General features: G+C 38.4%; 4 protein-coding genes and 1 pseudogene across 11 annotated transcripts; 3 read left to right on the top strand and 2 right to left on the bottom strand.

Annotated features, from left to right (window-relative positions):
- Positions 1-3544: 3544 nt before the first annotated feature.
- LOC126589448 (protein DA1-related 1-like) lies at positions 3545-8826 on the top strand. 7 transcript variants are annotated; one of them, XM_050254775.1, is made up of 12 exons: positions 3545-3818; positions 4761-4897; positions 5128-5211; positions 5550-5883; positions 6465-6585; positions 6734-6817; positions 6927-7046; positions 7161-7373; positions 7473-7535; positions 7629-7747; positions 7836-7894; positions 7986-8826. In XM_050254775.1, exons 2-12 carry the CDS (start codon positions 4795-4797, stop codon positions 8324-8326), a joined length of 1641 nt encoding a protein of 546 aa, XP_050110732.1. In that variant the 5' UTR covers positions 3545-3818; positions 4761-4794; the 3' UTR covers positions 8327-8826. The 7 variants fall into 7 exon arrangements, with proteins under 7 accessions (XP_050110732.1, XP_050110724.1, XP_050110736.1 ...); XM_050254767.1 differs by having other exon boundaries at positions 4755-4897; XM_050254779.1 differs by having other exon boundaries at positions 3546-3818; positions 4755-4896; positions 5142-5211.
- Positions 8827-15212: 6386 nt separating this feature from the next.
- Positions 15213-17363, top strand: LOC126589438 (serine/threonine receptor-like kinase NFP). Its single transcript, XM_050254727.1, has one exon. The coding sequence runs from the start codon at positions 15316-15318 to the stop codon at positions 17176-17178; it is 1863 nt and encodes a 620-aa protein (XP_050110684.1). The 5' UTR covers positions 15213-15315; the 3' UTR covers positions 17179-17363.
- A 2817-nt stretch (positions 17364-20180) lies between these two features.
- LOC126601281 (protein LYK5-like) lies at positions 20181-34188 on the bottom strand (annotated as a pseudogene).
- Positions 34189-35760: 1572 nt separating this feature from the next.
- On the bottom strand, positions 35761-38188 carry LOC126589405 (lysM domain receptor-like kinase 4). The gene has a single exon (XM_050254693.1). The coding sequence runs from the start codon at positions 38065-38067 to the stop codon at positions 36079-36081; it is 1989 nt and encodes a 662-aa protein (XP_050110650.1). The 5' UTR covers positions 38068-38188; the 3' UTR covers positions 35761-36078.
- Positions 38189-63280: 25092 nt separating this feature from the next.
- LOC126589419 (probable vacuolar amino acid transporter YPQ1) lies at positions 63281-67293 on the top strand. Of its 2 annotated transcripts, none has more exons than XM_050254716.1 (12): positions 63281-63657; positions 63824-63866; positions 64112-64138; positions 64657-64719; positions 64851-64957; positions 65064-65238; positions 65479-65580; positions 65750-65845; positions 66063-66083; positions 66181-66239; positions 66331-66421; positions 66772-67293. In XM_050254716.1, the coding sequence occupies exons 1-12, from the start codon at positions 63434-63436 to the stop codon at positions 66856-66858; spliced, it is 1095 nt and encodes a 364-aa protein (XP_050110673.1). In that variant the 5' UTR covers positions 63281-63433; the 3' UTR covers positions 66859-67293. The 2 variants fall into 2 exon arrangements, with proteins under 2 accessions (XP_050110673.1, XP_050110670.1); XM_050254713.1 differs by having other exon boundaries at positions 63285-63657; positions 64621-64719.
- The last annotated feature ends 4796 nt before the right edge of the window (positions 67294-72089 follow it).

Genomic DNA, 72089 nt, shown 5'->3' with positions numbered 1-72089 from the left:
ATGCTTAGCAATGACATTGTACCACGTTCTGTTGATGAATGTCGACATAAAACGGATTGGTCAAACTGGAAACAAGTAATCTAGGTTGAACTCGATTCGCTCGCGAAACATAAGGTGTTTGGGCCTGTAGCTTCTACTCCACCACATGTGAAACCGATAGGCTACAAATGGGTTTTCGTGAAGAAGCGTAATGAGAATAATGAAATAGTGCGATACAAAGCACGCCTCATAGCACAAGGCTTCTCTCAACGCCCTGGAATTAATTATAAGGATACATTTTCCCCCATAATGGACGTCATAACGTTCCACTACCTTATCAGTTTGGTAGTTTCCGAAAAACTAAATATGCAACTTATGGACGTGGCAATCGTGTATCTCTATGGGGATCTAGATATGGAAATGTACATGAAAGTTCCAGAAGGACTTCCATTGACTGGTTCAAATAGTTCTAGACCACGAAACACTCTCTCGATTAGATTGAGTATATCACTTTACGAATTGAAGCAATTTCAGCGGATGTGTTATAATCGTCTGAATGAATATTTGACATTTAGGGTTATGTGAACAACGAACTATGCCCATGCATGTTCATTAAGAAGCCACATTCTGGATTTGTAATTGTTGCAGTTTATGTCGACGACATGAACCTTATTGGAACTCCCGTAGAGCTTGAGGAAATTACCGTTCACTTGAAATCGGAATTTGAGATGAAAGATATCGGGAAAACTAGATATTGTCTCGGCTTGGAGATTGAGCATTGTTCAGATGAAATTCTAGTACATCAATCAAACTACACCCAAAAGGTGTTGCGACATTTTAATGAGGATAAAGCGAAGCCTTCGAGTACTTTTATGGTCGTTTGGACTCTAGATGCTAAATGAGATCCCTTCCATCCAAATGAGGATGATGAAGAGATTTTGGAGCCTGAAGTTCCATACCTAAGTGCAATTGGTGTTTTATTGTACTTGACTCAATGCACTAGATCCGACATCTTCGTCGTTGTTAATCTTTTGGCTAGATATAGCAATACGCCTACACGCAGACATTGGAATGGTGTTAAAGATATTTTCCACTACCTCAAGGGTATGGCGGATTTAGGCTTGTTCTACACCCATGAATCCTTGAGAAGAGCCGCCGCCCCCTTGGTTCTCGGGTTAATTCTTGCCTCGTTGGTTACGCATGCTGGTTATATATCTAACCCACATAGGTCACGTTCCCAAACGGGTTATGTCTTTTCCATTGGAGACACTGCTATATCTTGGAGGTTTACCAAGTAAACGCTAGTTGCGACTTCTTTGAACCATGCTGAGATTCTCGTCTTACATGAAGCATCGTGTGTGTGCTTTTGATTTAAAGTAATTATGGAACATATTCGAAGCACTAGTGGTCTTATTTTCGTCGTTGACCTTCCTACGATGATCTTTGAAGACAATGCAACATGTATCAAGCAGTTAAAGAAATGATACATCAAGAGAGACAACACCAAGCATATAGCGCCGAAGTTCTTTTATTCTCACCAGCAACAACAACATCAGAACATTGAAGTTAAGCAAATCCGTTCCTAAGGCCGATCTCTTCACCAAGTCATTGCCCAAGTCTACTTTTCAGAAGCTCATCCAAGGAATCAGTATGCGTAAATTATTTGAGTTGAATTACTTGTAGTTCTCTTATTTGAAAGTTATGTCTTTGATGAGGCACCCAACCTGGGATGATCATATTCCGTCGAGTTCACTACTTTCGTCATGTTTGACATTTGTTTTAGACATTATGCATACTTCTCACTTTTCTTCTTAGTCTATGGGTTTTCCTCATGCCTCGGGTTTTACCATAGCAAGGTTGTGTGAGTTTTACTACCAATGCATACTTACTTTCTTATATTTGAGACTCACATTCACCCGTTGTGCCGACGACTTCATCAACTGTTCTACCTCATCTGCTGAAGATCTGAAGCGATGTTTTGTTTAAGTATTTACACACTCAAGGGGGGAGTGTTGCAGTCCTATTGGATTAGAAATATGATTGTGTAAATCCTAGTGTATCTAGGACTATTTTGTATATTCCCTTTAGTAGTTTAATTCCTATTAGAGATGTAATCCTATTAGGGTAAGGACTCTACCTATCCTACTACTATAAATAAGGGCATAAGGGGGTGATACAACACACACCTCAGAATTACATATCTCTCTTCTCTATCTGTTACCTCCGGCCCTCTCCTTCTCTGTCATTTATACAGTTCAGTCAAATAGGCCTACGACAATATAATTTTTTTCCAATACATCGACATTCTTTTTAAGGAGATATTCTAATGTAATATATGGGATTTGGTTCACAACAAATCAATTATAACTAGGTATTGCAATGAAAAAAGTAATATTAAACATCATTAATCTTGTGATTCGAATATAAGACCTAATGTAGACATGCGACATGAAATATGACATGAAATATAACGATAATAATGGCTGCGTACTATCAGGTAAGCTTGGCTCTGAAGTCTAGAGCCGCCTCACTTTCAGTTGGAACCAAATGGGAGGACCAAACATCACCTTCTTGACTCTTTGTCAGCCAGAAAAAGATATAATGGGGGGTTTTTGACATTTAGTGGAGTGTGGTGGAGAATTGATAAAGGACCCACTAGGGAGAAGAAAAAACTGCAAGAAAAGCACAAACCTTTAGAAATTTGGACTCTCAAGATTTGAATACTCGTATCATTTATTCTTTAAAAATTTGGTTTATTCCTTGCAGGGCTTTTATTATTTTTCCCATATTATGGCCTCTTCCTTGATACTATTGAAAGGGAGTTTTAACGAAAAACATGCGATACTATTTATTTTAACGAAAACCCACATTTTTACACTAAAAAGTCAATCATGGTACTATTCACTTTACCCTTTATTTTGTCTTTATCATTATAACTCAAAGTTTTAAGCCATTTTCATTAGTTTTCCTTTGAATTAAACGGTTTATCTAAAGGAAATGTTGGTGTGGATAGCTTTACTAACATAGGTTTGTCTTCTCCTATTTTGGTTTGGCATGATTTGCCTCCATCGGTGGTTCATGTTGCTTCCGCTTTACAAATTAATGCGCATTCCGGAATGATGTATTATTTTTTCTTTCTGGGTTTTGGCTTTGTCCTCCGCTTGCTTATTTTTTTATTGCTCTTTTTTATTTACTAAAACTATGTAAATAGGGGACATAGGGCCGTTCTATAAAAAAATTAGCCATTTCTAATCGCTTTGAATGGAAATGAAGTAGCTTACTTTGTAGTTGATTACTAAATTTCGGGGTTTTGGTTCTTTCTAACCATGTTATGGTGGTTTAGAGAATAAGGCAACTAGGATAGACTAATGATCAAACCCTAATCTTTTACTATCCTTAAATAAATAAAGTAAAAAAAAAAAATAGCTTGGTTCTTTTTAACCATGTTATGGTGGTTTAGCGAATAAGGCAACTATGATAGACTAATGATCAAACCCTAAATCTTTTACTATCCTTAAATAAATAAAGTAAAGAAAAAAAAAGGCTTGTCTTTTGTTTGGTGGGGTTTGAAAAAAGGCAGATTATAATACCTTGATGATGATCGGAGCTCTCCAACTATTTGCAATTTTATATTATTAATTTATGCCCTTTTGGAATTTTGCGCAGGATTCAAGCAGCATCCTTTATCTTTACTAAAATGGTTGTGACTTTGTTCAAAGAAAGGCTGGGGGATTTGCAGGGGTGAAAAGCTGTGGTTGGTAGTGTGGGGAATTGGTAACTTTATCTTATCTGGGATTCATCAGATTCGACTGTTTTTGCAGAATCTTAATCTGTGTCAGGTAGTTTTACTGGGACTTCTGCTTTGTTACTTTTTCTTCAGTGAATTTGAATGCTCCACCTGCTTTAATTTGGTTTCTTTATTTTGATGTGGGTGGGTGGATGGAACGTGTTCTCTTATAAATATGGGGTTTGATGATATTGGATTATGGATTGCTGCATGCTACTGGAATTTTGGGAAAAGGAGACCTTCTTGGGGTACTTTCAGTCTGGGGTGGATTGAGCTTATTGCTATTAATTCTTGATTCTGTATAGGTTAAATTCTTTCAATTGGATTGAGGTTATTGGAACTGGGTGTGAATTTCACAGAGCAAAATTCCGTTCGTAGTCATTTCAATATTATATGAATCTGTTGAATGGTTATCTGGTTGCTCCTCTATGCTGTAATGAACTTGTTGAGTGTGTATAATAGTTAGCTAGAATTTCTCTCTCTCTCTCTCTCATTTTTTCCCAGTTTTTGCGTTTTCTCTTAGTTATGATTTCGTTGCTTATCTGCTCTTGGTTCATATGCATGTTCTGTGAACTGTTACCCCTCTAAATCTGGAAATTGTTCCCAGATTGAGACTTATTCATTGTATGGTGTTCGTAGATATTCTCGGATCTCACTTTTGCAGTGTCTTGCTTTGCGAATGCTATTGTGTTATCTTTGTTAGAGACGACCATTTTTAGTCCTATTTCTTCGCTTTAATAGAACAGTAATGTTATATTTGATTTCTCAGTCTGTATCGTACCAGTCATTCATGACATGCATTAATGCTTTCGTTTGATGTTCGTTCAAACTGTGTAGTGATTATAAGATAATGCTATATATAGTAATAGCTAGCACAATTTAACATGTGTGCCACTGAATATCTTCTATTTTTGCATTTTGGTTTTTATTTTGCTGTCTATTTAATGCTCCACTTTCTATGTGCCTAAATGAAAGACTTTTGGTGCAGGAACAGTTTGGCAGCCCAGGGGCGGGTAAGATTTCTCGTTATGGGTTGGCTGACTAAGATTCTGAAAGGTTCTAGCTATAAAGGGCATTCTCATAGGAAATTTAGAGAGGATAGAACATGGGACGAGCCTCGTAATTCAGTGGTAATTACTCTTTTGACTAATATAAACAGAATTTTCATTGTTCCTGCACATTTATTGTTGCGGTGGACTAGTTTTATGCTCATAGTAGGTATATTGATATCTACCCATCACAAAGTTAATTTACAGAAATTACCATGATAGTCCAAATTCTGAAGGTTCCTCATACTGATGCTAACTTTATTGTACGATGTTTAGTTTATGTTGTACGATGCTTAACTTTATGTTGTCGGGAACTTGGAATGCAGGAAGAAGACATAGATGTTGCTATTGCAATGTCCCTTTCGGAACTAGATCAAAAAGGGAAAAGTGTAATCGGTAAGTTTCACCAACATGCAAAAACTAATTGACAACTTCATATGCTGCATAAGTACGAGAGTTTCCTCAGCGGATGCAATAGACTAACTGAATAACTTGGAATTCCCCCACTTTTCGTACAAGGATTAGTAGCTACTAGTGCTAGACATGAGCAATCAAGCAATATGCTGTAGGTGTGCAAATCTTCATGAAATCAATAATGAATTGTGACATTTTCCATCAAGCATAGAGTGTGACTTCTACATAACTCCACTAAAGGGCATACTCATAAAACTTGGTTGTTATCTTCTGTTTGATTGTTAAGTTACTTATAATCCATTACCCTACTTATTTTTCAGAAGATGATTCTCAATCAGAGGATGACGAACAACCTTATAAAGTTGAATCAGACGATGATGAACGATCAGCCAAAGTTGAATCAGATGATGATGAACGATCTGCCAAAGTTGAATCAGATGATGATGCACAATCTGCCAAAGTTCAGTCGGACGATGATGAAAAACCTGCCAATTTTGACTACGAGGAAGATGAACAAAGTGCTAAACTTCAATTGGAGGAAGATGAACAACTTGCAAAGGCTATTCAAGAAAGTTTGAACGTGGGTTCTCCTCCTCGACATGATAATGGCAATATATTTCATCCTTTTTCATTCTTCACGCCAGCTGGGAACAGGTGCATGCAGACACTTTGCTATCTCTTGAATCTAGTCTAGTCAATCAAGTACTGTTTTATGCCAATTTCTGTTATCTATAGGTTCGTAATAACTTTGAATATGAATAGACTTTGTTTGCTGGTAAACATTTAAAAATATTGTGAAACAATACAGAGGTAAAGAGAAGGGAATTGAAGTTTGAATTGCCTATATGGGAGCTTAGACTGGCTCTGTAGCTCACATGCTCAGTTAAATATATTAGCCACCTGATGCATTTTCTACCTGTGTAGTAAGAATTGATACAAAAGATACAAAATCAAATTATTAAACTGTAACTTGTTGGAGCATGAGATAAATAGGTTGATATAAATTTATCCTTTGGTATACACGTGTTTCTTCCATAACAAGAGAGGAGCGTAAGTATTTTTCTGGAGTTGTTTTACTGTAATATTACGAATCAGAGATCCAAGATATCAATATGATCTTTATGTATGAATTCACGTAGTGTAGTTACATAAAATGAAGCCACTTGAGAATTGACTCTTCATTTCATGTAATTTTATATCTGTATTCCGAAGGTTGTTAAAATTGTTGTTTGTAGGATATGTGCTGGCTGCAAATCAGGAATTGGCCATGGGCGATATTTGAGTTGCATGGGTACTGTTTGGCATCCAGAATGTTTCCGTTGCCGTGCTTGCAATCTTCCAATTACTGATTATGAGGTCAGAATCTGGTTCTTGTTCAGTAAGAATTTTCTTTGGAATTGGCTGACAAAATACTTGAATTCCCAGCTGAATTATTTAAATTGGAAATATGAATTGTATATAGCTATATATATAATTAAATTTTTGGATCTCCTATCCATGACAGTATTCGATGTCTGGGAATCACCCTTACCACAAATCCTGCTATAAGGAGAAGCATCACCCAAAATGCGATGTTTGCAAGAGTTTCGTAAGTTTCTCTTCTTTTTAGTTCTTTAATGATATTGTATTTCCATGCCCTTTTAAAATTATTTATCTTTATAATTTTCTGTTTTTTCTTTGTTGGTTCTTTCATACAGATCCCAACAAATTCAGCTGGGCTTATTGAGTATAGAGCACATCCTTTCTGGCTACAAAAGTACTGTCCTGCTCATGAGCGCGATGGGACTCCTCGGTGTTGTAGCTGTGAAAGAATGGAGGTGAGTTCGTGAAAACACAACTCGTCCTCTTTGCAACCAAACAATAAATCCTGAAGGAATTGAAAAGGATATAAGACATTATTATTGGTAATGATATGCCTTCTAACCTTGCAGGCACGGGACACAAGATATTTGTTACTTGACGATGGTCGGAAGCTATGTCTGGAGTGTCTAGACTCAGCAATTATGGATACTCATGAATGCCAACCCCTTTACCTTGAGATACAAGACTTTTACGAAGGTTTAAACATGAAAGTGAAGCAGCAAGTTCCAATGCTCTTGGTCGAGAGGCAAGCTCTAAACGAGGCTATGGAGGGAGAAAAGAATGTAATCCTGATGCACTAGAGCTTCATACTTTGGAAAAAAATGTGCCTTTCCATTTCTTCAATCTAAAAGTTTGGTTGAAATTTTCCTTTACGTTGGCAGGGTCATCATCACATGCCGGAGACTAGAGGACTCTGCTTGTCAGAAGAGCAGACTGTCACTACTGTAGGAATTTGTTTCCCTCAGCTTTGGCAATTACATTTCTTAAGCTAACAGTTCATTGATAGAGTTCTCTGTATCTCTCTTACTATATTGCAGATTTTACGGAGGCCAAGGATTGGAGCTGGCTACCGGCTGATAGACATGGTTACTGAGCCTCATAGGCTGATTCGTCGCTGTGAAGTAACAGCAATTCTTGTACTGTATGGCCTTCCTAGGTAATATTTCTCTTGATTCCTCTTTATCCATGGTCATTAAGCATGCTGCTAATTGTGTACATACGACCTAAAACTTCTATGAACGCAGGTTGTTGACAGGGTCAATTCTCGCTCATGAGATGATGCATGCATGGCTGAGGCTTAACGGTGCGTGCCTGTCCTGCACTCCATATTCTGTTTTTGACATTTGCAACGTTTCCTTTTGGTCGGTTGGATTTACTGATAGGTTGTTGCGCAGGCTATCCGAACCTGAGCCCAGAGGTAGAAGAAGGTATCTGCCAAGTGTTAGCACACATGTGGCTGGATGCTGAGACATATTCTACACCGGGTAGTGATATTGCCTCATCATCATCCTCTTCTTCCTCTTCCTCGTCATCCTCTTCTAGTTCGGCATCATCTAAGAAGGGTAAACGGTCTGACTTTGAGAAGAAACTCGGGGAATTTTTCAAACACCAAATTGAGTCGGATTCATCAACAGCTTACGGAGAAGGATTCAGGATAGGTAACCAAGCAGTGCTCAAGTATGGTCTGAGGAGGACCCTCGACCATATTAGATTGGTCGGAAATTTTCCCGAGTGACTTTTAGAGTTGATACAAAAGAGTTCTTACCACATAAATCCGTACCTCGGCCTTGCCCATAACTATATAGGATGTAGATCATAAGAGATAGAGATAAGCAAAGAAAATGCTCGTTTCTGTGTGGATTGCTGTCATCTCAGAACAGTTTGGGGAACATATTTAGAAATTATACTACCACATTTAACCCTTCAAATCTGTTTAGAAGAAATTGTAACTAAAAGACAGATGGCAATTACGACGGGATTGCTCTCAGAGGCATTTTATCCATGGATATCAAGCTTGACCATCCTTCTGGTTTTCCTTGTACTTGTTTTGTATAAACTCGGGGAGTTTCCCTCTAGGTGTAGTGTGTCCACTACTGTATTTGAGGTGAGGTTTCGAGTTTGAATCTCTCACCGCCAATATCTATTGATAAAAATAAAAGGTTAAAATAGAACTCTATACGGTGTAATTTGTTGGCTTGAATATGATATGAATGGTTGAAAGAAGTTTGTTTGGCATCTTACATGCTCATTACCTTCATTACCTTTTACGTACACAAAAGTATCTCATTATCACACTCTGATTTATGCGCAGATAACGACTTCTTACATGCAGTCATGTTTTTTTCATTTCATAACATTCTAAATTAAGGAAAATGATCACATACCATTTTTATTCTCTCACACACTCAACTTGAATCATGTCAGTTGTTCCATTTGATTTATGCAATCCAAAAATATAGAGGAGTGTGTGAGAAACTAAAGATACATGTGCTCGGAGAAACGTGGGATGAGTATAGAGTTAGCTCGGATAAACGTGTGTGCACCGAGTCATATAACATTGTGATGCGTATTTTTGCCCAAATGAGGAAAGATTCGGAGGCGGGGAGGGATTTTAGTATGATGATTGAAGAAGGGGCAGTCCCGAATAGTTGGACTTAGACAGTGATAATTGAGAGTTCTGGCGTATATACCTTTATTTATACCTTATTTATCTTCCCTAAGTGGATTACCTTGAGTCGCACATACATTGAATCAGGTTAAGACTATGTAACTAGTCAATGATGACTTTCCATGGATTCGCCTATATAAGCCATAGCTAAGGTTGCAAAAATAAGAGCTTGAATACCGAGTCAGACTCAATAGAGATCAATCATTTTTTTTGTCGTTAAGGTGGAGAACTGAACCAAGAATTCTTTTTTTTTATTTTTTTTTTATCATCAATCGAATCACTGTTCGAGACCCAGAATTCTATTTTATCATTAATCCAATCACTGCGTGATTGGTTTCCTAAGATCGCTTCTGGCTTTAGGCTTTTTACTAGTTAGTCCCGATAAAGCCCCCAAATGACGGATTTTTTTGAAACGAGGCCCTCTGTAACGTGACATAAAGACTCCTTATTTTTTATGAAATTTCATAAAACAAAATTAAAACTATACTAATTTATGATAAATTAATCGAAGTTTACTGAAGTATTGTATTACAAAGAATAATTAGAGGAATTATATCAATATACCTTATTGTATATAAATAATTGTACTATATAAATATAAAGAATTTTGTATTTTTTTGGGAAGTCTGCAATGGAGGTGTTTAATGTGCTTCCTTTGATGAGGGCGAATCGAACTTTAAACCAGTTTTCAGTTTTGGTAGAGGCATGTGTTGGTGTCGAACAGTTTGACGAGGTTAAGAATTTACTTGATGAAATTCGGGTTGATGGGATATTGCCGGGTCACGATATGCTTTTGTCTTTGGAACGGATTCAAAAAGCAGGGTTTGTACATGAGACTGATGAGTTTCTAAGAGAAATGCTGCCCAATGAGGGGACCAAGAGCATATCAATAATAAGCGGTGATGATGATGAGGATATTGGTGATGATGTTAGCTTCGAATGTGCTTGAAGAGATGATTATGTCTGGGATTGTTCCCGATATCCAGACATTTTCAGGGTTGATACATCATTTTGCACTAAACGCGGACATCAAAACTGTGCAGAAATTCTTCACAATGGTTAGGCAGAGTGGAGTCCAGCCAGATGTTTATATGTTTAAAGTCCTGATCCAAGCATATTGCAAATGTGGGAGAGCAGCTCTTGGATTACGGAAGAGAGTTGTGAGGAAGTAAGCAACATTCTTCCTCTCATGTTGCCGGGTCGCATATGGACGCTGAGCTCTGCAGATCTTACGAAAGTTTTTTCTATTTACTCCAGTAGTTTCTCATCTGCTGGCGAATAGAGTTTTTTTTTTTTTAAATGAATTATGTAAAACCAACGATTTACTTTGTAGCCGAATACTTGAAATCGTATAATCTTGAAGTTAAGGGCAGTCCTATAACATACTAGACGTTTTTGCTTGTATTGTTATGTGCCGGTATTTTTCCCCTTTACAATGTGTTGTTATCTTTTATTTCGCTTGATGTCACTATCGAACAAACGTTGTTATTTTAAATTGTCTGATTATTTTCTTCCATTGAAAACGTTGGCACAACTATTTTTGTTTATACCATACTTAGGACATATGTATTTAGATCTCGTACAAATACTCGAAGGATTTAAATGTAATTATGTAATAAAGGAAGAGGCAAATGTGTAATAAGTGAGGAGCCCTTATTCTATAAAAGGACCCATCACCCTCACAATTAGGTGAGGCCAATTCTTAGGCCCTCTCTCCCTCACTCCCCTCACCTCTCAGATAAATACAATATCAGTGTGGACGTAGCCCAAACTTTGGGGTGAACTACGATACATCTTGTGTTATTTACATTTCTTGCAGATTCACGATCGGATTTACGTTGTCCCAAGACCTCTGGTTTTGTGCATCAACATTTGGCGCCGTCTGTGGGAATCGATACAAAAAGTTGTGTCGGTTCTTTTTCATTTTTTCACCTTCACCGTGAATCTGCAAAATCACAAAAAACCCAAAAACAGAAAAGATCCAAATCTCACACTCCTCACAAGCCCACAGGGAAGATAAAGTCGTTGCTTTTTGGGTTTTGGGTTCGAATTCAGAAAACCCAACGACAACAAGAAAGAAGAGAAAAGAGGAGGAGAGAGAGACAATAGCAATGGCTCCAAATTCGACACCCTCTGTGACTTTTGTCTCTTCTCACAGACAGTCACCACTTTCTCTTTGCTCTAGAGAGAGAGAGAGAGAGAGAGAGAGAGAGAGAGAGAGAGAGCGGAGGAGAGAGAAAGAGAGTGGAAGAGAGAGAAACACCCGTAATTCGTAAAGAGAGAAAAATTCTGATTTCTTGTTAAATAATTGACCAGTTCTGTGATATCGAAAGGAGGATGAGCTTCGATGCCTTGTCGCTCTGCAATTTAGTCTCTGCGAGACGATACCTAAATATAATCAGAGTCGATGGTTGCTCTCCCTCTCGGCAAGCTCACTATCCTTGTAGGCGCAGGCATTCTCTGTTCAGTTCTTGCAAAAGAATGACGTGTATCTGATGTTGTCTTTGGTGCTTCCAAGGAATAATGGCGACAGTGCTAGTGAAGCCACCGCTACACAACTTCCATTCACATTCTTAAAACGGGGGACTAAGAACATCACTGCCAACAACCACAGCCGCTACCGCCGATCCGCCTCTGACCCAGACCCCAAATCAGACCGTTACAACCACGTCGAGTCCTCCCGCGCCAATCGGAGTCTCAGTCATCGTGAGATCGGAATCTGCAGAAACCCAGTTCAAGCCTACTCCAGAAGCTATGGAATTTGAGGCTCAGAATATCAGTCACGTGGGTTTGTCTTCTCTGACAAATGGTGTTAAACACCTGAAGCAGCTTGTCTTAGCATATGGTCCTGCAGTCACCACTGACTTGGGAAAATGCCTACTTAATTATTCGAGGTTGAAATCGATTAGATTAGATGGTTGTTTGGTCACCTGTTCTGCGGCAAAAGCCATCGGAAGTTGGTGTGCCTCACTGATCGAGCTGAGCTTAAGTAAGTGCTCAGGAGTGACAGATGAGTAAGTTGGTGTGCCTCAGCTGCTGCGCCGTCGAGATGATGCACATCAGAGCCGCTTGCTACGATTTGGACCGATTCGGCATCATTTTCCGGCCCAGTCCTCGCCACAGAGCAGAAAGCCCTACCTCATGAATGATGCACACATGGTTCAAACTTTCCGGCCCTAGCAAAGCACCATGTAAAGGGAGAGATTTTGCATTTACAAGACTTTGCTTTGCGAGAGCACATGGGAAACAAAAACAAAAGCAACAAAGATGCAGAGGAAAGGAAAAAGCAATCAAGTGAGCTGCGGGAAATAAAAGCAAAAGCAAGGAATAAAAAGAGAAAGGAAATGATTATACTTTTGCTTTTGTCGACCACCAAAGCAGAAGATGCCATCAACTTTTGAAAAAGAAAACTTTCATCATGCATGTTCCCACTCTTCACAGACGACACCAAGATGTTAAAGTGAAAAGAAAAGGCAAAGGAGAAAGCAAGAGTAAGGAATAAACACCCCACCAGAATGATGTGATTTACTTTTTTGACAGATGTATGATGTAATTTATTTTTCTTATCTCTTAGAGACATCTGTATAAATCTCATCAGAGGGTAATAATACCAAAAAAAAAAAGGCAAAGCCCAAAGTAAATGGGCTGGAATGTTGTGTGGAAGGCGAATGCCCATAAGCCCAAAATAACACCAACCAGGTGACCAAAAGTACGCCTAGTACTACAAAAAAAATTATTCGGCACCCCGCCTCTATTATTACCAACCAGGTGATAAAAAATACGTCCAGTGCTACAAAAATTATTCTGCAGCCTACCGCTATTACCACCAACTAGATGATCAAAAGTACGTCCAGTGCTACAAAAATTATTCGGCAACCTACCGCCATTACCACCAACCAGGTGATCAAAAGTACGTCCAGTACTTCAAAATCATACATGAGCATCACTCATGTCAATCATACATAAACATTCATGAGCATCACTCATGTTAATCACACATAAACATTCATGACCATCATTCATATCAACATTCATGAGCATCACTCATGTTAACACTCATGAGCATCACTCATGTCAACATCCATAAGCATCACTCATGTTAATCAACATAAACATTCATGAGCATCACTTATGTCAATATAGCTTCAAAAGCTTCATTTACAGAGCTCTAACTTCAAAAGCTTTATTTACAAAAGCTCTACCTTCAAAAGCTACATTTACAGAGCTCCAGCTTCAAAAGCTTCATTTATAAAAGCTCTAGCTTCAAAAGCTTCGTTTACAAAAGCTCTAGCTTCAAAAGCTTCATTTACAGAGCTCTAGCTTCAAAAAGCTTCATTTACAAAAGCTTTAGCTTCAAAAGCTTCATTTACAGAGCTCCAGTTTCAAAGCTTCACTTGCAAAGCTTCACCTACAAAGCTTTAATGCAGGGTATACAAATACCGCCTTCGAACAAATCGCCACTTCAGCCCATACATGGATTCAATTTGAAGTCTCCAGCCAACAGACTCTATTGACTGAAGACTTGGGGGACTACACTATACACCATATATTGTGCCTCAACTGGTCCTTATAAAAAATACTTGGGGGACTCTAGCCCATCACTTATGTACTGAGGAGCGAGCCCTTATTCTATAAAAGGGACTCCCTCACTTTCATTAGAGAGCACCTATTATTCATGTACTGAGGAGCAAACCCTTATCCTATAAAAGGGACTCCCTCACCATCATTAGAGAGCATCGCCGCCTACTGAGCAACCGCCTCGCCGCGAGCATCAACTCTAGCCCATCATTTATGTATTGAGGAGCAAGCCCTTATTCTATAAAAGGGACTCCATCACCTTCAACGCCACAAACCGAGCCAACCAAGGCAACATAAGCCACGAGCCGAGCAACCTCGCAGCATGTGCTACTTCTAGTTGAGCATCATTTCAGATTAAGCACCACCTCATATCGAGCATCAGTTCAAGACAACATCTAGTTACTTCGGCCCACACATGGACTGAATTTCAAATCTCCAGCCAAAAGACTCTCTTGACTGAAGACTTAGGGGACTACTGTTTATACCATACTTAGGGCCTCCGTATTTAGATCTCGTACAAATACTCGGGGGACTTAAATATAATTATGTAATAAAGGAAGGGGCAAATGTGTAATAAGTGAGGAGCCCTTATTCTATAAAAGGACTCCTCACCCTCACAATTAGGGGAGGCCAATTCCTAGGCCCTCTCACCCTCTCTCCCTCACTCCCCTCACCTCTCAGATAAATACAATATCATTGTGGACGTAACCCAAACCTTGGGGTGAACCACGATACATCTTGTGTTATTTACATTTATTGCAGATTCATGGTCGGATTTACGTTGTTCTAAGAACTCCGGTTTTGTGCATCAACAATTTTCATTCAACTACCGCGGGCGGCCGCCCTTTGAGTTTGTTAATGTATCTCTCTAGCAGCAGCCGCTCAGCATCTAATCTGTGGTTATGAACTTATGGTTGTGTCGGGAATCAATTGACATCGAAACCCTTTTGATTGAAAATAATCATCTGTCTCTAGTGATTGTCTCAACACAACGGCATGATTGCCATCGCGTTGGTTATTTCCAACAGGCCAACAAATAATAAGCAATCATCTATCACGTCGCATTCGATATCATGATCTCATCCATGGTTCCTGTAGCTGACTTTGTATACAGAAATGGTCAGATTAAGAGACAACTTGCCGTCCAGAGTGTGTTGCTTGTTTTAAACTAATCTGCTTTATTTGAATACTTCATTGCAGAAAGGAATTTTGAAGTATTTAAATCTATTTTCTGTCCGAATGCACAATAATTGTATAATTGTATATTAGTTTATATAAAATCAAACGATTAAGACTCGTTCAATTTGAAGCTAGAGAGATAGTCACCTGAATATTTATATGAATTATATGTTTTTAATTTCGATTGAAAGCTCTCTCTGCAAGCCTTCCAGCTTTTTTTTCGACTTTTAGCACGATCACGTAAGCAAATGTTGCATTAACTAGTTGAGAAGCCTGCAGAATTTTAGCAGGTCGTAACAATGGCCATCTCCTTCCTCTGCTCCAAACCTCTCTGTATTCTTCTGCTACTCCTCTTCTTCACTGCCCGAATTTTAGCTCAATCAACGCCATCCAACTCGAGCACAAGTTTCTCGTGCTCTGTAGATGCACCTCCTTCGTGTGACACGTACGTGTCCTACTTCGCCCGGCCTCAGTTTATGAGCCTGGAAAATATATCTCATCTATTCGGGGTCAGTCCCTTGTCGATTGCCAAGGCGAGTAATCTAGTTTCTGAGCACATCAGATTGATTGCAGGCCAACTCTTACTAGTTCCAATCAGCTGCGGTTGCTCTGGAAACAGTTACTTTTCTAACATCACATATGAGATCAAGAGCGGAGATAGCTTCTACTTAGTTTCAATCAATTCATTTGAGAATCTCACCGATTGGCATGAAGTGCTAAATATGAACCCAACTCTGGATCCGAGCCTCTTGCAGATTGGCCAGAAAGTCATCTTTCCTCTGTTCTGTAAGTGCCCCTCGAAGATGTATACGGAAAATGGAATCAAGTATCACATCACATACATATGGCAACCCAACGATGACATCAGTCGTGTGAGTTCCAGGTTCAATGTGTCAACACTTGACATCTCATCTGCAAATAACCTCCACAACGATAGCGCCGCAGTGGAACTTCCGGTGGTGATCCCCGTGTCAAGGTTGCCTGCTCTAGTTCAACCAAAACCCCCTCAAGGAAGAAACATATTCAAGCAGCGGTGGTGGCTTATTCTCATCATAATCTTGGGAGGTGTTCTATTAGTTTCTTCACTTTTGGCCATTTTTGCGGTGTATACTCGTCACCAACATAAGGTGAAGAAGGCTTTGGACGGTCCTGGTTCATCTCTGGAGAGCGCTGAATGGTTCAAAATGAAAGAAGGGAAAATTGATGAGAATTTTGACCTGAAGTTTATACAAGATAAGCTTCTTCCGGGAGTTTCAAGCTATCTTGGAAAGCCAATCATGTACGAGGTCAAAACGATTATGGAAGCAACCATGAATCTTAACGAGCACTGCAGAATTGGAGGGTCGGTATACAGAGCCATAGTTGACGGACAAGTCTTGGCTGTAAAGAACACTAAAGAAGATGTCACGGAGGAGCTAAATATTCTGCAGAAGGTAAATCATGCAAATTTGGTGAAGCTTATGGGAGTCTCATCTGAAACAGACGGGAGTCGCTTCTTGGTTTACGAATATGCTGCAAATGGATCACTTGATAAGTGGTTGTACTCCAAATCTTCGGCCACTTCAAGTTCTGCGGAGCTGCTCACGTGGAATCAGAGACTAAGTATAGCTCTAGATATCGCCAATGGCCTGCAATACATGCACGAACACACGCAGCGAAGCATTGTTCACATGGATATCAGGACGAGTAACATACTTCTCGACTCCAAATTCAAGGCCAAGATAGCAAATTTCTCCATGGCTAGAGCAGCTGCAAACGATGTCACCCCCAAAGTAGATGTTTTCGCTTTTGGGGTTGTACTTTTGGCCTTGCTTTCCGGAAAGAAAGGCATGGAAGCAAAAGAAAATGGAGAGGCTATCATGTTGTGGAAGGATGTTAGGTGGGTTTTGGAAGCCGAAGAGGAAAAAGTGGAGAGGTTGAGAAAATGGATGGATCCAAATTTGGAGAACTTCTATCCGATTGATGGGGCTTTGAGCTTGACAGCCTTGGCAAGGGCCTGCACACAGGAGAAGCCATCAACCAGACCAAGCATGGGAGAAGTTGTGTTCAACCTCTCTGTACTTACTCATTCGTCTTCTCAGTCGACATTGGAAAGGTCTTGGACTTCGGCGTTAGAAGCAGAAGAAGTTCTTGAAACTATCAGTCCAATCGCTGCTCGTTGATTCAGGGAGGAAGCCGGAAGCTTTAGCCCAATTAGACCTGTATTTACATGTTCATAATCATGTACTGAGAAAATGATGTACAATTCCTTTAAGTTCTGAATTTTCAGCTAATTTAGAGTTTGCTTGATGATGGAATTGAGTGTAAAGTTTTCGACTAATTTAAAGTTTGCCTGATCATGAAGGAATCTGAATCTGTAATTTTCTTGCTATATGATCATATTGTAGAAACCGTTCCCCTTCCGTTGGGGATCCTTACAACAAACAACAACAACAAAGCCTTTTCCCACTAAGTGGGGTCGGCTATATGAATCCTAGAACGCCATTGCGCTCGGTTTTGTGTCATGTCCTCCGTTAGATCCAAGTACTCAAGTCTTTTCTTAGGGTCTCTTCCAAAGTTTTCCTAGGTCTTCCTTTACCCCTTCGGCCCTGAACCTCTGTCCCGTAGTCACATTTTCGAACCGGAGCGTCAGGAGGCCTTCTTTGCACATGTCCAAACCACCGGAACCGATTTTCTCTCATATTTCCTTTAATTTTGGCTACTCCTACTTTACCTCGGATATCCTCATTCCCAATCTTATCCTTTCTCGTGTGCCCACACATCCCACGAAGCATCCTCATCTCCGCTACACCCATTTTGTGTACGTGTTGATGCTTCACCGCCCAACATTCTGTGCCATACAACATCGCTGGCCTTATTGCAGTCCTATAAAATTTTCCCTTGAGCTTCAGTGGCCTACGACGATCACACAACACGCCGGATGCACTCTTACACTTCATCCATCCAGCTTGTATTCTATGGTTGAGATCTCCATCTAATTCTCCGTTCTCTTGCAAGATAGATCCTAGGTAGCGAAAACGGTCACTTTTTGTGATCTTCACTAGATTGCTCCGGTCATTAGTGTGGATAAGTATATAAATGGATAGAGATAGGAAAGCAAACACAAGATGTACATGGTTCACCCAGATTGGCTACGTCCACGGAATAGAGGAGTTCTCATTAATTGTGAAGGGTTTACACAAGTACATAGGTTCAAGCTCTCCTTTAGTGAGTACAAGTGAATGATTTAGTACAAATGACATTAGGAAATATTGTGGGAGAATGATCTCGTAACCACGAAACTTCTAAGTACCAGAGTGTGGTATCGTCTTGACTTGCCTTATCTGTCTCATAGGTAGATGTGGCATCTTCTCTGGAAGTACTCTTCCTCCATCCAGGGGTGGTATCTTTAACTGGTGGAAATGCACAAGGTAATGTATCAATTTCACTTGAAGCTTACTTGTAGTTTCAGGCTTGGTCAAGCGCGATACAAACCATGTAGTAGGAGTCCCCCAAGTCGCCGAGCTAGGGGATCTGCTGAAAGAGGTGACAGACAAGGTAAGCAATCAGAGCTCCGACTGATTGTTCACATTCTCCCTATCTTGCAGGCAGCATGAAGGATAAAGAGAAGAAAAATGAGAAGAGATGATATGGGATACTTTTGCTTTTGAAGAAGTAACTTTCCACAGGCTTATTCTTGAACTGGGCTGGAGGGTTTTCTGGTTTCCTCCAGAGTATAAGGCCGACTGAAGAATTTGAGGGTCAAAACAAGTCCATCAAATCTAGAGTACGTTTGACACTGCTGATATGGGATACTTTTGCTTTTGACAGAGTAGTGGATGTATCGGCACGTGTGCTGTTACGCTTGTCTCCACATGCTTCCTTGTATCCTTCTCACTTGCCCTATCTGTTCCTCAGGCAGATGCGGTATCTTCCCTGAAAGCATAAGATGTTGAAGATGAGTACTCGAGAGCAATGCCAGGTAAGTAATCAGGTAAGGGGTTCTAGGCAGTCAGTTCCTGGTTGGAAGCTTGATTCCAAGTGCTGACTGATTGCTCTATTTCTCCTTGTCTTGCAGGTAAGAGCAAGGCCAAAGGAAAAGACAGGGAAAAAGCATGATATGAGATACTCTTGCTTTTAACCCTGATGATATGAGATATTCTTGCTCTAGTATAGCTTGTTTACAGAGGTATTATCGGGGGGAAAGAAAGCTGAATATTTCGAAAGGCTTCGTTGGGAGTGCCCTCTCAGATAAGAGGAAGGGTTGAGCATTTTTGCAGGTCTGCCTGTCCGTTGGGGATGAAGGTCGACATATATAGGAAGTCTCCCTAACATCAAGTAATAATGCTATTCCTTTACCCTGCTGGGTCATAGCACGGTAGTGGGAGCTGCCAGCTTCACATGTTTTAACTCTGTCAGAGCACTTTGAAAAAGTGGTCTGTGGTATCTGGAAAGCTGATGTTGCGTGTGAAGATTACAGACAAGCTTTATCTAAGGAGATTCAGCTCTTGAAGTTGGGAAAGTAGTGCCTCTTCGGTTTTCGAACAAGCAATCCTGTCGGGGATCTGGCTCTCGAGATTCGGAGAACGATGCCTCTTCGATTTTTGAGAAAGCAATCCTGCTGGGGGTCTGGCTCTCGAGATTCGGAGAGCGGTGTCTCTTCGATTTTTGAGAAAGTAATCATGTTGGGAGTCTGGCTCTCGAGATTCGGAGGGCGGTGCCTCTTCGATTTTGGAGCAAGCAATCTTGTTGGGAGTGTTTTCTCGAATGTGAGTAAAGGTTGGGCATGTTTGCTAGTCTACCTTGCCAAGAAGCACATAGGTTGACACACCGGGACTTTCCAATTATCCAGCAGTGGTACTGTTCCTTTACCCTTGTGGGTAATAATATGGTAGCTAGACCTTCAAAATTTATGTGTCTAAACTTTGTTTGAGGGATCCTTGAAAAAAAAAATTTATTTGAGGGACACCTTGTAATGTTTATTCCGTAACTTTTTTTAACGATTCAAACCGTCTTTATTTCATTACATCATCCAGTCAACAAAACAATAGTCATCATGCAATTGTTACACTTACACGATACAGAAGAACAGTGCTTTATGAGATGCATACTGTTACAACTAGATCCGTATTTTACAAAAATGATTCTACTTTTATTGCATCGAATTGATTTTTTTTTGCAGGAACTAGAGTACTTGATGGATTCTTGGTCTGTTTTCTGGCTCTTGAGCCAAACATTCAAGACTTAGCTTTATCATTCGTACTGTAAACTCTGCGCAGTGCTCTACATTGAAATTCGGATCTATTAGCCCATCAGGCTGAGCTTCTGCATTTTCTCCTCCCATTATTCTAGAGCTTGTGTCTGAAAGAAGTACTTCCACTCCATCCTACAAGAATACAGCTTCTTTTCCTGTTACCAACTCCAGCATAACAACCCCAAAGGCATAGATATCGATTGCAGGTGTCACCAATCCGTATTCTATATATTCTGGTGCCATGTAACCTTTCGGTACCCTAGCATACCTTATAGATGAATTCTCATTCGATTGATTCTTTGCTGACCGTGCGAGGCTGAAATTTGCAATCTTAGCCCTTAAATTTTTGTTGAGTTTGGTACTGCTAAGATCTTTGTGCACGTAAGCAGGACCGGTGAAGTTGTGCAGATAGTGAAGCCCATTGGCAATGTCCAAAGCCATCTGAACCCTACGATCCCAACTCTGAACTTCTGGACAACTGTTTTTCTTGATCCAATCTCGTAACGAACCATTTTCCATGAACTCATACATGAGGTACAAATCCCCACCGTGTTCACATGCACCCAAAAGGCTGATCAGATTGAAATGGTTAACCTTTTTCAGTAAGTTCACCTCCTTAGTCACATCTTTGCTCATCTTCTTTATGGCTAGAGCTTTTCCTTAAACCCTTGTGTACAGAGCCCCCCAACCAATTCTTTTCGCTGAAATCCTCCGTAGCATGTTTCAATTCTCCGTATTTGAAGACTTTCAACCCTACATCAACTTGAGAAATGGTAACAAATAAATCTTCCTCCATTGCCCTTTTCTTCTTTCCTTCTGTATTCTTTTGAGAACCCTTTTTCTGGCAATGAAAGAAGACCACAGAGATAACCAAGCAGAGAACTAGCAGAAGAATTCCAATTCCAATTCCAACCCAAATAAGTACATCCTTAGATCTTCTATTTCCATGAATAGAAGTAACCGGAGGAGAAAGGAATGGCGGTGGCCCAGGTAGGTGGTGAATTAGGGTTTGAGAGCTCGAAGGCTCCACCGACAGTGGAATTAGAGTGGGTGTAAATGCTAGCAAAGGAGGATCAGCTTCTGTAAACCTATTTGCATAAGCTACACTCTTTACACTTACATTAAATCTCTTACTCAAGTCAGGGACAGAATCATCCAAGCTGACCAAGTAAGTCATTAGAAATTTAGTACCATCGGCAGTTTGGTTGCTTGTGGGACAAGCACATCTCAGTGGCACCTTTAATTTCATGCCAGGCAGCAAGTGGAATGCACTATACTTGTTCTGCTACATGAAAGCATTACAAGTAGACAAACTCTGATATGTCTGAGTTGCTATTATATAATATATGTGTTGGAAAATATTATTATTTAGATTTATTTTAATGTTTGGTTTTTTGGGCTTAGCCCGTTAGTATTAGGGTTTTAGTCTAGGGTTTGCTTTGGTCTTTCTCTATATAAAGACCTCTTTGTTTTGTTTTTGATTATTCAATCAATAATGCTATGTTTTTTGGTATATTGTTCAATATGGTATCAAGAGCAGGTTAACTGGACCTGTCTCGGTGCCGTATGTCTGAGTGATTCATGAACTCGTGAGTATATCACCAGCACTGTACCACTGGACGCTTCCGACTGAACCTGTGCACCGACTGGAATTTATCTGATTGAACCTGTGCACCGACTGGAATCTATCTAACTGCAACCTGTTGCACCGACTTGAATTTGCATCTGCTCAGTTCGCTGCAATCATCGCAGCCAACTGGACCACCGCCACACCGCACCCACCATCTGTCGCACTGCTTCAGTCTGCATCAATCTGCATCAGTCGCATCTGCACCTTTGATCTGCATCTGCACCAGGTATCGTGCTCCTTGTTCCTCAGTATTGTCATGGCATCTGAAAAGGACGATTCCTTACAAGTTATTGGTGTGAAATTGAATGGAAATAATTATGTGTATTGGGCATATGTGATGAAGAATTTTTTGATTGGAAAAGGTTTGTGGGGCTATGTTTCTGGAATGATTTCTATTCCAAATAACCCTAAAGATGAGAAACATTTTGAATTGGTTGCTGCATGGGAGATGAATAATTCAAAGATTATTACGTGGATTAATAATTCTGTTGATTTGGCTATTGGAATGCAACTAGCTAAGTTCTCAACGTCTAAGGAAGTTTGGGATCACTTGGCAAAGTTGTATACCAAGGCCAATTTTGCTAAGAGGTATCAATTTGAAATGGAGATTCGTACAATCCAGCAAGGTGATAAGAGTATTCAAGTGTTTTACAATGAACTGACCAATCTTTGGGATCAACTTGCATTAACTGAGCCTGAAGAACTCGGCATTGTCAAGCTCTATTGTAAATATAGAGAAGAACAACGTCTTGTTCAGTTTCTAATGCCTCTTCGGGATGAGTTCGAGACACTCCGTAGCTTCATCCTTCATCGAACTCCTCTTCCATCTGTTGATTCTGTTCTTAATGAGTTACAAGTAGAAGAAGTTCGTGTGCAGTCGCATAGGCTCTCTTCATCGTCGTCAAATACTTCAGCATTTGCTGCGGCAAGGTCTCGTAGGGTTGCTATGGATGAGTATTCTTATTGTAAAGGGAAAGGGCATTGGAAATCCCAATGTCCTAAGTTGTCTCAGCAACATGAACTTCCACAAAAATGAGGAGCAGCTGCTGTTTTGCATATTGGAACTGATTCAAAATCTGAATCTAGGAAGGATGATTGGACATGGTAGTTTGAAGTTGGCATCGGCATTGACATGGTAGTTTGAAGTTGGCATCGGCATTGACATGGTTGTGTTTTGAAGTTGGCATTGGCATTAGCATGGTTGTGTTTTTCGCATCGGCATTGACACTGGAATTTGGAGTCTTGCATCCACATCTACTTTGGCAAACCCATGGCGTGTACCGCCATGAGTTTGACGGGGGGTGTTGGAAAATATTATTATTTAGATTTATTTTAATGTTTGGTTTTTTGGGCTTAGCCCGTTAGTATTAGGGTTTTAGTCTAGGGTTTGCTTTGGTCTTTCTCTATATAAAGACCTCTTTGTTTTGTTTCTGATTATTCAATCAATAATGCTATGTTTTTTGGTATATTGTTCAATAATATGTGGTCTATGGAGGGAATGACAAAAGAGGCTTTGGCCTCATAGTACTGACCTAAACAAGAAGAGACCACCGGAACAATCACCTCTTTGTTTGAAGGCAGCAAGAGAGTATGATCCGAGACATTGTTGATCGCCGCAAGCTCAGACGGGTCTGAAGCTGTGAGGTTCGATATGGCAGAGACGGAATCATAATGGGGTTGAGAGACGAAAATCAAGAAGCATGACTACTTTTTTTATTAAGAATATATTGTAATTAATGTATAATATTGTATTTGTCTAAACAAGGAAAGACTATTCCATGTATTGTGGATCACGGCTTTATAGGATTAGAATCAGGATTTGACTTTTCTATTTGTATTTGTATATATATGGGCTACATAGCCTCTGTTCAATACATATGAAATATTCAGCCATATTATTCCTCCATATATTCTTCCATATATCAATCCCAAGAACTACCTAGCTCTTTCTTAATTTGGTATCATCACAGGCTCTTCGATCCACTTCATCAAACCCTAGCAAAATTACAAACATCATGAAAGACAATCCAACACCCAACGCCAACACAAACAACAACCCTAGTATGGATTTATCACATCCATACTATGTTCATCCTTCAGATCACTCTGGCCATGTACTTGTTTCTGAAAAACTGAATGGCACTAATTATTCCTCCTGGAGCAAGTCTATGCTTCATGCCTTATGAGCCAAAAATAAAATTGGGTTCATTGATGGATCCATTAAACCCCCTTCCGAAAATGAAAAACCAGGTGATTATGCCCTATGGTCGCGCTGCAACAGCATGATCCTATCATGGATTTCGAATTCGTTATCTCTATAACGGAGTTGTCCATGCCGAATTTGCATACAAGATTTGGGAGGATTTCTAGCATCAATTTTCCCAGCAAAACACACCAACAATTTACCAAATCCAAAAATAGATTGCTTCTCTATCACAAGGCTCCATGACCGTCTCATCGTACTTTACAGAACTCAAGCATCTTTGGACTCGACTCGATGCACATGAAGACCCCATCATCTGCAACCTGATGGATAAACATCATGAGCAACAAGAAAAATACTAAATTATGCAATTTCTTATGGGCCTCAACGATATTCATGACACCGTTCGCACTAGCATTCTCATGATGACACCATTGCCCAATATTCATCAAGCTTATTCCTTTGTCAGCAATCACGAGCAACAATGCCAGTTGACTTCGGAACAATGCCAACAATTGCCATTCAATAATTTTTCCCTTGCTGCTGCAACACAAACCCGCTCTGACCAGCGCTGTGATCATTGCAACCGAGAGGGACACACCATCGACAATGGGTGCCTAATCCATTGCACAAACCCACTCTAAAATACCATTGCAATTTTTGTGACAAAATAGGACATACAGAGGGCAAGTGCAAAATTAAGAATGGCACATGGGTGCCTAATCCCAATGGAGGACCTAATCCCAATGGATGACATGGCAACAAAAATGGTCGAAAGCAACGAGGCTCTTTTTCACGTCCTTTGCATGTTGCCCATGCAGCGGAAACCACTTCAGGTCCTTAAGGGCCATCCATGCTGTAACCAACATATCCTTCTGCATCCACCAATACCAATCCATTGAGTGCACTCTTTAAGGATCAAATTCAACAATTAACTCATGCTCTCTCTTTGCTTTCTTCTGGTAATGGGAACACTTATGCCAATGCCGCAGGTCCGAATTCTTTTTCTGTTACTTCCATTAATTATGTGTTTACTAAGCCATGGATCTTGGATAGCGGAGCTATAGATCATATCGTTTCTGATTCCACTTTATTTACTACCACCAAACCTCCATCTATACCCGTTGTTAATTTGCCCACTGGTTCTTCAATCCCAATCACTTGCACTAGCACAATACCATTTAATTCTAATATAACTTTAGCTGATGTCTTGTGTGTTCCGTCTTTTAATCTCAAATCTCATGTCCGCTAGCAAAGTCATTGACTCTCTCAATTGATGTGCCATTTTGTTTCCCACCTTTTGTGTTTTACAGGACTTGGCTTCAAGGAAGATGATTGGTTCGGGTAAGATGTGTGATGGTCTTTACTACATGTCGCTTATACACCGGACACCTGCCTCTCATCAAGTCTCTCATCCTTCCCAACGACTTGAGAATCCATCCCTTTCTTGTCTCAAATTAGCTTATTCTTTGTTATTTTTTCATGATATTTCATTTGACAATAATTGTAGTGTCTGTCCTTTGGCCAAACAGACAAGACTTTCGTTTTCTTTAAGTTCAATATCGACTCATGCATCATTTGTTTTATTACATTGTGACATATAGGGTCTTTACAAAATTCCCACTCACTTTGGGGCTTGTTTCTTTTTTACAATTGTGGATGATTTTAGTCGATGCACTTGGGTGTTTTTAATGACTCACAAATCTGAGACACCTCATCTTTTAAGGTCCTTTATCACCTTTGCTCACACTCAATTCCATGCCACAGTTAAAACCATCAGAGTAGACAATGGGTCCAAATTCCTATCCATGTGGGATTATTTTCAATCTAATGGCATCAAATTTCAACGCACTTGCGTTTACACCCCCCCCCAACAGAATGGGGTTGTTGAACGCAAACATCACCATATTCTTATAATGGCACGTGCTTTACACTTTCAGTCCAACATACTCCTCATATTTTGGGGTGATTGCGTACTCACTGCCGTCTATCTCATCAACCGTTTACCTTCACCCTTACTTTCCAACAAATCACCCTTTGAACTACTATACAAATGTCCACCATCCCTTGAGCATCTACGTGTTTTTGGATGTATCAGTTATGCTACCGTTGTCCACCCTACCTACAAATTTGAACCTAGAACTCACCGGTGTGTTTTCGTTGGCTATCCCACAGGTCACAAAGGGTATAAACTTTACAACTTGGACACTAAAAAGTTTTTGATAAGTTAGTGATGTAAAATTTCATGAGACTTCATTCCCATTTTCTAATCTTTCATCTCCTGATTCTCATACCACTGCCCTTAACCCGATAAATCAGGACACCATATCTTTTTCTCTCGTTTTCCATTTCCCTCCACCACTTGATGCACCTGCCAACATCATTGATCACCCTTCTGCCTTAACCCCACATGGCGCTGACCCCACCATTACCCATTCACAAGCCGACACTCCCACTCCCAATATCCCACATATTTCCCATTCACCGACATCCCTCCATAACCCATGCCCACCTCTCCTCCATTAATACCCATCCCCACCCATCCTGAACCCCCTACACAATCTCCTACCCATCTTAATGCCTCCCATCTCGACCTCGATATTTGTTGGTATATGGTCCAACCCATGATCAATGTTCTAGATTATTCTAGTAAGTAAGTGAGGTGGCTGGAGCATGCTAGACAATTCTAGCATGTTATTAAGTTGATGGAAGAAGCTAGAGAGTACTAGCTTCCTTGGTTGCAAATGGAAAGATATAGAAGCTACAATTTTGTGGCTAGTCTAGAATTATCTATGCTAGAGGTTTGAAGAATACACTAGAAACTAGTAGAATGCCAAACCCTCACCTATAAATATGGGTGTGATGTTGTAGTGAAGTAACCAATTAAGAACCAAGTGTGAGTAGCAAAGGATCAAGTCCAAAGCTAGAGTTCCACTCTAAGATTGAGAGTGGGAGTGTTCCACTACACATTGTGTAAGTGAAGTTTAGAGTGATAGAAAGTGTGTGTTATACTTTCTTATGTCCATCAAGCCTTGTCTTTGGCTTGGTAAGACTACTCTTGGTGTACTCATCTTTTTCATATAGTGAAGATTGATCCTTGTTTGGTGGACGTAAGCATAAATTGCCGAACCACATAAATTCTTGGTGTCCATTTTCTACTTTACCTTGTGCATTCCTTATCTTGTAGTACCGACATTCCTAACAAGTGGTATCAGAGCTCGGTTGGCTCGTACTACGAGATGGAAGGAAGTGACACTATGATCAAACTCACTAACTCTAATTGGGTAACATGGAAGCCAAGGGTGGAGGACATTCTCTATTGCAAGGATTTGCATGAACCAATTGAAGGAGATGTCGCTAAACCCGAGAGCATGTCCAATGCCGAGTGGAAGAAGATGAATCGCAAGGCTATTGGCACAATTAGACAATGGATGGACGATGAAACCAATGCCCGCGAGTTTTGGACGAAGCTTGAGTCTTTGTTCGAGAAGAAGACCCCAGTCAAGAAAGCCTTCTTGATCAAATAGCTCATCAATGTGAAGTACAATGATGGTTTAAGTGTAGCAGAACACTTGAACAATTTCCAAAATATCATCAACCAGTTGGCTACTATGCAAATGGCGATTGAGGACGAGCTGCAAGAGCTATTGCTACTTGGATCCTTGCCAGACAGTTGGGAGACCTTTGTGGTGAGTATAAGTAACTCTGCTTCCAATGGTGTTCTTACTTTTGATAATGTTAAAAATAGTATGCTCAATGAAGAAACAAGGAGAAAGACTTCTGACACAGATAGCAGCCAAGTATTTGTCACAGAGAACCGCGGAAGAAGCAAGAGTAGAGGGCCTAAAGGTCATGGCAGAAGTCCTAGCCGATCCAAGTCAAGGTTCAGGGGTGCATGCCACCATTGTGGCAAAGAAGGCCATATGAAGAAAAATTGTCGAGTTTGGAAGATGGAGCAAAATGAAGGAAACAATCAGAAGAAATATGATACTGGCAATACCACCGCTATCATATGTGGTGATGTACCAGAAATATTGTCTGTTGGTGAATGTCTGCATATGGGCAACTCTGACAGAGACATTGAATGGATCTTTGACAATGGAGCTTCCTTCCATGCTACATCCAAACCGGAGTTCTTCAGTACATACAAAGAATGTGACTTTGACATAGTGAAGATGGGGAATGAAAACTATTCCAAAATTCTTGGAATTGGTGATATTTGCCTAAGAACTAATCTCGGCTGCCAGTTGATGTTGAAAGATGTAAGACATATTCCTAATATACCTCTCAATCTGATATCCATCGGTACCCTTGATCGACAAGGATGTTATCACCATATTGGCGAAGGAAAATTGAAGCCTACTAAAGGCTTAATGGTGGTAGCAAGAGCATAACTTTGTTGTACGTTGTACCGGTCAAATGCCAAAGTTTTGAAAGGTGAGTTGAATGATGTGGAGGACTCATCTCTAGACTTGTGGCATAAGAGGCTAGGTCACATGAGTGAGAAAGGCCTACAAGTTTTGGCAAAGAAGTCTCACATTCCCTTTGCCAAAGGTACATCGTTAAACTGTTGTGAGCATTGTTTATTCGGAAAACAAAGAAGAATTAGTTTTTCTGTTCCATCTACAAAGAAAGGAAATTTGTTAGATCTTGTTTATTCAGATATGTGTGGTCCCATGGAAGTCGAGTCACTTGGAAGAAATAAATATTTTGTTACTTATATTGATGATGCTCCACAAAGGGTCTGGGTGTATTTGTTGAAATCCAAAGACCAGGTGTTTCAGACATTCTAGGAGTTCCATGCCATAATTGATAGGGAAATTGGGAAACCTCTCAAGTGCCTTCGTAGCGACAACGGCGACGAGTACACATCTTACCAGTTTAGAGAGTATTATGTGAAACATGGCATACGCCATGAGAAGACAGTTCCTGGAACTCCACACCATAACGGTGTTGCTGAAAGAATGAACCGAACCATCATGGAGAAAGTCAGGTGTATGCTAAGGACTGCAAAGTTATCTAAGCAGTTCTAGGGTGAAGCTGTAAGGATAGCCTGCTATTTGATCAACCGATCTCTATCAGTACCATTAGGTCTTGATGTTCCAAAGAGAGTATGGATTGGTAATGATGTGTCTTACTCTCATCTACAGGTGTTTGGTTGCAAAGCTTTTGTGCATATGCCCAAAGAGCAGAGATCGAAGTTAGACTACAAAGCTACACCATGCATCTTTCTTGGTTATGACGGTGAAGATTTTGGTTACAGATTATGGGACCCATACCAAAAGAAGTTTATTCGAAGTAGAGACGAGGTCTTTTATGAAGATCAAACAATTAGGGATTCGGATAAAGAGGCACAACCAGATGGCTCAGTCAGAGGAGTTGATCCATTAGCTTCAGATGAAGAAAGTCACGATGACATCCCTGAAATAGCTGCCAATGAAGTGCCTGCAGAACCAGATAATGTTGATCAGGGGAGCCTGATCAAGATGTGCCAAACCATGAGATTGCTAATTAGGGGGAGCCTAGTCAAGAAGAGCAGATTCAAGGAGAACCCAATCAGGGAGAGCCTCTAGCCCCGCAAGAGAATGAAGATCAAGTCAGAAGATCCAGCAGAAGTCGAAGACCGTCTACCAAGTATTCTTCATCAGAGTATATCATGTTGATTAATTATGGAGAGCCCGAAACTTATGAGGAGGCCAGAGCTCATAACGACAGTGATAAATGGATGAAGGCAATGGAGTCAGAGATGGATTCCTTATTAAAGAATGATACCTATGAGCTGGTGGAGCTTCCAAAGGGCAGAAAAGCATTGAAATTGAAAAAGGACGACAACATGACAAGGTACAAAGCTCGTTTGGTTGTAAAAGGTTTTAGTCAAAAGAAAGGAGTTGACTTTGATGAGATTTTCTCACCGATGGTGAAGATGACTTCCATTTGAGTTATCCTTGGTATGGCAGTAAGCATGGATCTTAAGCTCGAGCAGTTAGAAGTTAAAACTGCATTTCTCCACGGCAACTTCGAAGAGGAGATATATATGGAGCAACCCAAAGGCTTTGAAGTCAAAGGTAAAGAAACTTTGGTGTGCAAGCTCAAGAAAAGCTTATATGGTCTTAAGCAGGCTCCGAGACAGTGGAATAAGAAGTTCAACTCATTCATGGTGAGTAATGGGTACAAGAGAACTCATGCTGACTCTTGTGTCTATATCAAACAATTTTCTGGAGGTAAATTCATCATTTTATTGCTTCATGTTGATGACATGTTGATTATCGGTGAAGATGCTTCTATGATTAAAAAGCTCAAAGAAGAGTTATCTAAGTCCTTTGACATGAAAGACTTAGGGCCAACCAAGCAGATTTTGGGCATGGAGATAATTCGTGATAGAAAATCCAAGAAGTTGTGGTTGTCACAAGAAACGTATGTTGAACGGGTGCTTGAAATGTTCAACATACAAGTAGCCAAATCGGTAAGCTCACCTTTAGCCAATCATATCAAGTTGAGCAAAGAGTCGTGTCCAAAAACATATGAAGAAAATGAGAAAATGGCAGTTGTTCCCTACTCTTCAGCAGTAGGAAGTATCATGTATGCAATGGTATGCACACGGCCAGATATTGCTCATGCAGTAGGTGTGGTAAGCAGGTTTCTCTCTAATCCAGGGAAAGACCATTGGGAAGCTATTAAGTGGATTCTCATATATTTGAAGGGGACTTCTAAGATGTGTTTGTGCTTTGGCGGTTCCAAACCAATCTTGGAAAGATTTACAGATGCTGACATGAGAGGTGACCTGGATGGTAGAAAATCTACATTTGGGTACTTGTTTACTTTTGTAGGAGGAGCCGTGTCTTGGCAATCCAAGTTGCAAAAGTGTGTTGCGTTGTCCACAACCGAGGCTGAATACATAGCCGCTACAGAAGCATGCAAGAAGTTTTTGTGGCTGAAGCGGTTTCTCCAAGAGTTGGGTTTGAAGGAAAGTGATTATGGCGTTTATTGTGATAGTCAGAGTGCTCTGGATTTGAGTAAGAACACTACATATCATTCACGCACTAAGCACATTGATATTCGTTATCACTGGATTAGAGATGCTATCGAGAACAAGTTGCTACAGTTGAAAAAGATTCATACCGATAATAATTCTTCAGACATGTTAACAAAGGTAGTCACAAAATCAAAGTTGGAATTCTGCATTAAAGCTGCTGGGATGGACTCCAGGTAACTTGGAGTCATGATCAGAATTCCTCCCTCATGGACTGGAGGAGGAGATTGTTGGTATATGGTCCAGCCCATGATCAATGTTCTAGATTATTCTAGTAAGCAAGTGAGGTGGTTGGAGCATGCTAGACAATTCTAGCATGTTATTAAGTTGATGGAAGAAGCTAGAGAGCACTAGCTTCCTTGGTTGCAAATGGAAAGATCTAGAGGCTACAATTTTGTGGCTAGTCTAGAATTATCTATGCTAGAGGTTTGAAGAATACACTAGAAACTAGTAGAATGCCAAACCCTCACCTATAAATATGGGTGTGATGTTGTAGTGAAGTAACCAATTAAGAACCAAGTGTAAGTAGCAAAGGATCAAGTCTAAAGCTAGAGTTCCGCTCCAAGAGTGAGAGTGAGAGTGTTCCACTACACATTGTGTGAGTGAAGTTTAAAGTGATAGAAAGTGTGTGTTATACTTTCTTGTATCCATCAAGCCTTGTCTTTGGCTTGGTAAGACTACTCTTGTTGTACTCATCTTTTTCATATAGTGAAGATTGATCCTTGTTTGGTGGACGTAGGCATAAATTGCCGAACCACATAAATTCTTGGTGTCCATTTTCTACTTTACTTGTGCATTCTCTATCTTGTAGTACCGACATTCCTAACAATATTCCCATCTCTTCACAACCTATTCTCCTTTCTCTCAGGCACTCCACTCGTCCCAAACAGCCACCGGCATGGACTAAAGACTACCACATGTCTCACCAAGTCAATCACTTTTCCCTGGTACCACGTTCTGCAAAAGGTACCCATTATCCCATATCTAATTTTCTTTCCAACTCTCATTTCTCTTCTGCCCATTGCTCTTTTTTAGCTAACATTACAGGTCCATCTGAGCTCACCACATATGCTGAAGCTATCCTTGATCTGAATCGGCAACAAGCTATGCACACAGAATTATATGCGTTACACCACAATCAAACTTGGGACTTGGTTCCCTTTCCCGTTGGTCATAAGCCTATCGGCTCCAAATGGGTTTTCAAAAAGAAGTACAACTCTAACAGTTCTCTTGATCGTTACAAGGCTCGTGTTGTTGTAAAAGGATACACACAGGTTGAGGGAGTTGATTACCAGGAAACCTTTTCCCCCACTACCAAACTCACCACTCTGCGTTGTCTCCTTACCATTGATACTGCCTGCACTTAGTTTATTCATCAATTAGACGTTCAGAATGCCTTTCTGCATGGCACTCTTCATGAAGAGGTCTACATGGAACCCCCTCCGGGTCTTCGCCGACAAGGGGAGAATCTTGTATGTCAGCTCAAATAGTCCATTTACAGACTCAAACAGACACCTAGAACTTGGTTCACCACCTTCTCAGATGCTATTCAAAAAGTTGGATATCATCAATCGAAAGCGGATTATTCCTTATTCACTAACATCCGTGGTAGTTCAACCACTATTGTTCTTATTTACGTTGATGACATACTTATCACAGGAAATAATATCCAAGAGATGGAACAACTCAAAGCCTTTCTTCTCAAACACTTCCACATCAAAGACCTTGGTGATCTAAAGTATTTCTGGGTATTGAGTTCGCACGCTCAGAAAAGGGAATTTTTATGTCACAACGAAAATATGCACTCGATATTCTACAAGACTCAGGGTTACTTGGTGCAAAGCCAGATCCTTTTCTGATGGAACAAAACTTAGCACTTACATCCACAGATAGAGCATTGTTGAATGATCCAACTAAATACAGAAGGTTAGTTTTAGTTGGGAGATTGATATATCTCACTATTACCGGACATGGTTTATCTCGTTCGTACTTTGAGCCAATTTATGCATGAGCCAATTGCATTGGGATGCAGCTATGCGAATACTTAGATATATCAAAGGCACTCCAGGCCAAGGTCTACTATTTTCAGCCAACAATAATCTAGACTTAAAAGCTTTTTGTGATTCTGACTGGGGAAGATGTCGTGCCATGAGAAGATCAGTTACGAGATATTGTATTTTTCTTGGCAATTCACTCATTTCATGGAAGTCCAAAAAGCAAGATAATGTGTCCAGGTCATCAGCTGAGGCGGAATACTGTGCTATGGCAAATACTTGCCTAGAAATAACTTGGATGTGATACATATTACAAGATTTACGAGTTCCCCAGAAAACTCCCACTTCATTGTTTTGTGATAATCAGGCAGCCTTGTACATCACAGCAAATCTTGTTTTTCACAATTGTACCAAGCATATTGAGATAGATTGTCATATTGTTCGAGAAAAATTACAAGCTGGTATAATTCGTCCTACATATGTGCCTACACTCTTCCAATTAGCTGATATATTTACAAGGGCTTTAGGGAAGGATCAATTTGTGAAGCTACGAGACAAGTTGGGCGTTCGTAATCTTCACTCTCCAACTTGAGGGGGAGTATTAAGAATGTTTTGTAATTAATGTATAATATTGTATTTGTCTTAACTAGGAAAAACTATTCCATGTATTGTGTATCACGGCTTTATAGGATTAGAATCAGGGTTTGACTTTTCTATTTGTATTTGTATATATATGGGCTACATAGCCTCTGTTCAATACATATGAAATATTCAGCCATATTATTCCTCCATATATTCTTCCATATATCAATCCCAGGAACTACCTAGCTCTTTCTTAATTTTTTTCCATTGCAACTGTACAGAAAAGCCGGAGATGTACCGACATTTTCGCCACAATCAGAAGCCGAGTCTTCTAAGTAACTTTGTTCCGCTTTGTTTTTCGGAGTGAAGAGCAACAAAACTCAGAACATGAACATAGAGCAATCCATGATCAAGTTTCTACTTTCTGTGAAGACTTCTGGCAGAGGAAAGTCTTGAAGTTTTGTAGTACATGGCAAAGACAATGTCTGCAGCATCAGCATTACCGCGTTTTAATTATTTTGAATAATTGACTTTTTGTACTTATGTTGACTAATTAGGTTTTTAATCACATGGAATTTTCCCAGAAAATCATTCGTGGTTGGGACCCAAATTTAACTTGTACTGAACTTTAATCTTTTTTAAAGGAGAAGTAGTTCCTTAATTAAGGGAATTTAGGGTAGGGATGTAGGGGAGAATCATATGACTAGTAGCACTCTTGACTAGACCAATTCTCCTTATGTGCCATGACTAGTAGCACTCTTGACTCGACCAAGTCTCCTTATGTGCCAATAAAAATACCTTATAGTCCATTTTAATAATCTGGCTATGCTACGTTTTGTTCGATACAATGACATTGCAACATTATCTATGGTGTATTCACAGTCGATTCTTTTGTAATGAATGGACGTTTTGCACAAAGCATTTCCGATCCATATTGTGAAATCCCATTATTGGATTTCACAATTCAGTTTGTTGTATTTCAAATTTTCGGGAAATTATTATTATTTATGTTGTCATGCCCCAAAAATAGGTACGTAACAGTGTCATGCTCTATTAGTAACACAATATTATAGTGTTAAATTCCAACATTATAACACTACATTCTCAATAGAATGTAAGGCTATTTGAGGGGAAGTAAAATAATTTATTTTTAAGCAGTATGGAAGCGGAAATCATTTTGGTAAAACGAAGAATAAAAGGGCGACGGAATTTGGATAAATTTTTTACATCAAAGACGAAGTTTACAACTTACAACAAAACCAAAGAGTTTAAAGTAATTATCATACCAAACCAACTCTTTAGTTGATTTGAAAATGCAAAATGTTGAGTTTGGCTACAAAAATCCTTCAAGAAGGTGAGGCAATGAACGACCGAGAAGTTGACAAGTAACAAACAACACTAGTTCCGACTATAGTCCAAAACGTCTATTTGTAGGTGCACGGGTCATGTAATAAAGTAAGGGGTGAGCATCACAAACGTTCGTCGCTCCCCCTTAGAGAATCCACCCCAGCTAGGTTTGAAAATAGTATATGACACTATATGTATTATAGGAAAATGATGCACATCAAAAGCTTCGTTTAGTTTTGAAAATAGATTGTATACTCACACAATTTCCTTTTAAAAAGAAAATAGGGATCCCAATAAATCACTACATGCCTGATGACCGGTCCAATGACCAACTATCCCCTGTAACGAGAGTGTTCTTTAATGCTCTACCCTTAGTTATCTTAGTACCTCTCCTAGAAAGGTAGCGGTAATAATCCCTTCGTAGTAGCCCCTCCGGAGGTTTAGGGGATCGAAACCCAAGGCGGTCGCTATGCCCCCTTCACTCTCAAGTCATCACTTTAATTTGTAGCATAAAACAACATGCATATCATGATAGTTGAACAGGTACTCTCTGACGTTACATGTCGATCCTAAACGTATCTCAGGATTTGGAGCATGACACATATAATTCTACAAGAAACAGATCATTTCTCTTGGTCAAAACATTTCTTCCAGTCATTGGCTTATTTTTTCTAGAAATTTGCCCGAGGCTTTTTACTGCTGCATATCCGAAGAATTTTCCATAATTTATACACAATAGCAGCAGATGAATCTTAAATTGAAAAAGAGAAAGAGAAGCAGTATATTACAATAAAATCCAAGCCTAAACTGAACGTATCTCGGGATCGGGCCAAGACACATATAATTCTGCAAGAAACAGATCATTTTTCTATGTCAAAACATTTCTTCCAGTCATTGGCTTATTTTTATGGAAATTTGCCTGAGGCTTTTTACTGCTGCATATCCGAAGAATTTTCCATAACTTATACACAATAGCAGCATATGAATCTTAATTGGAAAAAGAGAAAGAGAAGCAGTAAATTACAATAAAATCCAAATTTAAACTAAGTAGTTGAATGAGATCCTGTTCCAGTTTCGGTACTACCAAGAACTCCCACTAAAGTTTTGTAGCCTGAGATGTTGCTTGACAATTCCCAACTCAGTGAATTGCTCAAGGTTCTGGACAGAAGCTGTACAATCTCCTCCATGCCCGGGCGAGCAGCGGGGTTTTTGTTCAAGCAGTTATCAATCAGTTTGATCACGAACACAGCAAGTTCTGGAGGATAACTCTCTTGCATAGAAGGATCCATGAACTCCCTCAAACTCTGACCTCCGTCTTTGTTGTTAAGCACAGAGTTTACAACATCAGACAAGAGATCGTAAAACATAGCAACCTCTTTTCCAGTGAGTATTTCCAGCATGAGAACGCCAAATGCGTAGACATCAAGCTTTGGGGATATCAAGCCATTTTCCAAGTACTCAGGAGCCATGTAGCCTATTGTTCCGACAATGTGATTTGTCAAAGAAAACTCACCTTCCGGCGCTTCTGTTGACCTTGCTAGACCGAAGTTTGCAATCTTGGCCCTGAAATCGCTGTCAAGAAGAATGTTACTGCTCATTACATCCTTGTGGACATGGGGAGGAGTGGTGAAGCTGTGGAGATAGTGAAGCCCTGAGGCCACATCCAGCATAATCTGTATTCTCTGTGTCCAATTCAGGAACTTCCCGTCATTGCTACTGTTGTAAATCCAATCACTCAAGGGTCCATTGACAGCATACTCGTAGATAAGATACGAATGTCCGTCATTAAAACAAACTCCAGAGAGGCGAATGATATTGGAATGGCTGACTTTTTTTAGTAAATTTATCTCTTTGGACACATCTCCATTCATCTCCTTAATGGCTGCCAAATCCTCATTAATTTTGGCGCGATAAATAGACCCTTTAATCAAATAAGCAGTGCTAAAACCATCTGTTGCGCGTTGCAGTTCCTCAAATTTGTAAACTTTGAGGGATTGAGCTATGCCAGATAAGGACTCTAGGAAGTCCCGAGATCCTTCTTCCTCCACCTTCTCTTGTGGTTTCTCAAGTGCCTCAAAGCTCTCTGAGGCGATAACTGGATCGAAGCCCTTCTTAGTACTTCTGCGGAAAAATACGCAAAAGATAATAACGCCTATGACCAATACAAGCCCACCTCCTCCAAGAACCCCAACAAGGGCGTAAACCCATGTTTTGTTTGAGTTATTGGAGGGAGGTGGAGGTGGAGGTGGAGGTGTTGCCGGAGGTGATGGTGATGACGAGGGAGGCTCTACGGTTTGAGAATTATTTGGAGGGTTCTTCAAAGGAACTAAGAGTGTGCTGAAGGAATAAATTGTGGAACCCTGCTCCGGAAGGCCGTTAGCTTCGAGAGTTCTCCCTGTATCTGAACCAAATGATCCAAATCTATTGCTGATCAATGAAACATAATCGTCTGGGGCAACTAAGTAAGTCAAAAGATACTTGAAACCTAGATCAGTTTGGTTCTTTGTGGGACAAGCACATCTAAGAGGAACATTGAGTCTATCACCAATAGACAAGTCTTCTGCAGTTCGATTACCATTCTGATTCAACATAGCTTGACATGTCGAAAGGCCTTGCAATGTGTTATTCGCAATGATAAAAAAGGTATCGCCATTGACAACAACATGAGATGTGTTTAGCTGATAATACTCACCTGAGCAGGAGCAATTAATCGGAACAATCACCAACTTGTTGGTTTCGAACGTTGCAGTCTCAGAAACCGAATTTACCTCCGCCAGCTGAGACGGGTCGGAAGCCAGCAGTTTGGAGATGGCAGAGACCGCGTTGTAAGGCGCCCGGGATCTGAAGGTGAGGAATGTTTGGCAACTCTTGCTTGCTCCATTGCAGGTGTAGCCAAGAACAGATTTTGAGTAAGTTTCTGGGTTGTTACAATCTGAGAAGGCCTGTCCCTCGTAGGGCTGCTGAGCAAAAATCAAACAAGAACAACAAAAAATGGTGAGAATTATAGCAGATACGAGAGGGAGGATATTCATTTTTCTTGAATCGAAAGGTGTGGAGTTTTTCTGCAAGGAAAAGTTCGGAACTTCGGACTTGGAATATATTGCAAAATTTGTGGGCCTCTTGAGGTGCTAATATCGAATTTTTATGGTGAATTATTAATTTATGCAAAAACCAGGGTGGATTGAAGAAGGACTGTCTAGTTAGTTGCCTTGTTTGACTTCAACTTTTTTCAGAACTTGATCTGTAAGCGGAGTTAATCTTCAATTAGTACTAAAAAAATAGTTTATTCTGTTCTTATTAAAAAAAGTAGGTTTGTATTGTGACACTAATCTTTGACACGTATCAGCATTGGTTGGGAAGGCACTAAAGAGCAATTAAATACTTCTATAATCTGGTGTACACATTATCTTATTTTATTATTAAATAGTTTATATTATACCCAATAATTCCTTTTGTATATGATGCTTATTATAGGACCAGGATCCTCTCCTGAGCAGATGGAGAGGATCCTCCTGACTAGGCCCATCGGGCCATTCATTTTTATCCAACGGCTACAAACAGGGAGTCCCTTTAAAAGTTATAATAATTATAGCCATTAGATAAAAAATGAACGGCCCGATGGGCTTGGTCAGGAGGATCCTCTCCATCTGCTCCGGAGAGGATCCTGATCCCTTATTATATAGGTCAGAAGGGCAATTATAACCCTTACTCAATCAACATAAGGTTCAAGTCTCCAAATTCGCATTTCATTATTAAGGAGACGATATATAGTAACTAAAGATTAGGCTAATAAAGCTACACACAAAGGCTAAGAAGAACCTAAAATTAGACAATTAGTATTTTCTATGCCAGAAACTATGATACAATTCACAAAGTGTCACATCTTATATAGTAAGAGGAAAATAAATTAGGGTTTATTTCTTATGAGCATAAAGTGTTGGTGACACATTCCCACCGAAGTCGAGACGTGTTGGTCGTCACGTGAGGGTGACGTAGCCAAGTGCGCAATATAAGTGATGATAATAATAAGAAAATACGACTAAGTAAAAACCAAAACTAAACTTACTTAAACTAGAGATAATATGTAAGTGCGTGAAAGTGATCAAGTATAAAATACACACATACCAGAGCATAGGTAAATGAAAGTGCAGTCGAACTAACTAAGTACTAATTATACAAACGGAGAGAAGATCCCTACAGTTATTTAGTAGTTCGTCAGAACCACCGAGAAGTCCTCGTGAGCCACCAAGATGTACAGCTACCTAGGACCTGGAGGGGCGCAAAACAAAAGGGTGAGTGGGCAAAAACAAAACATTTGAAAACACATTTATCTTTTCTGAATATAATAACCCATCATTGTAAAATCCGTATAATTTTTAGAAAATAATACTATGTATGTACATACGAATACCAATGCACAAGGCTAGTAAAAACTGAAGTATGCCATGTCATACGTTTCAATACTAAAAGATGTAAGCCAGGTGAAATCAATATAAAATAATATGTCAGTCGGAGTCACCTAATATGACCTATATGATTGGACCTATAGCTCATCAATATATGCTAGCACACGAGTCGGAACCACCTATTGTGGTCGGTACGACAAGGCTAGCACCAAACTTGGATCCAAGGTGAGCGTGCGGTGCGAGAGGTGAACATCACGTGAAGGACTGTGCCCTGGCCTCGGGTAGGAACACTAACACCGGGGTGCAGCAATGATGAGCTCTAAATGCATTTATGCATAACAATATGCCATGCAACCATTACCATCACAATATACTTACCTGAGCCTCTGCAGCATCACATGATATAATTCACGATTTATAATAATGTAATACTTAAAATGCAACTCATTTTCGACATGGCATTTAAAGCATAAATCATTTTAAAAATGTTTTGGAAACCACTATATATAATATATAAAGCAAATGCCCACTCACTAATAAGTAGCAAGATTGTAGCCCCCCAATCTCGCTTGTCCACGATTGTCCTCGGGGTACGTCTCACCTAACGCCGTTAGGAATATTCCATTATCTTTGACAGAATATTCTCCTTCTTCTTCGGTTACTCCGCCGGTTTCCACCGTCTGTACTCGCCGGAAATTGGAAAATTCTTCTAAAGCTTATAACTTTCTCATTTCTCAACCAAAATTTATGAAATTTATATGGATTTGAAGGTCTTGAAGAGTAGAACACGTTTGTACCTATTAGAGGTCCAAAATCCAATGAAAAATGGTCAGAAAAACCTTCGAAAGTTCTGGCCAACTATGTACCCTCTCTAACTTGCCTATTCCAACGTCCACTCCATACCAAAACTGCTCTAAAATGCTAGGGAAGTTGATTGGAAGCTTCCTCAAGCCTCAAAACTTCATGAATCGTCTGCGATCACATCTTCCAAAGTTCTACCGTGATGAAGCTCGAGAGTGAACGGGTCAACGCTCACCAAAACGAAAAACTAAGGGTATGGTGATGATCGTGAAGTCGAGATGAGGATGATGGTGGTCCTTATAAGCTCGATCTGTGTCAATTTGGTTAAGCTTACGAGCTGGGGTGTCTCGGGTGTACGAACAGAGAGAAAAGTCGAGAAGGAAGGAGAGAAAGGGTGAGGGTGTACGTGTGCGTGTGTGTGCGATTGGCAAAAGAAGAAAATAATAGAATCTAATTGGGCCCAAGGGAATAGAAGCCCATATAATTGGTTCGTAATTACTCGTTTATGCACTTTAATAATTGTAACTTTCTCTTTACGACTCCGATTCAAGTCTAACTCACGCCAACGTACTTGTGACGTCGAGTACGATTTAATTATGATAGCAAGGAAGATTAAAAATGCATATGTACATCCACATCACTAAGTCACCGAGGGCATAATCAGCATTTTACATACTTGGGGAGAAAATTATAATGAAAATTGGAATGGGTCGTCACAGTTGGGCAGTGAAATTGCAAGGCTGAGGAAAACAATTCGATTACACATACTTAGGTAGAGAAGACTAAGGCCTTCTCCAACCGAAGGGTCCAGATGGTCGAAAATAGCCCGAAAACCGTCTCCAACTAAAAGTTATGTCAAAAGGCTTGTGGGCCCCACTGGACAAAAAAAGGCCAAATGGCCAACCGGCCCTGGGCTGGGCTAGAATTCAAATTGCAACAGCTAGCTAGCTGACGTCAACTAGCCATTATTTTTTATTTTATTTTTTTTACAAATATTTTTTTTTAATCCTATTTTTTCCTATAACTTCCTAAGCCATTAAACAACATTAAATTAAACTAAGTAACACGAAACAACATTAAACAATATGAAACAAGATTAAATAACATTAAACAACATAAAAATTATACAACATAAATTTAAGTTATTGTAGTTTTTAAATTTAATTTGTAGTTTTTAAATTTAATTTGTAGTTTTTAAATTTAAGTTATAGTTTTTAAATTTAAATTGTTGTAGTTTTTAAATTTCAATAATAAATTATGTTTGACCCTATGGCATTTGGCTCTCGGTTAGAGACGGTTTTTTGTGACAGGACTAAAATGAGCCATATGACCCTTTAGCCCTCGGTTGGAGATAGTAAGAAATATGGCCCTACACTATTCATTAAACTATTAATTTCTTGGAGGGCCATAAGGCTAAAACGAGTCAGCTAGCTATTATTTTTGAAATTTTTTTATTTTTTACATAAAAATTTTATTTTTTGTTTTTAAATTTTATTTTATTTTCCTATAACATTCTAAGCCATTAAACAACATTAAATTAAACTAAGTAACATGAACCAACATTAAATAATTTGAAACAATATTAAATAACATTAAACAGCATAAAAATTATACAACATAAATTTAAGTTGTTGTAGTGTTTAAATTTAATTTGTAGTTTTTAAATTTAAATAATAAATTATGTTTGACCCTATGGCCTTTGGCTCTCGGTTGGAGACGGTTTTTTGTGATAGGGTTAAAACAAGCCTTATGACCCTTTAGCTCTCGATTGGAGATAGTAAGAAATATGGCCCTACACTGTTCATTAAAATATTAATTTCTTGGAGGGCCAGAAGGCTAAAACAAGTCATCTGACCCTCCTTCGGTTGGAGATGGTCTGAGAGTAAGGGCATGACAACTTCGTAAAGGGTCCTATGACGGTCACTGACATTTGGATGATTCCTATACGCTTTATCCAACAAAATCCTCTCTTGATCCTCTTTACGAGGATTCAAGGATTCATCGTATATCGTGCGATCAGTTTTTGTCAAGTACTATTTGTGTTGAATTTTAAATTAAAAAATTTAAAATAATTTCTAACCACACGATATACGATAAATTGACACGATTTACGATTTTTCAAGATCCTTGTAAAGAGTATCTAGATTCCGCTTTGATGATTCAAGTTATACCAAAAACCCAACAAAAATGCTTTATGTTGATATTTGGTCACATAAACTTTGGAATTTACTAGTGTTCTTTAATGTCTAAAAGTACGGAGCAGGAAGGTTGATGGAGCTTTCATTTGAACTTTTAACCTTCTTTCCCTACAATTGATGTGGATCCCTTCTTGTTATTGTGTTTCACAATATCCTTTTCTTAGGGATACTAGGGATCCCGTGATCGTAACCGTTCATCGTACATCATGCAGTCAATTTTCATTAGGTACTATTTCTATTAAATTTTGAAATGATTTCTGACCCAAAGCAGCCAGCTAGCTGGCCCTGGGCCGAGCCAGAATTCAAATTGCAATGGCTAGCTAGCTAACGTTAGCTAGCCGTTATTTTTGAATTTCTTTTTACAGTTTTTTTGTTTTTTTTACAATTTTTTTTTAAATTCTATTTTTTTCCTATAACTTCCTATGCCATTAAACAACATTAAATTAAATTAAGTAACATGAAACAACATTAAACAATATGAAACAACATTAAATAACATTAAACAACATAAATTTAAGTTCTTGTAGTTTTTAAATTTAAATAATAAATTATGTTTAGCCATATGACCCTTTGACTCTCGGTTGAAGACGGTTTTTTTGTGACATGGCTAAAACAAGCCTTATAGCCCTCAGTGTCACAACCCGTCCCGGAAGATTAGTTTCGATGACGTGAAATGACTAGTTTACCCTTAGACGTTAAAATGTGTGGTGTGTGATTTGTTTTGAGATAGATTAATTAAGCTTCTCCTAAGTTTTTGGAACCACTTAGGAACTAAGAAGCTTTGGTTGTGATTGGGTTGTTGGCTAGTTTTGGACCACACACATTACTCATCCCTTCTTTCTCACTCCCGTACTCTCTCTCTCTCTCGGTTTTCACTCTCTCTCTCTCTTCCCTCTTTCGTACGGACAAGCTTCAACTCACCCCAAACCTTGTAGAACGAAGGTATAATTGTCACCATTGTGTTCCTTGTGATGCTACGAATCGTTTGACACCAATTTCAGGTAAAAAATCCTTTGAAAACTCATGAACCCGTAACCCAATTTTCATGCACTGTTTATACTGACGTAAAACCTTGTATTTTAGGGAAATCTAAGCTCATAGGAAGCTTAATGAGGTCCTCACGAGTCTTGGGGTAGTTCGTTCAAGGAATTTGGACGTCGGGATCACAAGAAACGTCGAGTTACAGTTTTGGTCAGAATTTCGAAGCTTCCCCGACGTGATTTCATGAGATTGGAAGCTTCAAGTAGGTATAACGCCATTCTTCTCACTCTAAGCTTTCATATGGTTCAAATTTCATGAAAAAAGGTTGAAAAACGAGTGAGAATAGTGAGTTTAAATTTTCACCCAGTTTTCCGACGACCGGCGACTCGCCGGGGACGAAGACGGAATATTCTGTCAGTTTGGACGAAATATGCTGACGCCGTCAGTTAGTTTGGACAGTTACCGTTGGGTTTTAACGGAATATTCTGGGGAATATTCTTAATGCTGTTTCTATTCCGTTACACATGCCAAGCACGTGGCCGCGTGTGACTGGCGCGTGGGAGCTCGGAAAAATATTCTAAAAATATGGGGATGTTCGTGGAGTTGTGTAGGTCATTGTGGTATATTCATATACCCATTTTGAGCTATGTATGAGAAGTTATTAGCTAGTTTTGCCTATGTGCTTTAAAATAACGTTTTTATAGTTAATTCGCATATAGGTGAGACTTATCCCGAGGACGAGCGTATCCACGGGCGACTCGGAGGCTACGACCCTTCGACATACCAGTGAGTGGTCTTTTGTTTTCAGTACATATTTATATACTTGATATATTTCCCAAAAATGAATTTTTTTTAAGGAAAATATGCTTTGAAATAATATGTCAAATGCTTTTATATTCTGAATATGCATTTCATGGTTATATATATATATATATATATATATATATATATATGTGGTGTTGTGGAGGCACAGGTAAGTTCAGGTAAGTTATGTTTGGTTATATGAATCATCGATGATGTGATATGTGACTGAATAATGTTGAGCTCATAAAATTGCATCTAGGGTGATTGTGATTTAGCCAGAGATGTGAAGTACAAACCTGTTTATTTACGTCACCTCCCGCACTATATGCTCATATTGGATCCAACTTAAGTGCACAGTCTTGTCGTACAGACCTTATTTATGGTTCTGACTCGTAGGTGACTAGCGATTTATCACCCAGCTATTATGAGAGAATAGAATTGAGCATAATTATATTACACGCAATCTTGTCGTACAGATCCATTTTTAGTGGTTCCGACTTATGTGCAGTATATTGCCGTGACTCCGGCTAGATTGACTTTTGAGCTATGAATTCAGCCGTACAGACTACCACAAGGGTTTCGCCTAACATGTCATATTTCTATGAAATCATTCTTACCTGGATTGTTTATTTTGTTATATTTTGACATGGCATACATATGAATATGATTATGTGAAGCATGAATTGAATTGTTATGATTTTATATATATATATATATATATATATATGTATGTATGTATGTATGTATGTATGTATGTATATCTTATATCTTGATTCTGGGAAAATTATACATGTTTTACAGCGAAGGGTTAGATATATTGATAAATGAAATGATTTTGTAAAACAATTATTTTTGCCCACTCACGTTTTCTGTTTTGTGCCCCTCCAGGTTTTAAATAAGCTTGTTGTTGGTGGCTTGAGTACATCGGTAGTTCTAACTTATCTAAATAATAGTAGGACATTCCTGGTACTGTATAACTAGTACTTGTCTTACTGGACTGCACCTAGACTTTTATGCTCTGATTAAGAGTGTTTACGGTTATAACTAACTCCTATCACTTTCTGTTTAGTAGTGCACTCTAGTAATTTGGTTTTTAATTATTCGTATATTTCCTATCATTATCACTTCCGCACTGTGCACATGGCTACGTCATTCTCACGTGACGGCCAGCATGTCTTGATCTCAGTCGGGGTGTGTTAGTTTGGTATCAGAGCCTAGGCTTAGCAGTCCTGTATAATTCTTGAATGTTCTAATCCTTGTGATGTCTTATGTCAGAACTATGCCGCTTCTTAGAGAGCCCCGCCAATCAGCTGAATCTAGTTTCCCTTATATTGCTCAATTAGGGGAAGCTATAGTTTCTGCCATTCAGGCAACATTCCGTACTCCTCAGATGACACCTCTTGAGACAGTTCATAATCCGAAGTTGACTCACTTCATGGGAAATGAAGGTCATGAGGGGGCAGAAAAATGGCTGAATCATGTGGAGAAGACCTTTCAGGTGATGCAGAGTCAGGGAAATATTTCTTCTGATAAGTGGGTCGAGACGACTACCTAGTTTTTTGGAGAACAGCCTGTATCCTGGTGGAGACAGGTGTCTTACCAGATGACCCCGTAAGAGATTGTGGACTGGGGAATGTTTAAGAAGCTGTTTCAGAAAAGGTTCATTCCTCATGCGTATATAGATCTTAAGAAACAGGAGTTTACTCATCTGAGGCAAGGAAGGATGTCCACTAATGAGTATTACAAGATGTTTACTGATTTGTCGAGATATGATCTGGAGGTTTCTAATCTGGTAAAGATGCTTCGTCGTTTCAGTTTAGGTACTAAGAAGAAATGGCGTTCTATAGCAACATCGACTCAATGTGCTTCTTACCAGAAGTTTTATGAGATTCTACTGAGGATTGAGGCCTCAGAGAACATACCTAGTGAAAGTGAAGATGAGGAAGGAAAGAATGGGGGCTAGAGACGAGATGATAAAGGAAAAGGGCAAGCATTTCAGGGACCCCGCAAGACCTAGAACTTTAAGAGGAGTGGTGGCAGTTCCATCTCTTCTAGCGGAGGATTGAGTACTAATATGCAGATGAGAGGTGGTAGATTTACTGGAGGTCCAAGGTTCAAGAGACAGAGAGATTTTGGTGGTTCAGGTGGATATGGTGCTCTCTTATGCCGCAGGTGTAATAATTGGCATTTTGGGGAGTGTAGGAGAGGCAGCAATGGATGTTTTACTTGTGGACAGGTGGGTCATAGGGCTGCCCAATGCCCTCAGAATCAGCAGAGACCCCATCAGTCTTCTTTCCCACCACCTGCACCGACCCAGCAAGCTTCAGGATTTGGTGGTTATTCTCAAACTGGACGAGGAAGTGCCTACCACTATCAGGGTGATGCCGCTCTTTACACCTCAAGACAGCAGCAGTACTCTCAGGATCCTTAGTATCAGAATGGGTATCCTCAATATCAGGGAGAATCTATGTCTTATCAGTCACATTCAGCCGATAGATCTCAGTGGTACCAAGGGGGACAGCCCCAGTAAGGAGAGATTGATGTTAGTAGTGCAGGATCTTCAAGGCAGTCGGGTCAACAAAGACAGGGACGTGGTATTCATGCCAACAGAGGTCGGGTGGACAATAGCAGAATCAAGGGCGTATCCACAACATGTCACTACAACATGCCCAGAATAATCCAGATTTAATCATGGGTACGTTAAATATTCTTGGTCATTTTGCTAGAGTATTGATTAATTGTGGTGCTACACATTCTGTTATTTCTCATACATTTGCTCAAGTGACGCAACCTCATCATACACCTCTAGGATATAATTTAGAATTTTTTATGCCTAGAGGGGATAAATGTTTAGTGGATCGGGTATATCCAGGATGTCCAGTGATAGTAGAGGATATTATTATGCCGGCTAATCTTATGCCGTTGGATATTATGGATTTTGATGTGATTTTGGGCACTTATTGGTTACACTATAATCGTGCCAAGATGGATTGTTATGGGAAGACAGTCACATTTCATTGTCCTGGATTACCTGAAGTTACATATGTAAAAGAGCCTAGTAGGGTGAGGCATGGTATTATTTCAGCCATGAAAGCAAAGAGATTGTTGTCGAAAGGTTGTCAAGGATATTTGGCTCATGTGGTGTTGAATGATGATGCTCCTAGTAGTGTGGAGGATGTTCAGGTGGTGAAATATTTTCCGGATGTATTCCCTGAGGATTTGCCTGGATTGCCGCCAGATAAAGAGGTGGAGTTTGTTATTGATCTGCTTCTAGGTACGAATCTCATATCCTTAACTCCTTATAGAATGGCTCCTGCTAAATTAAGGGAATTGAAAGTCCAGTTGCAAGAGTTAGTGGATAAAGGTTTTATTCAGCCGAGTACTTCACCTTGGGGAGCTCCAGTTTTATTTGTAAGGAAGAAATATGGAACTTTGAGGCTGTGCATTGATTACAGGCAATTGAATCGGGTAACCATTAAGAACCGTTATCCATTGCCTCGTATGGACGATTTATTTGATCAACTTAGAGGTGCATACGTATTTTCTAAGATTGACTTGAGGTCGGGATACTATCAGTTGAAGATTAATAATGAAGATGTCCCTAAAACCGTATTCAGGACTCGATATGGTCATTATGAATTTCTTGTGATGCCATTCGGGTTAACTAATGCACCAACAGCTTTTATGGATTTGATGAATCGAGTATTCCAGCCATATTTGGACAGGTTTGTTATTGTCTTCATTGACGATATTCTGGTATACTCTAAGTCTAAGGTTGAGCATGCTAGACATCTGAAATTGGTGTTGAGCAGTTTGAGGGAACACCAACTATATGCTAAGTTTAGCAAATGTGAATTCTGGTTGAATCAAGTGGCATTTTGGGGACATGTCATTTCTGCTCAAGGCATTCAAGTGGATTCTCAGAAAGTGGCAGCTGTAAAGAATTGGGAGCAACCTCGAACCGTCACCGAAGTATAGAGTTTTCTTGGCCTAGCAGGCTATTATTGACGGTTCGTTAAGGATTTTTCAGTGATTGCTCTGCCATTGACGAGGTTGACTCGAAATAATGTTAAGTTTGAGTGAGATAATAAATGTGAGCAAAGTTTCCAACAGCTGAAGTACTACCTCACTCATGCGCATGTTCTAGCACTTCCAGATGATAACGGTAATTATGAGGTTTATAGTGATGCTTCTCTGAATGGTTTGGGTTGTGTATTGATGCAACATGGTAGGGTGATTGCTTATGCTTCGAGACAGTTGAAACCTCATGAGAAGAATTACCCTACACATGATTTGGAGTTAGCAGCTATCATCTTTGCCTTGAAAATTTGGAGACATTATCTTTATGGTGAGAAATGTAAGATCTTCACATATCATAAAAGTTTTCAGTATTTGTTTACTCAGAGAGATCTTAATCTTCGACAGTGAAGGTGGATTGACTTACTTAGTGACTATGATTGCATGATTGAGTATCACCCTGGTCGTGCAAATGCAGTGGCGGACGCACTTAGTAGAAAGACTCCAGCCAGACTTAATGCCATGTATGATTGTCATGTTCCTTTCTTAGTAGATTTGAGGTCCACTGGAGTGGAGCTAGGAGTCGAAGATCGAGAAGAAGCCTTGCTTGCTTATTTTCAGGTTAGGCCAGTTTTAATTGATCGTATGCTTGAGGCTTAGATGATTGATGAGGAGACCCAGGAAATAATTCAAGCAAGGAACCAAGGAAAAAAGAAAGATTTTGGGATTCGAGAAACTGATGGCATGCTTATGCAGGAAAGCGGGATGTATGTGCCGAATAATGCAGAATTAAAGAAAGAAATTTTGGATGAAGCATATATTTCAGCATATGCGATGCATCCAGGAGGCACTAAAATATATCATACTATTAGACCATTTTATTATTGGCTGGGTATGAAAAGAGAAATTGCCGAATATGTGAGTAGATGTGCCATTTGCCAACAGGTTAAAGCTGAAAGGAAGAAGCCGTTTGGGTTGATGCAGCCACTTCCCGTTCCACAGTGGAAATGGGAAAATATTACTATGGATTTTGTGTACAAGCTTCCTCGCACACAGAATGGTTATGACAGCATTTGGGTGGTAGTTGATCGACTTACGAAGTCAGCACATTTTATTCCAGTAAAGGCAAAGTATTCGTTAAGCCAATTAGCTAAGTTATTTATATAGCAGATTGTGAAGTATCATGGTGTGCCAGTTAATATTATCTCGGATCAGGATCCTAGATTTACTTCCAAGTTCTAGATAGCATTCCAGGAAGCTCTTGGTACGAGATTACTTTATAGTACGGCATATCATCCTCAGTCATATGGACAATCTAAGAGGACCATTCAGACATTAGAGGATATGTTGAGATCTTCAGTGCTAAAGTTTGGAGATAGTTGGCATGATTGTTTAGATTTGATGAAGTTAGCCTATAACAACAGTTACCATTCGAGTATTGGTATGACACCATTTGAGGCACTTTATGGGAAATCTTGTCGTACGCCTCTATGTTGGTCAAAGGTTGGCGAAAGAGTTTTAGTGGGCCCTGAGATTGTGGATGTGACTACTTAAAATGTTCAGGTAATAAAGTTTAACCTGAAAACGGCCCAAGATTGACAAAAGAGTTTAGTAGACAAGCATGCCATTGATCGGAAGTATGATGTAGGCAATTGGGTATTTCTGAAGCTATCACCTTGGAAATGTGTTGTACGATTTGGAAAGAAAGGAAAGTTGAGTCCTAGGTACATTGGACCATATATTATGACCGAGTGAGTCGGTAAGGTTGCTTACAGGCTTGAGTTGCCTCTAGAGTTATCCAAGGTGCACGATGTATTTCATGTTTCGATGTTTCGACATTATGTTTCAGATCCTTCACATGTGATTCATCCTCAACCTTTGGAAATCAATTTGGACTTGACTTATGATGAGGAGCCAGTGACTCTGTTGGATTGGAAGGATAAGGAACTAAGGAACAAGACCGTACGCTTGGTGAAAGTTTTATGGAGAAATCATTAAGTGGAAGAAGCTACTTGGGAGACAGAGGATCAGATGAAAGAGATGTATCCACGCTTGTTCTATGATTATTAGTGGATGTATTGGTTGTATGTAATTTCGAGGATGAAATTTTATAAGATGGGGAGATTGTCACAACCTATCCCGGAAGATTAGTTTCGATGACGTGAAATGACTAGTTTACCCTTAGACGTTAAAATGTGTGGTGTGTGATTTGTTTTGAGATTGATTAATTAAGCTTCTCCTAAGTTTTTGGAACACTTAGGAACTAAGAAGCTTTGGTTGTGATTAGGTTGTTGGCTAGTTTTGGACCACACACATTACTCCTCCCTTCTCTCTCACTCTCGTACTCTCTCTCTCTCTCGATTTTCACTCTCTCTCTTCCTTTTTTCATACGGACAAGCTTCAACTTACCCCAAACCTTGCAAATCGAAGGTGGAATTGTCACCATTGTGTTCCTTGTGATGCTACGAATCGTTTGACACCAATTTCAGGTAAGGAATCCTTAAAAAACTCATGAACTCGTAACCCAATTTTCATGCACTGTTTATACTCACGTAAAACCTTGTGTTTTAAGGAAATCTAAGCTCATATGAAGCTTAATGAGGTCCTCACGAGTCTCGGGGTAGTTCGTTTGAGGAATTTGGACGTCGGGATCACGAGAAACGTCGAGTTACAGTTTTGGTCGGAATTTCGAAGCTTCCCCGACGTGATTTCGTGGGATTAGAAGCTTCAAGTAGGTATAACGCCATTCTTCTCACTCTAAGCTTTCATATGGTTCAAATTTCATGAAAAAGGTTGAAAAACGAGTGAGAATAGTGAGTTTAAAGTTTTACCCAGTTTTCCGGCGACCAGTGACTCGCTGGGGACGAAGACGGAATATTCCGTCAGTTTGGACGGAATATGCTGACGTCGTCAGTTATTTTGGACGGTTACCGTTGGGTTTTAACGGAATATTCCAGAGAATATTCCTAACGCTGTTTCTATTCCGTTACACGTGCCAGACATGTGGCCGCGCGTGACCGGCGCGTTTTGCCGTGCCCTTGCCGGAGCATGGCCGCAAGTGGGAGCTCGAAAAAATATTCTTAAAATATGGGGATGTTCGTGGAGTTGTGTAGGTCACTGTGGTATATTCATATACCCATTTTGAGCTATGTATGAGAAGTTATTAACTAGTTTTGCCTATGTTCTTTAAAATAACGTTTTTATAGTTAATTCGCATATAGGTGAGACTTATCCCGAGGACGAGCGTATCCACGGGTGACTCGGGGGCTACGACCCTTCGACATACCAGTGAGTGGTCTTTTGTTTTCAGTATATATTTAAATACTTGATATATTTCCCAGAAATGCATTTTTTTTTTAAGGAAAATATGCTTTGAAATAATATGTCAAATGCTTTTATATTCTGAATATGCATTTCATGGTTGCATATATATAAATGTGGTGCTGTGGAGGCACAGGTAAGTTCAGGTAAGTTATGTTTGGTTATATAAATCATTAATGATGTGATATGTGACTGAATAATGTTGAGCTCATAAAATTGCATCTAGGGTAATTGTGATTTAGCCAGAGATGTGAAGTACAAGCATGTTTATTTACATCATCTCCCGCACTATATGCTCACATTTGATCCAACTTAAGTGCACAGTCTTGTCGTACAGACTTTATTTATGGTTCCGATTGGTAGGTGACTAGCGATTTATTGCCCGACTATTATGAGAGAATAGAATTGAGCATAATTATATTACACCCAATCTTGTCGTATAGATCCATTTTTAGTGGTTCCGACTTATGTGCAGTATATTGCCGTATAGGTCATTGCAGTGACTCCGGCTAGATTGACTTTTGAGCTATGAATTCAGCCGTACATTCTACCACAGGGGTTCCGGCTACCATGTCATATTTTTGTGAAATCATTCTTACTTGGATTGTTTACTTTGTTATACTTTGGCATGGCATACATATGAGTATGATTATGTGAAGCATGAATTGAAATGTTATGATTATATATATATATATGTATGTATGTATGTATGTATGTATGTATGTATGTATGTATGTATGTATGTATGTATGTATGTATGTATATGCTTATATCTTGATTCTGGGAAAATTATACATGTTTTACAGCGAGGGGTTAAATATGTTGATAAATGATATGATTTTGTAAAACAATTATTTTTGCCCACTCACATTTTCTGTTTTGCGCCCCTCCAGGTTTTAAATAAGCTTGTTGTTGGTGGCTTGAGGACGTCGGCAGTTCTGACTTATCTAAATAATAGTAGGACATTCCTGGTACTGTATAACTAGTACCTGTCCTACTGGACTGCACCTAGACTTTTATGCTCTGATTATGAGTGTTTACGGTTGTAACTAACTCTTATCATTTTCTGTTTAATAATGCACTCTAGTAATTTGGTTTTTAATTATTCGTATATTTCCTATCATTATCGTTTCCGCACTGTGCACATGACTACGTCACTCTCACATGACGGCCATCATGCCTTGATTTCAGTCGGGGTGTGTCACTTTGGCCCTCGGTTGGAGATGGTAAGAAGTATGGCTCTGCACTGTTAATTAAAATATTAATTTCTTGGATGGCCAGAGGGTTAAAATGGGCATTCTGGCCCTCATTCGGTTGGAGATGGTTTGAGAGGAAGGGCATGGCAACTTCCTAAAGGGTCGTGATGGTCATTGACATTTGGATTATTCCTATACGCTTTATCTAACAGAATCCTCTCCTGATCCTCTTTATGAGAATTCGGGTATTCATCGTACATCGTGCAGTCAGTTTTAGTCAAGTACTGTTTGTGTTTAATTTTAAATTAAAAGTTTAAAATAATTTCTAACCACATAATATATAATGAATGGACATGATTTATGATTTTTCAAGATCCTCATAAAGAGTATCCGGATTCCGCTTTGACGATACAAGTTATACCAAAAACCCAACAAAAATGCTTTATGTTGGTATTTGGTCACATAAACTTTGGAATTTACTAGTGTTCTTTAATGTCTAAAAGCCTGGAGCAGGAAGGTTGATGGAGCTTTCATTTGAACTTTTAACCTTCTTTCCCTACAGTTGATGTGGATACCTTCTTGTTATTGTGTTCCACAATATCCTTTTCCTAAGGATCCTAAGGATCCTATGATCGTAACCGTTCATCGTACATCGTGCGGTCAATTTTCGTTAGGTATTATTTATATTTAATTTTAAAATTTAAATTTTGAAATGATTTCTGACCGTATGATGCATGATAAACGATCACGATCACGATATCCCTAGGATCCCTAGAAAAAGGATCTGGCCCACAACAGAAGCACGAAGTTGTAAACTTTGTTTTATTTGCATTATTAATACATTTCTTATTAGCTTGGTTGGAGAATTCCAACTTGAACCTCTTTTAATGTTTAAAACATAAAGATAATTCAAATTAGTACGTGTACATCGCCTAGGTCATTGGTTTGATCAAATGCTTAACATCCAAAATGAAATGATTTCCACAAAAAAAAATTTTACCCATGCACAAATCCGTTTTTATGGTCTTTGAAAGTAAAAGAGAATCAAAGATCTCTTGTAGGGTTCAATTCTCACTGTATTTCAATGATTCAATCATATATATCTTTAAGGTCGTCCCTAAAAAAATCATATCTATCAAACACTAAATAAAGAGAGACAACCCTTTTCATCACCCTTACCTAATAAGAAATGTATTTCTGAACCCCTCTAGAACAAAAACCTTAAAGGTAAAAACCTGCAATAAAATGAGTTTTGCAGATGGTGCAACAACTTTTTTTAATGACTCGACCAGAACTTCTGTGTTTGAGAGTTACAAGTTACAACATACGTTAATTGTAAAAACAAGATAACTTTCGGTGCCTTTCATTTGTTATAACAATAATACTTGAGTACTTACTAGGTAGTATTTACTTTTTAATTTTGTCTAATGATATATTAACACATGTTTTATTGTTTTGAAAAATAAAGAATATGTTATTAAACTTAGGTGTATAGGCCCATAGGGTACATGTTTTATTATCCAAGGATAATACTTAGGTACATATAGTATAGAGTACTCACTAGTGAGTACCCAAGTATATATTATCTTTTTACTATAATATGTTCGTTAGTTGTTATTAAAAAAAATGATAGCTATGTATCATTCGTATGGATTCTCTTTATTGTTCGGCTCTTTCCCACGTTCTTTTATAGTTTTGATGCATGCAAGGATAATTTATGAAAAAACAAAAAAAAAACAAAATTATATTCACTTGTCAAACTGTCAAACTGTGACTACACAGTAATGATTGCTACTTTCAAAGAAGGATGCCAAAAATTTAATATCCAATTAAACAACTATATGTGGTTCAAAATAGAAGAAATTCTATTATATATAAGAACTTTTGATTTGCACATTATCTTTTCTCGGTTGAATTACTTCTCCATAGCCCAGTAGCATGTAAAGATAGATGGCAAATTACATCAGGGGCAAAACAAAGTTAATTGGATGTTCTCTCTTTATAGTTTTCTTGATCAATAATCTAGGCTCCCATTCGCTGTCTTATCTTATGCCGTCCATTATCCAAGCCTAAAGGGTTTGTGGGTTTGGAAGGTTGCCACTTTATGCTTTTTTCAACACGGCTCTCATGAATGTCGGGACAAAAATTTTACTTTGAAAACTTGATTTCAAGACTTGGTATGCAATCAAACATAGAGAGCTCATACAAGCCTCGGTGAAAGATGGGATTGCTGCTGCTGGCGCGTCCATGCACATGCTTTCGATAAGTTAGACAGTCTTAGACTTGGGATTGAGTTAGACCAGGCGAGGCAAATTTTTTATGAAATAGAGTTGTTAACCTAACAATCGCATTTGTTCTGCAACATGAGAAATGAATATTTCATGTCATAACGCATTCACTTTTCTCATGAACTTGAAATAACAATAAAGTTCAGATACAAAAAAAAAAAAAAAAAAAAAAAAACCTACTACATGTCTGGGTAACTATATGCTAAAATCTTTTTCATGTCTTAGCTCTAATAAAGTAACTACTGTTTCTAAGTTAGTTCTATTGATAAGTGCATTATTTATCATATTTTCATTTTAGTCATCCTTAGATTTTGTTAAGGAATCGATTTTAAAAAAGCCTTATTACTTTCATTTTTCTAAATTTCAACTAATTTGTGCACTTAGGACTTTTTTTATATATTTTTTATGGAAAAAAAATATTAAAACCCTTGTATTTAAGACTTTGTGTGGGAGACATGCATGCATACAGCTAGCAAAATCGGAAATACCACTCTGCAGGCTCCACTTGAATGAAAAATCACATAGTCGGTTTTTTTTACTAAATCCCCGGCCCTATTATTTGATGTCGACTAAACATAATCATCTTTCTTCATCATAGACAGCTTTTTGTACAAAACCTTAGGCGCTTGCCGTCTTTATCTCAAATTTTTACAAACCCAGCTGTCTTAAACTATATCCATTCTACGATTAAATTCTTCGATCAATATACGCACATACAATTGAGTACGAGAATACAATCATACTTTATCTAAACAGGCAAACACACTACAGGATGGACAAGGATTGTCTGCCCTCCTAATTGTGGTGCCTTTCCATGCCCTCCTATTTTGTGCGGTCATGGTTAAGCCATGTCAATATTTTATATTAATTTTTTAATGAGATAATAAGACAAAAAATAATAAAAATATAAAATATTGACGTGTCTTAACCATGACCGCACAAAATAGGAAGGCATGGAAGGACACCACAACTAGGAGGGCAGACAATCCTTATCCCTGCAGGATATCGATGGATAAGCACGAAATGACATCGACATACGCGTGCCAATGATTAGTTGCCAAGTTGTGGCGCACCGTCTCCGTTCTTTTTTTTTTTATCGTTTTCGATCTGCTTTAAAGGGTTTTTTTTTTTTTTCAACACTTTAAAGGGTTATTCTCATCCACAACTGCTTAATATTTATTTATTTTTTCCTTCTCTTCGTATTCTTTTTCGATTATATGTTTCTTTTACTAATATTTAAAGGAAAGAACATTCGTAAAAAAAATTAATGTACAATATATTGTTAAGTTTAATGACTAAAGAAATGAATATTGAGAAGTCAATAACTTAAATTAAACTAAAAGAAAAATTAAGGAACTATTGCAAAACAAATATTTTTGTGTGTAATTTTCAATTTGCAGATTCTGTTGCTGCAGTCCAGGCGTATAAAATTTCATTTTTCAGCAACAGCAAAAACATACGATATAACAGAGCAAATATAAAAACATTTCAGAAACAAGGGCGGCTCAAAAGGCATATAGGAGGGAGAGGGAAAGCCTGCAGAAAATGCTGGGTGCTGTTGGTGACATGACAGAATTTGGAGCTTTAAATTCTCTTGCCATGAAATGAACGGTTCAGAAATGTGAAGAAATAAACAATTCTGATCCGGAAGGGATTCCATACTTGTCAAACTTAACATCACTGTCCTCCATGTCAAAGTTTGATGAGATAGAGACCAGGGCAACGTACAGGTTTTTGGAAATGGTTCCTCGTCGGATTTTTTTAACGAGGATCTTAAAGATTTCGTGTGTAATCATCGTATATCGTACGGTTAAAAATTATTTTAAAATTTAAAATTTAAAATTAAATATAAATAGTACATAATAAAAACTAATCGTACGATGTACGATAAGGTGTCACAATCACAGAATCCTTAAGAATCCCAGAAAAAGAATTTGACGGGTTTTCTTATTCTAAACAGAAACGAAAATATAGAAAAAGAAGAGATGAGGATCCCATCCCGATCCAAATGGTGGGGATTCTAAGGATCTTCACATCCTAACCGTTCATCATATATCATTCTATTAGTTTTCATCAGGTACTATTTGTGTTTAATTTTAAATAAAAAAATTTAAATAATTTCTGACCATACGATATACGATGAACAACTAAAATGTGAGAATGCCAATAATGCTCATCGTTTAGATCCGGATGGGATCCAAATCCGAAAAGAAGAACAAGTAATGTAAAACGGATGAACCTGGATGACTATGGAGGCTAGATTCGAATAAATTACTGAGGACTTGGGCAATCCATATGGATTGCTGTGTTAGTTTATTTGTCTGCATATTGGATTGAATTTGGTCTTTATTTTGGGTTTAATTCACGGAAAGGATCCTATCTGTATTCTTTTTATGGGAATTCTAAGGATTCCGTGATCGTGATCGTTCATCATATGTCGTGCAGTCAGAAATTATTTTAAAATTTAAAATTTAAAATTAAATATAAGGGTAAATTACATAGTAGCCCATCAGGTTTGAGGTCTATTACAACCTCATACAACATCTTTAAAACATTTCACTTTCATACATCCAGTATCATTTTATTTCAAAATAACACCTCCGTTAGATTTTCCATCCATTAGTCTGTTAAATACTGACGTGGCTACCACATTTGTGCTGATGTGGCTGCCACGTGGAAAAAAATATTTTTGTTTTAAAACCTAAATCTTCTAAATATTAAAATTTAAAAAAAAAATACTAGAAAATCCCGAAACCCAGATCCCTTCCTTCCCCCCCTGCCTCACCCTTCTGCAACTCCCAAAATCCTCTCTTCTCCCCGCAACCCCTAAACCCATATCCCCCATCTTCATCTTCTTCCCTGCAACCCAGAAATGATAACCCCCCACCCCAAAACCAGAAACCCAGAACACCCCCGCCCCCCCCCCCCCACCCACGACCCTCCCTGTGCACCCCCTAACCCGCGACCCTCCCTCCCTCCGCACCCACCCTCTTTCGTTCTCTACACACCCTCCACTATCCTCTACACACCCCTTACCGCCGACCCAATTGCTTGTTCTACCGCCACATACCTGCAACAACAAAAAGAAGAAAAAGAAGAGGGAGGAAGAAGAAAAAAAAGAAACCCCCCAGGCCCTGCCGCGACCCACGACCCACCTCCCTTCCCCCCGCTACGCCGCGACCCACGACCCACTTCCCTTCCCCCCCGCGAACTGGGCTTTTTTTTTCTTTTTTTTTCTCTTTTTTTTTTCTTCCTCTTCTTCTTGCAGATTTTGGGGGGGGGGGGACAAACTAGGGGGTTTTTTTTTTTTTTGGGAGGGAAGGATGTGGGTTTCTGGGTGAGGTGGGTCGTGGGGGAGGGAGGGTTGCGGGGGGGGGGGGTGGATTTCTTCTTTCTACATTTGGAGATCTGGGGCGGAGTGGTGACGGAAAGCTGGCGGCGAGAGGCTGAGCTGGAGAGGTCGGCCATGGATGATCAGTTGAAGTTGCAGAGAGCGAGCAAACCAAAGAAACCCTTTTGCGCTTTGATGGTGAGGAAAATGAAGGGAGATAAATGTGAAGGGGAGATTCTGGGTGAGGTGGGTCGCGGGGTGGGGGGTGGCGTGGTGGTGGGGGGATTTCTTCTTTCTGGGTTTCTGGTTTGGGGGGTTCACCGGGTGGGGGTTTCTTCTTTTTTTGTTTCTTTTTTTTTATTTTTTTTCCCTTCTTCTTCCAAGGTTCAGGGGTTGGGGGATAATGGGATATGGGTTTCAAGTTTTCAGGTTTTTTTTTTTTTAATTTTTTTTTAAAGATTAAGGTTTTTTTTTTTAAATTAATTTTTTTTGCCACGTGGCACACATTTGGCAGCCACGTGGCACAAATGTGGCAGCCACGTCAGCACTTAACGGATCAATTGATGGAAAATGTAACGGAGATATTATTTTGAAATAAAATAGAACGTGAGGTATGAAAATGAAATGTTTTAAAGATATTGTATGAGGTTGTAATAGACCTCAAACCTGATGGGCTACTATGTAATTTACCCTAAATATAAATACTTATTCATTCATATGTTATTCCTGATGGATAAAATGCTATCACGTTACTTATAGACATTTTTTGTACTTAAAATTTAGAAGCAAAGGTGAATAATGAAAATCGGTCCGGTTCCATCTCGCAAGCCATCATCCAATCATCTCCTTTGTATGACTATTGTATTTATGTTACTTTTTTAATTGCCATGCCCATAACCAAATTTATCGTTGTGCGATATTCATAATTTTTTGTTTTAAAGTAATCTGCAACTTGCAGGAAGGTGGACTCATACTACCGCGCTAACAGGATATTCAAGTACCAACAGGATCTTCTCCAAATTCTTTTGATGATGATCTGGAAATACATGAATTGTGTCTATTTATTATATATCGTGCGATCAGTTTTTATCAAGTACTGTTTATATTTATTTTTAAATAAAAATATGTAAAATAATTTATGATCGCACGATATACGATGAATGGACACAATTTACAGATCTTCGGAATCTTCACAAAGATGATCCAATGAGGATCCGGACTCATTCAAGTATATCTTTGTTTTTTTTTGTTTGATACCACAAATTTGCTATATGCCAAGATCACAACTCAAACAAAAGAAAGCCGATGAAGAATATAAATAGATCCTAGTGGACTACTTTTAGCTTGTCTCTAAAGCATATTTAGATTCTAGAAGTAAACATCTCAAATATGATTTTTGGATCATGCGATAATTGAATATTTCAAATAAACTTGTATCGGCAAGTTTGAGCTGGAATACATTTGACAATCCTTTAAAATATTGTCAACTTTCTATTATAAAAATAAAGTGTTATTTAATATGGTCTAATGATATTCTTGTTACTTGTAATTGAGAGGATCTTAAATTTGATTTTCGCCAAAGACGAATTTGAATTACATGATTGCTAGCCCATTGTGAGACTAAGTCCACCATCTTCTCCGTAGATGACATCTTTTCTTAAAAAAATAATATAAAAAAAAGGCAAACATATGTGAGAAATTTGTGACAGAGACAAGGAAAAACAAAAGAATTTTATAAATAAAATGGTTAGATCCTGCTGAGCGAAGTTGTGTTGTTTTTTTTATTGTTGGTTTTATTTGATTCTAGTGTTGATGTCTTGGTATTTTGGAATCGAGTTATTATTGTGAGCATCACGATTCTCTCATAATCTGTTTTGTAATAATTTAAGAAACTCAGTATGACTTATTCGGCCTCGTTACATGCGAGTTTGGTGTCTCGCTTTAGGCAAGTTTGATCGTCTCATCACATATATGCGAGTTTGGTCGTTTTGAAGCTGTTTTGTTAGTTCTTCACCTAGTGTACGTATTGGAGATGATATGTTTTTCTTTAATGTTCAGATAGGGTATGACATGTTTTCTTATCCCGTAATTAATTTTTTAAAATTTTTATCTCTAACATGATCTGGCATCACTCATGCATTGATTTCTATAAATAGTCAGTCTCTTTCATCATTTTCATGCAACATTTACAATTATTTATTTTTATTATTAATTAGATCATTGTTTGCAAGTATGCTCTTGAAATCATAGTCTTTATTTGTATATTGGAGAAAATTTTCATTGTAATCGAAATACGGATGGTATATTACGTATTTTTATATAAGTGATGAAAAATTTTATTTTTGAAGTTATTAACTTTTTAACATATATATTGCATTATTTGTATAGTGACATGGAGTATACCACTCCGTGTTTTGGTTCCAGTGAAAAATCTCTTTGTATATTGGGGCATAGAAAATTTTAGAATCATTTTCCTTTCTATCCTGCTGGGACCCTATTTGGAATGAGGATCCCGGGAATCCTCGCATCATGCGGTCAGAAATCATTTTAAATACTTTTATTTAAAATTAAATATGAACAATATCTGACAAAAACTGACTGCATGATAAACGATAAACGAACACGCTTTGAAGATTCCTAGGATCCTTACAAAGAGGAGCTAGAGAGGATCCCCATTCCCCTATTTGCATTCGATTTCTCTTTCTCAAAATCATTTCTACTTTGCTCTCCACTTAACGGCTCTCACTGTGACTGACACCCACACATCGTTTTCTATTTGCATTCGATTTCTCTTTCTCAAAATCATTTCTACTTTGCTCTCCACTTAACGGCTCTCACTGTGACTGACACCCACACATCTTTTTCTAAGGAAAAGGATCCTCGTCTAATCATTTGTTGGGGGATTATGAGATCATGATCATTCATCATACATCGTACGGTCATATATCATTTCAAAATTAAATATAAATAATACCTAACGAAAATTAATTGTACAATACATGATGAACGATCACAATCGTAGGATTATCAAAAAAAAAAAACTCGGCGAGGATCTTTTTCTTTTTTCTAATATCTCCTTCTCTTTGGTCTCAAACATAAAAAGACAGAACTTGATTGTTGAAAAAATAGCAGCAGAAGCTACTGCACACAAATCATAAATAAATGTGTGTCCAAATAATTAATTTTTTAATTATAAATTGAACACATATCCATATGTAATTTGTCAACAGCATAAACTGCTGCTGATTTTTCAACAGCCTAAGTTCTGTCCAACATAAAAAGCAAACAAGCTTACTATCAGATGCTAGTAGTCGAAAGTGATAAATAAAATAAATTATCATAAAGACTTGTAAGCGGTGACACGAAGAAGAGGATGTTTACATGTCCTTGACATTTTGGACCTATCGTGCATTTTTAAATCATTTTTGGTGCTGAGTTAGCTCGACCGCCAATTCATGTCGGTTTATAGGAAAGCCATGCAAACATGAGGGGAGGCATCTGAAATAAAGATTCGCATCGAGGGATTCCTAAATTTTTATTTTTAAAGGCAGTTTAATTTTAAGATTGTTGTAACCTTTTGTTATTGCTGTTGTTGTTTGGTTATAGTATATTCAAAGATGTTTAATTTTTTAAAGGGGAAAATGAGATCATATTCACCAGAGAGAAACAAAATTAAACAGTTGAAGAAATGACTTCTCTAGTTAAAATTTTAATTTCACATTTTCTTGAGTTCAAATTTCTAAATTCTCAAGTATGTTATTTTTATCTATAATTTAAGTACCTATTTGGGAGTAGTCAGATTTATTTGAAAGTGGTTTTAAAGTAATTGAAAGTATTTTCAAATTACCAAAAACACTTATAACTATGTTGATTGAAAAAAATTAATTAAAAAGTGCACTCGAAGGCTTTGTACAAGCATTGTTTTAAAATCCACGTCTAGCGTCGCTTAGATCCCTCCTAGGCGCTTGGAGGCTGACCGTCGCCCTAATTAGTCCCTAGGCGTTTGAAATTAAGAACGGTCTAGGCGCATGCCTAGCCCCCCCAGACCCACCAAGGTTGCGACTCTCACTAAAATACTTTCATTTTGTATTTTATTTTTTCTATAAATTGTAAAAGACTTGTTGAATACTTAGATGAACACACATTTTATGCTTGTTACTTATGTTTTATTATGTTCTAATACCTTATAATTTATATGTCATTATATTTTTCAAGTTATTTATCCCAAGGCAATATGTATTTTTTAGTATAAATAAGCACTTATTACACAATATATAATAAATATACTTAAATTTGCTTAGTCGGCCTAGGTTCCTGCCCAGCCACCTAAGTGTTAGACTTCAGTCTACGGCCTGACTAACGCCTAGCGTCTTTTACAACCTTATATGCAAATAACATTTGCTATGTGTTTTTTTAAGGGTGCAGTTCACTACTTTTCCACAAATCGCTTAAAAAAAATTTGTTTTTAATAAAAAATTCTATAAAAACATTTTAGTCTAAGCGCTAGAAGCATAAAGAAGAATTCGAGCCTTTTTCAAAAACACTTTTGCGTAATGGTTTTGTCCATTTGAACTACTCACTTAAAAGAAACGCTTGTACAGAAACACTTTACCAGTATGAACATTTCAGACCCCAGAGGATCTGTTTTATCGATATTATTTTCCTATGGAAATAAAAAAAGCATCATGGTATTATAGAATATGCTCACCACCACACACACCCCAGCCTGTGCACCAAGTTTATTCTTTTACTCCAACAAACAGACACATACACTTCTTCTGAGTACATCAGGCTAAAAAATAGGCACGCCACATGTTTAGCGTTGCCCTATTTTACATAATTACATTTTGACCTAAAAAAGGAAGACTTCGGAGATACTTTAGGCTTCTATATAAGTCATCCCTTCCTCTGTAATATGTCGCCTTCTGTTGTGTCATTCACTTCATAAGTATTGCTGCCTCCCTCTCTCTCTTAAAACCACCTTCATAAGCTCTGCCAATTGCAAAACCACCTACAAAACAAAACTCAGCTGCCACTCAGGGGCGTCCGGAGAGAATGACGCTCTCTTATTGTGTGGCGGAGAACAAACCCTGTGTGCGTTGGGTTCAGAAATATTTCAAGGACTGCCTTTGCAACCTAAACGATGACATCTCGTTTGCTTCGGGTCTGATCAGCTTAGTGTGTTGGGGTGTGGCTGAAATTCCTCAAATCATCACAAACTTTCACACCAAGTCCAGCCACGGTGTTTCCCTCGCCTTCCTCTGCACCTGGGTCGCCGGGTTAGTTTTCTGACCCACGATTAGACTAAGAAGTCTAGTAATATTTCTCTTCTCAGCTCTCCAATATTCTCCTTCGTCCCTGAATAGAAAAAAAAAGGATTTAAAGTTGTGTAATGTTATTGAAAGTTGATTAATTAATTAATTATTATTTTTGGTTTTCATGCAGGGATGTGTTTAATTTGTTGGGTTGTTTTCTGGAACCAGCAACGGTGAGTTAACCCAGTCAATATTGCTATTGTCTTTCTCTTTGCCATAGTTATGTTGTTTGTTAGTCTGGTGGTCCAGAAAACCATCAGCAGGTGATTGGCTGTGGTTAAAGCCACTATCTTTATTTTCATGCATGATGGGTCTCCACCATATATATATATTGTCAGATTTTTTTTTTTTTTTTTTTTTGTAGCTTTGGCAAATTTCTGGTGTTAAATATTTTAATGATAGCTATTTTTTCATGCAGTTGCCGACCCAGTTGTACACCGCTCTGGTAATTTTGCCCCTTCAAAAACTTTGTATTACGTTTCTAATTATAATTTAAAAAAATATTAAACTGTGTTATGTTTCCATATATCTTTGCTTCTTTTGGTAATTGCAGTTGTAGGAAGAAATGATAAGCACTAAATGCACGATAATTTAGGCCATGTCCGAATCTATAGTAAGACTTGGCTTTTTGAATCTAAAATTTGTTCAAATTATTCCCATCAATTTAGGTCTAAAGGATGCCATCAATTTAGGGAGTCACTAGCCACTAAGTAGGGTCCATTAATTTTTTAAAATTTTGTGAGTAATAAATTTAATTTATAAAGAAAGTGCTGAATTACTTTGTTTGTTATGATTAGTTTATCATATGTAGCTTAAATTAGTAATACCATTTAATTTGTGAGTAATTTACTGTAGCTTAAATTAGAAATATCATTTTATAAGCTTTAATTTATCATATGTTTTCTTTTGTTTTTCTTTAATTAATAGCTCTACACAGCAAGTACTATAGTATTAGTATTGCAGAGTGTGTACTATGACTACATCTATGCATGGTGGAAATGCCGAAATATCACGCCCAGACAGAAGGTACAACATTTTCATTTCAATTTTGGTTTTTCGCCTCTCAATCTATCAATTATTTTCTGAATAATTGTTATTAACTGAAGCTGGCTGGATAATACGAAGGTCTAATGATCAATTAATTAACATGTAATTAGGATGAAGAAGAGAATAAAAAACCATTGAATCCTAAGTTGGCTGATTCAAGCATTCCAATACCAACTGCTTCACCCAAAGCCACTCCTAAAAGGGAGTTCTACTACACGTACGTAACCTCCTCCTACAACTTCTACATATTTATGTTCCATATTTAGGATGTATCTTCTTAACTTGATTGATAAAACAAGTTTCTTGTCACATACTTTTTACAGGTCAGCAAGATCAATGGCTGGCAGTGGAACTCCGCCTTTTCGAACGTATATGAAAGCAGCTAGAAGTGGTCCTTCTGCAATGACAATAGACAGTGACTCGTCTTCTGAGGACGAGTCAGCTCCGGTTACATCCAACAAGAACTCTGTTACCCAGTCTAGGTCAATCCCAAGATCGGTGAGCCTCGAAAATCTAATTTCCTACTTAAGATCATTTTTTAAATTGCCTAAAATTGTGCATGTTTAATAATTAATTGTTTTGTTTATGTCACATCAATTAGTAACGAAGATTTGGGAGAATATTAGACGTATATTTGTAGTTCTATTCTTTTAAAAATCGTAACATAATTAGTTAACAAGTGTTTTGTTCTACTATATCATTTTGATTTAATCACCACTTTGGGTAAAATAATTCCAGGTTGGTTACGGAACATTTCTAGCTACATCACTTAACTTGCCTTCACAAACAAAGGGTTTGGCACAAGTATTCCTGGGAGTTACTGGGAGGAAACTCTTGCAGGTATGATTGGTTGTCACACAAGCTATATCTATTAATACCGCTGATGCAAAAAGGAAAAAAAAACAACATGATCAATGGTCTAGATTCACAGGGTTATGTTGTCCAATAATCTGAGAAAAAAACATTTTTCCTCCAGAATAATCATTTGCTGATACTAGTGTCTGTACAGGAACACTCAGTTGAGCATAGTGCCTTGGGTCAATGGCTGGGCTGGCTAATGGCTGCTATATACATGGGTGGTCGACTCCCTCAGATTTGTTTAAATGTACGTATATATATATATATATATATATATTTTACTAATTAACTTCAGAGTTATCCTTAGCCGTTCAATTAAATAGGAATAGCTGAAGTATATCCTCTTAATTACTATACTTTATTCAGTCATATCTCTGTCACTATCAAAACGTTTATTTTACCTTATTTATCGATTTTATTTTGGACGTTCCTAACTTAATCGCGGTGTGATTTACATTGGCCAGATTAAAAGAGGAAGTGTGGAGGTAGTTCTTTACTCTTTGATTCCTTTCTAATAAATTCAATTAAATATGATCATGTATATAATCGAACAGTTTAAAACCATTGGTTATGTATATACAGGGCTTGAATCCTCTAATGTTCGTCTTTGCACTGATCGCAAATGTCACTTATGTGGGAAGGTTAGTTTACAACGTCTCTACTACACTATCTTCCTATCTCTACTTTCCTCATGCTTCTTAATTTTTTTTTTTAATATTCCAAAATTTGCAGCATACTTGTAAGAACCACCGACTGGGATAACATTACGGCCAACATGTCATGGTTGCTCGATGCTGCAGTTTGCGTAGTACTTGACTTATTTGTATCCTTTGCTAGTCCTCTTGCATATATATATATATATACACATTTAGTAAATATTTAACAATTACTACACCTACAGTATTCACAGATCACTATTTTAGCATATCTTTTAACATAAGTGAAACGTGAGAGGTGTGATAAACATGATACAAATAACCCATATTAAAATAGTCCTAACATTGCATTTAGTAATTACTATACTTACTAGATTTACAGATTACTTTGTTCACACATAACATAAGTGAAATGTGAGAAATATGATTAAAAATATGATCAATAATGTGATCGGTAACTGTAAGTACGTATGATACTTATGATTTTATTGATATGCCTTAACAAGCATAACAACAGATAATTTTGCAGTACATCTACTATAAACACTGGAGGAAAGGGACTACAAGAGGTGAAGAAGACTACACGTACCAAGGAAGCAAATAATGGTGTGGCTTCTTGAAAGCACATTTGCATGCATGTATACTGAAATCAAATCCAAATCTAGAGCACCATAATTAATCTTTCCATCTCCCTATATACTATCGCTAGGGTATGTTGGATTTGGTATTAAATCAACATGCCTAAACTAAAACAAGAATCAGGACGCAAGATATTTATATTTGTGTTTCCTAGTTGGTTTGAGATTTGGTTTTAGTATAGGATTTGGTTTCCTATATTTTAAGGACTTTGTGTAAACCTATGACATCTATTAGTATAAATAGATGGATGTGGGATAGAGTTTTGTGTGTAAGAGTTTTTGAGAGGCATAAATTTGTATACTTGAGAACACTTTGTGTTTGTGAGTGCTCTTGTATTTGTTAGTAATCAATAAAGCTTCCGTTGTTAGAGAGGTACTCCTATATTGGAGGAATTCTGAAATCATTATGTTTTGTTTATTACTTGATTGGTTTTTTGTTTAGTTTACAACAAGTGGTATCAAGAGCTTAGGTTCTTACGTGGGTTGTGACTATTAAGCAATGACGAAGACTAGTGATTGTATCAGTGGTGATGATGTTGAAGTAAAGTTTGGCACTAGTGGAACCAAGACGATGGTTCAGAGTGCTAGGTTTGAAATTGAGAAATTTGATGGAACGAACAACTTTCTATATGGCAATGTGAGGTTCGAGATGTCCTGATACAACAAGGTTTGGTTGTTGTGTTAGGAGACATGCCGTTTTCGAAGAAAAAGAAGAATGGGAAAGATTGAATGCTCATGCATATGTTCTACAATTCAGCTATTGGAAACACTACTAGAATATAGGCTATCACCGACGGACCACAAACCGCAAAGAAATCCGATTTCTGTCTGAAATTTGGCAAAAATCTGACATAAAACAATGTAATGTTGGATTGGAATAGTGACACCATTGCTAGCATAGGTTGAAAGCGACACTGATGTTGACGTTGGTTTAAAGCGACGTATACTTCAACATTACGTCGGTTAAAGCGACATCAGATAATAATTAAATAAATAAAATATGCAAACTAGTGACGGTCTTAACCGACACCACTTTTGTTAATAATAATAAAAATATTTCATGAAGAGATGTTGATTGACTTGTCAATGAAGTACTGCACATAGAAATTGCAAAGACATATTTTGAAGAATTTTGGCAATTCATGAAGAGATGTCGATTGACTTGTCCATGAAGTACTACTGCACACAGAAATTGTAGAGACAGATTTTGAAGAATTTTGGCAATTCATGAAGAGATGTCGATTGACTTGTCCACTGCAATTCATGAAGAGACAAATTGCCAGGCGAATTGTCCATTGAAAATACATCTGAGAGAAGAAGCCAAAATAAATATCAAAATTTGAAGAATTTGTACACGGAAATTGCACGAGGGAAAAGCAAAATGACTCACAATTTGGATCTTCGACCATGAGCCGTTTCTAATCCAATGACTCGACGGTCTGTAATTTCGGGATCGTGTTCCCATTGGGCTCGCTCCTTTGCTTACTTGCCGAGCCACCCTCCGCCACACTTTCCTCATTGGCCTCGCCTTCAATATGAGACAACGCCATTTCCGTCTCTTCCACGACTCCCTCGGCTCTCCCAATGACAGTCCTCTACCTCAACTCGGCAGCCCTGTGCAAATTCTGAAACTCGGGATCGACGACCTCCGTCGTTATCAAGGAGCTGCTTTGAAACATCACTAATGATGGCATCTTCCCAAAAATTAATCGTGAGCCTAATGGTTACAATTCATCATCTTCAACTTCGACCATCTCTATTGTTGCTGAACAGATCAATCATGGTGGTTTTGGATCAATTACTCATTCAAATATGTTTGATAGAGATGGCGAAGTCAAAAGTTTTAAAGGGGAACAACCCAGGGCTCCGAACTATTTACAGAACACAGTAGATGCTACGTATCAGAGCAATGAAATTGGTTCCCATGATCCTAGAAGGGCTTCTAATAACATGTTGTGGCTGCGAAGAAGGAGTAAAGAAGGAGCTGCTTTGCTGAATGGGCTGTGTTCTCTTCCTTTATATTTAGCATTTTGTGTGGGAGTGATGTGAAAATTTCAAATTTCAAAATGTTTGAAATTTTGCAAAAGTTTAGTGACCCGCCTTTTAAAAATTTTATAACTTAAGTATATATGAATTTGGTAGATAACAAAATGACACTAGGTTTTAAAATATTTAAAAATATTACGACACCGGGTTTCAAAATATTTAAAAAAAACTAAAATCTATGTTGCTCATAACCGACATAGGCTTTAAAATATTTAAAAACAATACTTTGTGTCGCTTAAAAGCGACACCCATACTTTATGTCGCTTAAAAGCGACATTATTTTGTTTAAAGTGACGCCAATATTTAAAAATTATTAAAATATTTGTCGGTTATAAGATACATTAAATGTTTACTTCGGTTTAAAAGCGACGTAAACATTTTATGACGCTTATAAGCGACAGTAAATCCGACGTCATGTTCAATTAGTGTCGCAACTGTCTTGTCCGCCACTATATTATATTAAACCGACGCCACCTACTGACACTATAAGGCCCTTTTGTAGTAGTGGAAAGCAACATAAGTATGGTGTGATGAACATAACTTCTACGAATGAATTGTGGGCTATATTGGAGACAAAACTTATGAAGAATAGTGCAGAGAATCGACTGCATCTCAAGGATGGGAAGCATCAGGATCAAGCATCATGATGGTGTAATTCGAGAATTGCATGTTGTAAGGTACATCCTAAATCTGAAGAAAAATTTAATCTTACTAGACACTCTCGAGTCACAAGGCTACAAGTTTTACTCCAATAACAACGTGCTTAAAGTTACTAAAGGAGCACTTGTCATAATGAAAGGGCCTCAAAATGGCTTACTTTATATGCTACATGGAAAGACTTTGGAAAATGGAGTGGCTATGATAGCTGATGAAGTGCAAAGTGATAAAAGTGACTTGTCTGCATTATGGCACATGAGGCTAGGACATGTAGGAAAGAAAGCATTACAAGGATTGATCAAGCAAGGGTGTTTAAAAGAAGCAAAAATTGGAAAGATAAAGTTCTATGGGCACTGCGTTCTTAGCAAACAAACAAAGGTGAAATTTGGCTCAACTATTAATCAAACGAAATGGATTTTGGACTATGTTCATTATGATGTTTGGGGGCATGTAAAGAATGCTTCTTTAGGTGGAAAAATGATGGTTTGTATCTTCTATTGATGACTACTCTCGCAACTCATGGATATATATGATGAAACGAAAGGACAAGGTTCTTGACATCTTCCTGGAATGGAAGAACATGGTGAATAACAAGACTGGAAATAAGATTAAGATACTGAGAAGTGACAATGGAGGGGAATATACCTCTGATCTTTTCTTCAAAGTGTGTAAAAAGGAAGAGATTACTTGGCATTTCAGTGTTAGACATACTCCATACAGAATGGGATTACAGATGGACTAAATAGGACCTTGCTCGAGAAAGTTCATTGCATGCTATCTTAAGCTAAGCTCCAAAGAGATTTTGGGCAGAAGCTTTGAGCTATGCATGTCATGCGCTTAATTGACCATTATCAACAACATTAGAGGGTAGAACACCCATTGAAGTGTAGTATGGAGAATCAGACCAGGACTACAATAAGTTACAAGTGTTTGGATGCAATGCCTACTTTCATGTGAAGGAAACAAACTGGATCCATTAGCCAAGAAAGCTATCTTTATGGGATTCAATAATGGTGTGAAAGGTTTCAGACTTTGGTGTCCCCAGTTGAACAAGATTATAGTAAGTAGAGATGTGACATTCAATGAAAGTCACATGAAATTGAAGGAAGATGTTCAAATGGTGGAGCTTGGGGAACAAGTAATTGTGAATTCACAGCCAAATAAGGAAGTTGTGGAAGAACAAAGACAAGGTGATCAACTTGAACATGAAGATAGTGATCACGAAGAAGAAACACCATCAGAATAACTAAAGATACAAGATGATTTCATAGCCAAAAGGAAGGGAAAAAAAGACATATCCCTACCTGCGAGATATAAAGATTGCATGGCCTACATGGTATATGCATTGCCAATAATTGAGGCTGAAATTCCCACTAATTTTGAAGCAGTAAATAGTGAAGAAGAGAGTAAATGGCATGATGCAATGGACGATGAAATGTTCTCCCTTCACAAGAATAAGACTTGGGAATTAGTGGAGTTGCCTAGAGGAAGGAAAGCAATTGGTTGCAAATGGGTTTATGCAAAAAAGGATGGAGTGGATGACAAGAGCTTGGTAAGATTTAAAGATAGGCTAGTGGCTAAAGATATACTCAAAATGAGGGAACAAATTACAATGAAATTTTTTCTCATGTGGTTAAACACTCATCCATTCGAATATTGCTTGCCCTAGTTGCACAATTCAACCTTGAATTGGTACAACTAGACATGAAGACCGCATTCTTTCATGGTAATTTGGATGAAGAGATTTATATGAGACAACCTGAAAGGTATCAAGTGAAGGGCAAAGAAAAATTGGTTTGTAAGCTCAGAAAATCTCTTTATGGTTTGAAGTAGTCACCCAGGCAGTGATATTTGAGATTTGACAAGTTTATGAAGGGTCGAGACTATACAAGAAGACACTATGATCACTGTGTTTATCATAAGAAGTTGAAAGATGGTTCGTTCTTGTACTTGTTAATCTATGTGGACGACATGCTCATAGCTTCAAGCAATATTTCAGAGATAGAAAAGTTGAAGGAGCAAATGAGAAGGGAGTTCGAAATGAAGGATCTCGGTGAAGCCAAAAAAATATTGGGAATGGAGATCACAAGGATAGACAAAAAGGTTTGGTGTGTTTATCCCAGAAGCAATATCTTGAGATGTTGTTACAAAAGTTTGGAGTAACAAAAGACACTAAGCCTGTAGGAACTCCATTAGGTGCTCACTTCAAGTTGAGCAGTCAACAATGTCTCAAAACTAATGAAGATGGATGGTATTCCATATGCTAATTTGGTTGGAAGATTAATGTATGCTATGGTGTGTACTCGTTCTAATATAGCACATGTAGATGGAATTGTTAGTAGATTCATCCATAGTCCTGGAAAAGAGCATTCGAATGCTGCTAAGTGGATACTAAGGTATTTACATGGAATGAGGGACAAAGGTATTTGTTTTGAAAGATGTGATAAAGGAATTGATAAGTTCTCAGCTGAATATGTGGACTCATACTTTGCTG

Source organism: Malus sylvestris, chromosome 2 (assembly GCF_916048215.2).
Source record: "Malus sylvestris chromosome 2, drMalSylv7.2, whole genome shotgun sequence".
In the NCBI taxonomy this organism is placed as follows: domain Eukaryota; kingdom Viridiplantae; phylum Streptophyta; class Magnoliopsida; order Rosales; family Rosaceae; genus Malus; species Malus sylvestris.
Note: the sequence above shows the minus strand (reverse complement) of the source record. Positions and strands in the feature narration are given on the sequence as shown.

Excerpts from the sequence above, each read along its gene's own strand:
- LOC126589419 (XM_050254713.1), top strand. The coding sequence starts at position 63,434 with ATGACGCTCTCTTATTGTGTGGCGGAGAACAAACCCTGTGTGCGTTGG. Across the intron at positions 63,658-63,823 it reads CTCTGCACCTGGGTCGCCGG|GGATGTGTTTAATTTGTTGG; the intron begins GTTAGTTTTCTG and ends GTTTTCATGCAG. Across the intron at positions 65,846-66,062 it reads TCCCTCAGATTTGTTTAAAT|ATTAAAAGAGGAAGTGTGGA; the intron begins GTACGTATATAT and ends TACATTGGCCAG.
- LOC126589448 (XM_050254736.1), top strand. The coding sequence starts at position 3,965 with ATGGATTGCTGCATGCTACTGGAATTTTGGGAAAAGGAGACCTTCTTG. Across the intron at positions 5,212-5,549 it reads AAAAGGGAAAAGTGTAATCG|AAGATGATTCTCAATCAGAG; the intron begins GTAAGTTTCACC and ends CTTATTTTTCAG. Across the intron at positions 7,047-7,160 it reads GTAGCTGTGAAAGAATGGAG|GCACGGGACACAAGATATTT; the intron begins GTGAGTTCGTGA and ends CTAACCTTGCAG.
- LOC126589405 (XM_050254693.1), bottom strand. The coding sequence starts at position 38,067 with ATGAATATCCTCCCTCTCGTATCTGCTATAATTCTCACCATTTTTTGT.
- LOC126589438 (XM_050254727.1), top strand. The coding sequence starts at position 15,316 with ATGGCCATCTCCTTCCTCTGCTCCAAACCTCTCTGTATTCTTCTGCTA.